This window comes from Sciurus carolinensis, chromosome 4, assembly GCF_902686445.1.
Source record: "Sciurus carolinensis chromosome 4, mSciCar1.2, whole genome shotgun sequence".
Taxonomy (NCBI): domain Eukaryota; kingdom Metazoa; phylum Chordata; class Mammalia; order Rodentia; family Sciuridae; genus Sciurus; species Sciurus carolinensis.
In genome coordinates, this window is record NC_062216.1 from 109,224,314 (window position 1) to 109,296,402 (window position 72,089).

The window sequence follows — 72,089 nt, forward strand, 5'->3', positions numbered from 1 at the left end:
GATCAACCTCAGCAAGACTTTGTTTTTGAGAGTTACTGAAATTTTTGTCCAGAACAAATCAAAACCCCTCAGGAAATAATGGAATTCAAATGGATAAGGAACAAAAAACAACAGAATATCCTATAATCAGGATGCATTCATATCTGTGCTGTATGGCCTTCTCAGGACCTACTGATGGTTTCCACAGAAAAAGTCTCATACCATCATCCTACTATCAGCTCAAGATTCCCTGTGATATCCCAAAAAAACTCATCACATTTTCTATAAAGGCAGAATATCATTGTTTCAGGAAGAGTCTTGTCTGATACATTATCTCCAAGAGGGTTTTACATCTGAAGGCTGTTTCAAGCTATATACCTGCACATAAAATAAGACCAATCAAAAAATTAGGCCAACCTACATGTAAGGGTAAATAAATCAAGGACAAAGAGAATTCAGATAATAACTGAATCAGCGCCAGGCATAAAGACAGGGCAAGGTATGGAAATTTGGACACAGATTATAAGAAGTTAGACATCAAGCTATAGTCAGAACCAAAAATTCTGTCATGAAGAAGAAAGCACTTCAGACAGGTCCAGATTTGATAACTATTAACTTTCCTATGCAATAACCTAAGTGCTAGATTCCCCCCAGAGGGATTTTATCCTCTCCCTTCACTATCTGACTTGAAGCCTAGATTTGGGATGGGAAGGAACACGGATTCTGATCCTGTCTCTTAAAAGTGTTATGTCCAACAAACCCAAATAAATACAATTTTCTCATACTAGACAAAGGGGCCAAAAATATGCAATGGAGAAAAGATAGCCTCTTCAACAAATGGTGCTGGGAGAATTGGAAATCTATATGCAACAGAATGAAACTAAACCCATATCTCTCACCATGCACGAAACTAAACTCAAAATGGATTAAGGACCTCGGAATCAGACCAGAGACCTTGCATCTTATAGAAGAAAAAGTAGGTCCAGAGCTTCAACATGTCGGCTTAGGACCAGACTTCCTCAACAGGACTCCCATAGCACAAGAAATAAAAGCAAGAATCAATAACTGGGATAGATTCAAACTAAAATGCTTTCTCTCAGCAAAGGAAACTATCAGCAATGTGAAGAAAGAGCCTACAGAGTGGGAGAAAATCTTTGCCAATCATACTTCAGATAGAGCACTAATCTCCAGAATCTATAAAGAACTCAAAAAACTCTACACCAAGAATGCAAATAATCCAATCGACAAATGGGCTAAGGAAATGAATAGACACTTCACAGAAGAAGATCTACAAGCAATCAACAAACATATGGAAAAATGTTCAACATCTCTAGTAATAAGAGAAATGCAAATCAAAACCACCCTAAGATTCCATCTCACCCCAATTAGAATGGCGATTATCAAGAATACAAGTAACAACAGGTGTTGGCGAGGATGTGGGAAGAAAGGTACACTCATACATTGCTGGTGGAGCTGCAAATTAGTGCAGCCACTCTCGAAAGCAGTGTGGAGATTCCTTAGAAAACTTGGAATGGAACCACCATTTGACCCAGCTATCCCACTCCTTGGCCTATACCCAAAGGACTTAAAATCAGCATACTACAGAGATACAGCCACATCAATGTTCATAGCTGCTCAGTTCACAATAGCCAGATTGTGGAACCAACCTAGATGTCCTTCAATTGATGAATGGATAAAGAAACTGTGGTATATATATATACAATGGAATATTACTCAGCCATAAAGAATGATAAAATTATGGCATTTGCAGGCAATGGATGAAATTGGAGACTCTCATGCTAAGTGAGATAAGCCAATCTCAAAAAACCAAAGGACGAATAATATCACTGATAAGTGGATGATGACACATAAGGGGGGGTGGGAGGGGTTAGTGTTAGGGTTAGAGTTAGGGTTAGGGAGGGGGGCAAGAATGGAGGAAGAAAGGACTGTATAGAGGGAAAAGGGGGGTGGGAGGGGTGGGGGGGAAGGGAAAAAATAACAGAATGAATCAAACATTACCCTATGTAAATTTATGATTACATAAATGGTGTGCCTTTACGCCATGTACAAACAGAGAAACAACATGTATCCCATTTGTTTACAATAAAAAAAAGTGTTATGTCCATAAAATACTAATTTTTTAACATAAGTAAATAATAGAACCAGGCCTGGTGATGCACCGCCCAGCAACTTGGGAGACAAAGGCAGGAAGATCGCAAGCTCAAAGCCAGCCTCAGCAACTTTCCTTCTGAAGACAATGCCTCCAATGACTTCCCTCCAGGCCAGTCTCAAAATAAAATATAAAAAGGGTTGGGGACATGGCTCAGTGGTTAAGTGCCCCTGGGTTCAATTCCTGGTACCAAAGAAAGAAAGAAAGAAAGAAAGAAAGAAAGAAAGAAAGAAAGAAATGTAAGAAAATAATAGAAAGATCAGTAGAGGGAATGAGGCAGGGAGAGTAAATACTGGGAACTAAATTAGAACAAATTATATTCCATGTGCTTATTATTATGTCAAAATTAATTCTAATGTTATGTATAACTAATATGAACCAATAAAAATGAAAAATGTTATAACTTCATCATATCCCTTGAAGGTAATTGACTTTTATATAGTAAAAATGGGACTCAGATGTTCCTGTTAGAACAGTATCTGAGATAATTCTCCAGGATAGTCTGAACACTGCAAAACTTTTCTCTGAAACAAGGATGGGAAGGTACAGAAGGGGATACAAATAGCTTTTATTTTCTAGGTTCTTACTATGTATCAGGCACTGCTAGTGCTTTATGTTAAACCATTTAATCCTCACATTTACCCTATGCAGTAGGTACTATTGTTGCTGTAGTTTGGCTCTGGAATGTCCCCCAAAGACCCATGTGTTAAAGGCTTGGTCCCCAGTCCGTAGCACTATTGGGAAGTTGAGGAACCTTTAAGAGGTGGGGCCTAGTAGGAGGTTTTAGGTCAATGGGTATATGCCTCAAAGAGATTGTGGAACCTCTGTCTCTTCCACTCACTTTTTTCTCTTATTCACTTCCCAGCTGCCTCCACCACATGCCCATGCCATAATGTGCTATGCCACCTCAGGCCCAAAGCAAAGAGGCCAAACCATCATGGACTGAAACCTCCAAAACTGTGAAGCAAAATAAACCTTTCATCTTTCTAAGTTGATTATTTCAGATATTTATTACAGTAACAGAAAGCTAATACCTTTTTTATATCCACTTTACAAATAATAAAGCTGAGACACAAAAAGAGAGTGACTTCTTCAAAGTGTTAGAGCTGGGATCTAGACTCAGCAGTCTGACTGAAGTCTGTACTCTGTATGACTGACTGCACTCCAGCCTGATGTAACCAACATGGTAACCTCCAGAGTAGCTAATGTCACCCTTTTTTAAATCTAAAACCTTATTTTATTGATTGATTTTTTTTCTTTAGTTTTTTGGTATTGAACCCAGAGATTTTCTAACACTAAGCTACTTTTATTTTTTATTTTGACACAGGGTCTCACTAAGTCATTCAGACCAGCCTTGAACTTGCAATCCTCCTGCCTGAGCCTCCCAAGTTGCTGGCATTGCAGGCATGTGTCATTATGCCTGGCTTCCAAGGCCTTATTTTGAATTCAAAAATTTATTATTTCCTTCATCGTTCTAAAGTGAAATTCATAGATAAGATAAACTACCTTCAAACAAAAATCAACATAATGTACTAGCTACCAAATAAGAAGAAAATGATTTATTATAAAATAAGTATTTTAATAAAAATGCTTGGATACCATCACACCAGAAGACAAAGAGCTGGATGCTGGACTCCAAACACACAACCACTGTAAACATAGAAGCTACACCCACAGGTGCATGTAGATGTATGTGTCACACTGGCAACTCAGACATCATGAACAGCATTACCATCAAAGGAAGTCTTACTGAAATGAATAATCTTGTCAAAGTTCCTAAAAAAATTAAGTTTACTCTCCTCCCAGATTTACACAATAATTGTATTTCTATAAAATCCAATGTATATGAACTTCATGAAAAAATATTTGTGTCACCACTCTCTAAGTACTATAGCTCCCTGTAATCATTGTGATTAGCAAAATGCCTTCACATTTTCCCACACTGCCCCCTAGGGACTGGTAGCATCACCCTTGAACCACAGCCCTGAAACCTGAAACTTCCAGACCTCAAATAATGACACCAGACTGAAGTCCTCCAGAGAGAAACTGATGCTCCTTTCTGGGACTAGGTGTAACTTCAAACTTCTTGAATCACCAAGTCTGCTAAAGGACACCACTGAGAAGAAGTCATGATGAGAATCCAAGGAGCCAAGTTTGGATGACTCTTCATTCAGGACATCAAAGAGAAAAATTTCCAAATATTGTTAGGTCTCAGAAATGAATACTTTCTCCACAGAGGGACACTCAGGAGGAGACAGTATGTGAACCTCACAGAGGTCACTCCTGTGGTTTGTATATGTTATGAATGTATCCCACAAAGGTTCCTGTGTTGGAAACTTGGTCTCTAGTGTAATAATGTTGAGAAGTGGTGGAATCTTTAAGATGTAGAGCCTAGAGGGAAGTCATTGGAGGCATTGTCTTCAGAAGGAATTAATGTAACTCTCATGAGACCCTGATTAGTTCACATGAGGCTTAAGGACTAAGGCTGGTGCTCAGAAATCCTCTGATTTCCCATTGTACTTTGTGATCCCTTCCTTTACACACTCAAGGTGGATAATGACATCCACCTTGATATGATGCAGACAAGGGACCTTCATCAGAGCTGATGCCATGCTGTTTTAATTTCCTGCTTCCAAAAAGGTAAGTAAACTAAATCTCTTTTCTTTGTATATTACCCAGCCTCATGCATTTTGTTGTAGCAATGGAAAACAGGCTGATGTGGTCACCTTCTGTCAAAGAACTATAAGTGGTCTATGAAAGAAGGAAGAATTCTGCAGGGCAGAATTAGATATCAATTCACTAATGCCAAAAAGGTAAATCAAACACTTTGCAACATTGGCTACACTCAGGAAAGACACACACAACTTCCACTACCCCTAAACAGCTAGCCACTATCCATTTAAGTGAGAACTCGATGGAGGAAACTCATATTTACATCTTGGAGAAAATGATCATATTGGTAAATTTTCATTCAGACAAACCTCACAGCACATTCTGCCTTGCAGTCCACCAGAAGAATCCAAAGACAAGAAACAAATAATTAGGTCATCAGGCTTCCTGATTTCTCCAAGAACCAGGAAGTTGAGATTTCAGAAATGTCATTAGCTGAGGCATGTAGTTTCACATAGTTTGAATTTTTTGGAACAGTGTTAAAAAAACAAATAATTCCTGGGGTATTGGGTAAAACACCCAAAAAAGGGTTGCCTCAAATAATGGGTAAAAATTTGCCCCACACTACTCCCAACCCACCAAATAAATCATAAAATCAAGAACCAAAAGGATCAAAGTTTCCAAATAACTTAATGTCATCCCAGGATAAAGCTGAATATCTAAAGGAATACAAAAATGCTAGCCTGCAACAAAGTAATATTAACAATGTTTGATATTCAAAGATTATCAGACATGCAAAGAGGCAGGAAAACAGCAGATATAATTTTAAAATTGGTCAATTGAATCCCGCTCAAGTGTGATGAGATGTTAAAATTGGCAGAGATGTTAACATAGTTGTCATAACTGTATTTCATATGTTCATAAAGTTAGGTATAAACATGGGACCAAACTAAATATCTATGAAAATTAACCTCAGACTAGATCCTGCAGAAGAAAAAATTAGTGAACTTGAAGTCATAGTAAGAGAAATGATTTTTTAAAAAAAGGACTAAGACTGGTGCTCAGAAGAAACTATTTTATCAGAGCATAACCTACTTGGGTAAAGGGAAATAAACTTCAGTCCCCTCTCGTTATCCCAGGCCACCTAAGGAGGGAAAAGAATTAAGAGGCACTGGGGAAGTTCACAGTTCAGAGTACAAGCTCACCAAAAGACTGAGATCTAATTATAAGACTATAGAATGTTTCTTCTCTATATATACCTTACCATGACATTACTAAAAGTCTGCAATTCCTTTTACTGGGCATATCATATCCATCTCTGACAAAAAATTGCAGGGTATACTAATAGGCACAAAAATGATTTAAAAAGCAGTTTTAAATACTTGAACAAGCATCAGAACCAGTGCTAAACATACCACGAATGTTGGAATTATCAAGCCAGAAATCTAAGAAGTCTGTGATTAATATGAGCAGGGCTCTAATGGAAAAAGCAGATAACATGCAAGAAGAGACTGATAATATAAACAGAGAGATGGAAATTCTAAGAAAGATTTGGAAAGACATGCTAGAGATCAAAAACATTGTGAGAAAAATGAAGAATGTCTTTGAAGCACACATTAGTAGACTGGAATTGGTTGAGGAAAGAATCTCTGCACTTGACATCTAAAATTTTAGAGACTAACTACAGCAAGTGTTAATATGTATGATCTGTAATTCTCATACACTGATGGTATGAATGTAAAAAAATATATAACTACTTCAAAAAATACTTTGACCTACATTTTCTCTTTAACACATCCAAAAATAAAAACAAAAACATGATTTGATTCTGTAGCTGCCAACAGTGGAGTGGAAGACTGAGTACCACAGGAGGCCAGAAGAGGGAGTAACCATCCCTCATGAATGAGGAAGCAGGGTAGTAATCAGGGCAGGCTCCCTGAAGAGGTGGTGGTACTTACACTTCACCTTACTATAGTGTGTGTGTGTGTGTGTATGTGTGTGTGTGTGTGTGTGTCAAACCCACTAATTTGCACAATTAATATGAGTTAATAATAATGATTTTAGAAACAAAAAATAACATGGGCTTAATAAAAAATAAATAAACTTCACTTTGAAGGGGGAAAGGATTTTAATGGGCAATGAGAGGTGGAAAAAGCCACCTTGGGACAAAAAAAAAAATCAGCTTGGATAGAAGCTGACAACTGCAGAAGGCTTAGGGAACAGAGCACACAACCGACAAGAGATTCCATACCTGTCCCATCCCTACCCAGCCCATATGTTGTTTTCTTTCAATATTTTTTCTTTTGATCCATGGAAAGAAGTTGCCTCCATCTACATATTAGTTTTTAGAGAATAGAAAGATATTTTCTGTTTCTCCTCCTCCCAAAGGCAAGATGGGCATGGTTACTGTAATGAACAGAAGTCAAAGTCATGATCAGAACAGCCTGACTCAGGCAGACCTATCGCATGTAGAAATGAAATAAATAGGAAACCTACTGAATTCTTGCTTGATCCATATAAGCAGAAAAGTTCTAGGTCAAGTGAACAAAAGTATGATCAGAATCAAAAGCACAGAGTCACAGTCCTTCATTTAATTTCCAGACTTGAGCCAGTTTACAAATCCAGAACACCTTGAATGAAGGGGAAGCTGATTCCCTTGAGGATGGACACTATTATGGTACAACCACAAAAATCTATACTACTAGCCTTTCTCCCTGACCTCTTCCAAAGTGATCTATGGTCTTTTACCAGGAAAATTGTGCATTGGGGAAAAGGAAATAATCAAACTTTCAGAGGATGACTGGACACTGGATCTAAACTGACTCTGATTCCAGGAGACCCAAATTGTCACTAGGGCCCACCTGACAGAGTAGGGGATTATGGGGGTCAGCATACCCAGTGTTGTAATTCTGCAGTTTTTCCTCTGTGTCCAGAATTCATGTTTGGAAAGATAGACTCAGCAAAAATGAAATGGCCTTTTGAAGACTCTGGTACAAATTATAATGCACCAATTAAAAATATACATATTTTAAAGGTCTCAGTTACTGCATCATATAGGTGGCAATACCCTGCAGTACTGGAACAAGGTTCTCAGGAAGGTTTTATGTGCTCTGACTCAGTCTCCAATATATGGTACTGTAGCCAGTATTCACGGGCTCAGGAGTAAGGGGGTGAAGCAGGAGTGGCACCACCCACTATTGCACCCTTCTTTCTTCTACCAGCCCCCCTCTCCCCTCACTATTTTCCCTGTCCAAGTGTTTTCCCAGATCAAGGACTCCCACCACCATCCCTGAGGCATTATTCACCATTCTTGATTTCACCTCCTTCCATGAAGTTCACACTGGTTGCAAGAGGTTGAGAAATTAGCCTGGAGCAGCCAAGTCCTTCTTCCTGGCCTACATGCCAAAGCTATAGCCCACTCAGAGACACCTTTGTGCCTGGAGGGTATAAGAGGTAACTGCACCCTGGAATTATCAGTCTTAGGTTCTACTAACTGCAGTAATGAGATCCATTCTGATCATTTTTCTTTTCAGCTGCTTCTTTGCAGCTTTTAAGGCCAGAGTCTTCACCAAGTGTGAGCTGGCCCAGAAGATGAAGGCCCAGGGAATGAATGGCTTCCATGGCTACAGCCTGGCTGTCTGTGAGTATGAACTCTTCTTCTGTCCTTTCTTTTTTTTCTCTCTCTCTCACTTTTTTTTTCCTTTCTTTTTTTATTTCTTCTGTCCTTTCCATCTCTGCTCAAAAAGAACCTTTCCCCAACCCAGCATCCTCCCTGCCTTCATCTCATGATTTCCTATCCTTTGAGGCTCTCAGGTAACTCAGACCTTCTCCTCTTCCCCTAAGTGCTCTTCTTGTCCCTGCCCACTCCACTCTGTAATTCCTGATTGGCTTTTCTTCTCTTGCACTCCACCAGGAGTGCGCCATATCTCTAACAGATCTTCTTCTACTCCCCCAAATCACCTTTCCATCCCATGACCTGGAATATTCCCTTGGACACACCCATAGGCTGACCTGACTACTTCCCATTTTTGCTGCCATCACCTTTGCTTCCACCTGCACTCTCTTTGTGTGCAAAGGCAGGGGAGCGGGGGATGGATGTGTAGACAGGCGCACGTGTGTGTCCTGGGAATCAATCCCAGGGACCTCACACATGCTGGGTAAACACTCTACCACTGACCTACATACACTCCTAGCCCTGCATTCTTCTTTGTTTATGTCTCTAGAGCACAATGGGGTGCCACCCCACACCCTACTGCCCATTAGTCTGCCAAAAACTAAACTTTTGGCTAAGTTTGTCTATGGGTTGTCCTCTTGTGTCACAGGGAAGTTATATGGGGATGGTGAGAATAAAGTTGAGGCAATGTCCACTGTGCAAGAAGGACTGAGGATCTTAGTCATCCATTTCACTGATGAGAAGGCATGAAATTATTTCAGTTGCCCTTGAATATCTTACTTCATTCTCTGTATGCCAAACCTAGCCTTTCTTGTCAACACCAAGGATAGCTTTTCCGTACTTCCTTCCTAGGATTCTGCTCCACACCTTTCCACCTCTTCTCTTGCATGTATCTTGGGATCTAGAGCAAAAGTGAATGTACACAGCAAGAATGGATATTTGACTGAGAATTGAAGGAAAGGTAGACTGGGAAAGACTGTGATTGGTTGGTTGATCAACTGATTGATTACTAGTCATTCCAAATGTATTTGTTGAATTAATTGTTACTGTACTCTTACCATAGGCTAATTATGGCTTAGGACTGGGAACACATAACAGATCATAAATGACCTCTGACACTGAGGATTTCAGTTTTTTTTCTTCTCAGTCTTAAAACAGACTTTCAATTTTGGCAGCACTAGTAAAGCACAAGTGGTTTCACCTTTCCCATGGCTTATTGAGCGACTTCTCATCATGGACCACTCTCCCGTTTCTATTGACATGCTTTGCTCTCTCTGGCAGAGGTCTGCTTGGCTGAGTATGAGAATAACTTCAATACCCAGGCCTTTCATGAAAAAAATGCCGAAGGCAGTAATGACTATGGGATCTTCCAGCTGAACAACTTGTGGTGTGAAGACAAGGATTCCTCAGAAAATGGCTGCAACATTCTGTGCAGTAACAGGGACTCTGACTTCCCTCCAAGGTCTAGGCAAAGTGGGGGCCAGCAAAACTGAATGCACAGCTCCCTAGCACCTGACCCTCTACCTGTGCTGAGAAATAGTAAGGCCCCCAACAGTCCTAACACTGGAACAGAATTCTGCAGAGATCTTCTTGCCAAAAAGGGGACGAGAGACATCCTGGTCCCTGAATAAACTCGTGATTCCCAGATTCCATCATCTTGCTCATTCATGGGTTCTCATCCTTCAAGACAGCCACCCTGTTCATGATATCCACAGCACTGTGGCACCATTCCGCACACCCACACACAGCACTCGAGACACACCAAGCAATTTCCTGAAAAACAAAAGCTCTCCTACTTTATCAAGTCCTAGATTAGTATTCAGAGACAGAGTCTAAGCAAAGGCACAATAAACCCAGGCAAAATAGAAGGCAAACCCAATAAGGACTCCAGAGATATGAAGGATTTCTGAAATTCAGGATTCAGTTTCCTTGAAAATTTCTCCCCAAAATAACCGATTATTGAAAACAAGGAAAGGGATTTTTCCCTCCCAACTCATTCATTTTTCCTTTCAGAATTTGCGGATGAGGACATCAATGATAACATCCTCTATGCCAAGAAGGCTGTGAAAAATCCTAAAGGGATGTCTACCTGGTAAGGAGATTGTGAAGGGCAGAGTCATTAACTCTACTAGGATGAGCCCGGCACCACTGATGTAAGCAACACCTATGCTGTAGAATTCGTCCTGGGTTTGGGGAGGGGTGTTAGATTATTCTCCTGACATGAAAATGAGGCAGAATAATATTGTGCTGCATTTATCCCAGACATCACAACTGTACCCACCCACATGTGTCTGGGACTCTCTCCCACAGCATAAACTGGCTCAAGCCTCTGAGTCCCTTACAAACTCTTGTCCCTGATCTATGCTTTCTTTCTGTTTCCTTAGGGTAGCCTCAGTAAAAAAACTGCAAAAGCAAGGATTTGTCTACGTACCTATCCACCTGTAAGCTGTGAAATTGCCTTTGAACATAGCTCCTGCAGAAGTTAGCCCACAGGTTGAGTCAATTCCTCAAAGTTCTTGGAAGCTTTGAATCTTCCCCAATATCTGCCTCCAAAATAAAAAAAAAAAAATTATTTAAGTTCACCTGTCTCAAGTAACTTAAAGTCTGGATGATGATGGGCCTTTGCCAATGATATAGACAACCACTAATCCTGTTCTCTCCAAATGTCCCCCCGTCACCACTGAAGTTTCTCATATCTCCTCTGGATATGATGATCAAGTTGCCTGAGAACTTCTTGAAGGTTATCCAGACTGGACTGTAATTGACAGAATATGGCATTCTGGAAGCCAACTCTCATGATGCCAGCTCTTATGAAAATCATTTGGTGAAGAGAGTTAATCTTATTCTCCATCACCAGAAAGGAGAGTTCAAGGTGACACAGAAGAAAATTGTGGGAAAGATTTGGTTTAGAGATGGGGCAAGGATTGACAGAATATCTAAATGATTGTGTTGGATAGGGTAAATGACTAAGGGAGTCCCAAAAAATATGGTGCTAGGCATTTATTCATCTCCCACAAAGTCTTCTTTTTTCCCAGAGACATCCAGAAACCCAGGTTCTTTCCATTTTGCATCTCCGCCATCCTCTACAGCATTGCTACTCAAAGTGTGGTCATTGGGCCAGCAGCAGCAGAATTACCCGGGATCTTATAGAAATGCAAATTATTGGGCCCACTACAGATCTACTGGGTCCTTGTTTTAATCAGTTTTAATGATGAGTTCTCTAGGTGACCCCTATTCGGGGTAAAATTTGGGACGCTCTATCCTGGGATATTATCCTCATCTATGTGGACAAGACCAGATCAAAGATACCTCTATGTTATAGTTTACAGAAAGAGAAACAAGTGTAGAGAAACACATTTGTAGTTTTTAAAGGCCCAGGTCTGGAAGAGGCTCTTGTCACCTCCCTTACACTCAATAGGAAAGAATTTAATCATATGCTATTCCTAGCTGCAAGAGAGACTGAGAAATGTAGTCCCTAGCTAGGAAGCCACATATCCTACTATACTACCATTACTATGGAAAAAACAGTGGATTTTGGTGAACGATTAGCAGTTTGTGCCACAGTAATTAATAACTAACCTGATAAAGTGAACCATAATAACATTCCTATAGTGTAGACATTTCATTAAGTAAATACGATTCATGGAATATAACCACATAACAGTATTTCTGTGGTCTACCATCCCTTTAAATTTACTCTATGGGCAGGTTCTTCTCCTGCCTCTGTACTAAACTTGTCTGGTCACCATAGGGAACGCAAGTATATCAACTCTGTCCAAGGAATCTTCCCCTCCTCGCTCCAATCCTTTCCTTGGATCCTCCACCATCTTCTATATAGGCTAACTGGAAGATCAACTAAGAATGCAAAAGCAGATTTCATCATCTCTTTCGTAAATATTTGTAGTCTTGCATTTCTCTTTGGACTGTGGCATCTGTTGTCTGAAACCTCAGTTGAAACCAAAATGAAGAGTTTCCCATTTAACCTCCTGCAGCATTATCTTTTCATAATTTACACAGAACTTTAGGAAAATTTTTCTTTCTGTTTTTGATACAGGGCCTTCATTGCCCAGGCTGCTTAAGTGGTCCTCAAGGAGCTGGGACTACAAGCAGGTATCACCATATCCAGCTAGGAAACTAGATCTTATTTGACCCTTGACATGCCCTGCGTGTTGTAGAAAGCAGGACACCAAGGTCTCATTTCCTGATTGGCACTGTCACCGCCTCGCAGCTCCTGAAGCTGCCACTTTTCAGGTCGCCGCTTTCTGAACCATTATCATCATTCCCACTGCCGGCGCTGGTGCTGCAGCCGCTATGGCTACTGGCTCAACTCCTATCCTTTGTCTGCTTGGCATCACCATGCCTAAGTCTCAGTTGAGGGTTCCCAGGTAGGAAAAGGAAGGAATAGAGGAGGGTAAAATGAAGAGGAAATAAAGAGAGGCCTTGTGTTCCAGCACTAGTATTGCATGGATTCATATTAGAGTTAATACTCCCCCGATTCTTCTGGAGAAAGTTCTCTGCACTTCCACATTCCAAAATACAGAAGGGGAGCTCTCACTACTATCAGAAACTCCAGTTCCTTCCTGTGGTAGAAAAAGTTATTATTCCCAATTCCTTACCCTCGCCCTCTGTCATGTGATCTTCCAGAGCACTGCAGTGGACAAGGTATATTATTCCCAACACCGAAGGATGAGCTTTGGTCTCATGACTCGTTTTGGTTAAGGGAATGTCAGTACATGAGACAAAAGGAGAGACTACAAATGTGTTTGCATGATGTTGTCCAGCCTCTTGTGCTCTTGTGATTGCAGGAAAGAGCGTTCCTGGGAAAGAGTTGCACGCCCGCCCCACCTCCCCACACTCCAGAATTAAGCATGTGACACAGCCCCAATCCCAGTCCAAATCCTCCAACAAATGAGTCTCCTCCCCATTCCACTCCACAGCGATTCCACAAACACAAGAGCAAGACAAGGAAGCAATGTTGTCAGCCACTGAGTTTGGGGGGTGATTTAACTCCAGTAAAGAAATTAACACTCTTCCCAACCCTGTGACTCTTTACTCACCACCACTGTTGGGTTAAACACTAATCAGTGCCAAGGAAAGCTTGCAGTGAGATAAGAAAGTCTCTAAAAAATGTAGTCAGAGCTGGGCACATTGGCATACACCTGTAATCCCAGCGTCTTGGGAGGCTGAGGCAGGAAGATCTTAAGTTCAAAGCCAGCCTCAGCAAAAGTGAGGTGCTAAGCAATTCAGTGAGACCCTATCTCTAAATAATTTACAAAGTAGGGCTGGGGAACATGACTCAGTGGTCAAGTGCCCCTGAGTTCAATCCCCAGTACGCCACCAAAAACAAGAATGTGGTCAGAGAGAACGGAGAGGGGGAGCTGGGCCACTCCCCATATCTCCAGTCTTTAGGAGAGGATCTAAACAGTGACCTTGGTTGTAAAGTAAAAGAATATACTCATAAAACATCTGAAGAAATCCACAGCACAATGGCATGCTTATAGGCATGGTGTGTCCCTGTGGTATCCCAGACTGCTGCCACCAAGGAGTGAGTAATAAAATGTCCAAAACCTCTCCATCAAGTCTTCCAGGTTCTTCCATTGGGATCAGTAAACAGTACACTTGGGGTGTTTGCAGCCCTGGGGTTGAACAACCACAGACCCTACTTGCCCTGTCACTTAAATGACTAGCAAGTTCCTTTATAATGAGGCTGCAGATTCTGTACCTCCCTGGGTGGATTTGCATTACATTCTATTATATTTCATGAGCCCTTACTTTGTGGTTATTTGCACAAAAGGGAGATTTAAATGGAGGGCCCTCTCCCTTGTCCCATTATAATCTAAGGAAGGGAATTTAAAGTCCTTGCCCAAAATAATTCAACCAGTACTAATATTATTGGGTCCTTATTCAAAATCTAATGTAGCTCCCTTCCTCTCCCTAAGCAAAACCACCAATGTTGAGAGGATAGAAGTATTTTCTGTAGATATTTATTCTAATTCTGTATTTATGAAATAAAAGTTAAATTTTGCCATGGGATACTTTTGAGCACCCCCCCCTAAACTCCCTATACTTCTTCATGTGCTCTACCACTGAGTTGCATCCCAGCGCTAGGTATATTTTTTGACAGTGCTTTGGATGCAGAGTGTTTTTATTCACCCTTAGAAATACAATATTTTGTTCTTTTTAATTCTTTAAAATTCAGCTAAGACTCCAAGTATAGCTCAGTGGTACAGCACTTGCCTAGCATGTACAAGACCCTAGATTCACCCAAAAAAAAAATTTTTTTTTAACTAAAAAACAACAGATGGTGCAAACAAAAACAGAACACTACCAGATATCAAGACCTATTATGAAACTATAGTAATTCATGTAATGGGAGAGGGGACTGCACAAGAAAGAAAGGCAAGACATCCTTTCACCCTACAAGAGAGGATGTCCCAGGGCAGAGTTCTCTGTACTTGAAAAACTTGCTCCATACACAATTTTTTAAAATATTTTTTAGTTGTAGATGAACACAATAACTTTGTTTGTTTGTTTGTTTGTTTGTTTTTATGTGGTGCTGAGGATCAAACCCAGTGCCTCACACGTATGAGGCAAGACCACTCACTGAGCTACAGCCCAGCCCTCCACACACAATTAATGCTTTGATCTTGTACAGTACCACTTTATTCAAAACCAATAAACTTCCTTTTCTCTAGAAAAGGTGATTGAGTTCGTTGTTTGCATTTTTAGAAATACTTATTTGAGCAATACTGACCTCACAGCTCAAGAGGAGGAAAAGAAAAGTTCAGTCATCAGGGATACAGACCCTTTCTCTGACAACTGTGGCCAAGAACAGGGGAATCTTTCAACAGACATGTCACTAAAGAAGGTGCATGGATGGCAAATAAGCATCTCATGAAAAGATTCTCAACATCATTCATCACTAATCATCATTAATCATTAGATGCAAGTTAATTAAAACCACAATGAAATATCACCACATACCCACTAAAATAACTGACCATACCAAGTTCTGGGAAGGATGTGAAGGAATGAATTTTCATACACTGCTGGTGGGAATATAACATGGTAAAACCACCCTGGGAAACAATTTTTCAGTTTTATACCATCATTTCACAACACTGTATTTACTCCAGAAAAATATGTGTATACAAAGGCATGTACATAAGTATTCCAAACAATTTGGAGGGGGGTGGTTCCAGGGATTGAATCCAGAGGCACTTAAACACTAAGCCATGTCCCCAGCCCTTCTTATATTTTTTTATTTAGAGACAGGATCTCGCTAAATTGCTGAGGTTGTCTTTGAACTTGAGATCTCCTGCCAAGCTGCTGGGATTATAGGCATGTGCCACTGCACCTGGCTCCTAACAGTTTATTTACAACAGCCAAAATCTTGAAGCCAAATGTCCATCATCATATGAATAGATAAATAAATTGTGATACATCCACGTGTAGGGAATGAGCCAGTTTGATATAACTACAGTCATCTTGGTCCTAACCACCATATTACCCATCAGGCAACCCCAGGACACATCCAAGCCCTAGAGCACAAAGTCATCAGCATAGTCAGCCATGCATGGTGTGCCAGCCGCTGATGCCGAGACTGTTTCTTAAATGACACTGGACATGTTAGCAGTTTTCCAAAAAGGCCAGGTATACTCTGGTTGGCTGTAGCCCACCATCATCTCATTTAGTATATAAACACCCCCTTCCTCCTGCTTTGGGTGTGGGGATCCACCCTGCTTGCTACTACTCAAGATATTCTTCTGCTTATAAATCCCCAGAATTGCACTTGGTGAATTCTGAACCTGTCTGCCTATTTCTTGGTCTCATGGCTCTTTGTGTCTTGTTCTTTCAACTGGGATTAGATTTTTCTGAAATACCATACAATGGAATGCTGCGCAGTAATAAAAAAAAAAAAAGAGTAAACTATTGATGCAAATTGAGATACAAAATGACACAAAAAAGAACAAACTATTGATACAATATGGTTGATCCCAAAACAATTAAGCTAAGTGAAAGAAGCCACACACACACAAAAAAAAAAAGTTTATAATGTATAATTCCATCTGTATAAAACTCTAGAAAATTCAAACTAATTGATGGTGACAGAATGTACATCAGTGGTTGCTTGGGAGGAAAAATAGGAGGAACAGAAGAGATTACACAAGGACTCAAGGAAAGTTTTTGGAATGATAATGTTTGCTATCTTTATTATGGTGAGGGCTTCATGGATGTATACATGTCAAAATCTATCAAATTGCACACTTTGAATATGTGCAGTTTACTATCTATTAAAGCTTTTAAGAAAATAAAACTGATGAGTCAACAATGAATAATACAATGAAAAATAAATCTCAAAACTATACCCTTCCTAAAAGCAAAGAAGTTCAACTAAATTATTTTCAATGTATGCAGGATAAATACAAGAATATGGACTCCTATAAAGTAATCCTATTCATGGATCTATCTGGATTCTTATGCCAGCTCTACCACTAAATAACCTGGTGTTATAAGTTGAAATGCATTCCTCAAAAACAATATGTTGAAGTTCTAACCTCCAGTATCTCAGAACGTGACCTTCTTTGGAAACAGGGTCATTACAGATTTAATAGTCAAGACGAGATCATACTGGAGTGGGACAGGCCCCTAAACCAATATGACCAGTGTCCTTATTAAGAAGATGTCCATAAGGAAACAGAAACTCAGAGAGAGAATGCCATGTGATGATAAAGACAGAAGCTGGAGTTTTGCAGCTGAAAGTTGAGGAAGCCAAAAAGAGCCAGAAAACCATTGGCAGTCAGGAAGAGGCAAGCAAGGATTCTTCCCTACAGGTCTGGGGGGAACCTGGCCAGCTGACACCTTGATTTCAGACTTCTAGTCTCCAGCACTGGAAGAATAAATTTCTGGAGTTTTTTTGTTTGTTTGTTTGTTGTTTTTTGTTTTTTGTTTTTTTCACATAGACATACCATTTATGTAGTGCCACAAATGTTTAAGTCACCACATTCTTTACAATTGTTTTGAATAGCATTGTCACATCATTCATAATGGAATATATTTATAAAAGATGTTTAAGACTGGTTGGTAATTTAGTTTTGTCTTGGTTTTTCTTTTAAAATAATGTGAGAATAGTTATGCATTTACAAAGAGTATTTCTGGATGATAACCTTATCTGTAAACTTGAACGCTATATACTACACGACATCAACCTTGTGGACTACAAACACAAACCTAACTTATGTAATCCTATGCATTTATATTTTTCGAAAGCACCCTCATTTCTTTAAAGTTAAATACTACAAATGGTTCTTGGATGGCTATCGTGGACATAACATGGTCAGTTGTTTGGGGCTGATTTTACGTAACTATCCAATTCAGTCAGATAGAGCTAAAAATCAAATGGCGTTACAAAAAAGATAAAGTCACAGTCAGCATAATTGAATTTTCAGACAATACAGCTTCTGAAGCTCTCATTATCCTAGTCCCCCCACCTGCTTTTTGCTCCCACTTACATATTCCTTTCTTTTAAAGAAGAAAAAAAAAAAAAAAAAAAACACGTAAGTTCACAAAAATTCTGAACATCACAGTGTGTACAGCACTGAATGAGAGTAGCTTTGGCATTTGGTATTACAAAGTCATTTTCATCACAGTTTTTTTGTTCATTCTGGGTCAAGGCGCAGTAAAACGGGAAGAATAAGATTCCCGAATGCAGAGTCTTGAGTAATGAAGTATCCAGACGAACGTGCGTGAGCGTGCTGCAAAGCTGCCTTCTGCTGGGCTGCCATTTGCTGCTGCTCTGCGTGATCCCGGAAGTCCTTATTAGGTGCAGGTCTGGAGAGGGCAATGCTAGCTCCAGGATGATTTGTTGAAGATTGGTTCTGCATAAGTAATTTTCTTTTCTCTTTGTCCGGTTCTGCCAAGATTGCAACTCTATTTTTGTTTTGAAAACCTTGTCCTGAAGGATTTGCTGCCATCTTCCTGTTTTCTGTTTTAATTATATTCAGAGGCACCTGATGAGCACTTTACAGTTACCCCGGGTGAGGGCTCTGGGCAGGCCTTGCTGCTGGTCGCAGCTGTCAAGGTGGAACACACCACCTAGAGACAAGCAAGCCTCCTCAAGGAGCTGAACTACAACCTAAATTTCTGTTGTTTAAGCCAGTCTGTGGCCTTTGTTACAGCAGTCCTAACAAATTAACATACTGGTGTTCCTGGGGAAGTCATCCATATACTCGGCCACTTTTTACATAAATTACATATAAAATTCCCTGGATAAGTTAGTTCCTCTCTCCACCTTGGCTCTCTCATCTGTAGAGATAATTACATAAGAGCAACTGGCACATAGAAGCACCAAGCACGTGTGAGCTGACGGAGGGTGGACTCGAGCCAGCAGCAGAAGTTCTAACCTCCTGTGGTTCATGAACAATCCCAACAGATATGTGATTTAGGTGTGCAATGCATTCTGAGAAAGAACTTCACAGAAGCATCCCACAATTTTTGGATGAGGGTAAGATAAGGAGTTGAACAAACAGAAAACAGTCCTGAAGATCTGTGACATAGGGTCAGTTAGGCAAGTAGGCAGTTTAAACAATGAGGTCCTCTCACCTCCTCTAATGCTTCACATTACACAGTAAGCCATCTCAATCCTGAGTGGGTCTCTACAGGAATGAGAACACTCTTCCTCCATTCCCAGGATCCTGTTGCCAAGTGGGTCATCCAAGGGTGACTCTCCACCCAGTTTGATCTTGGCACCAGCACCAACCACTTTTATTCCATTTCCTATTAATAATTATTCAAAGTAAATATATACCAGACACTACCTTGGGATAAGGCTACAGCAATAAATACAAAGAAATAGTTCCTATTATTACAGTTCTAGAATCTAAAAGGGGAGATGACATTAAACAAATAATATTAATATACATTATAATTGCGAGGGTATTGTGAAGGAAAAGAACCCATGCCCAGGATCAGGGGCCCTCCCTGAGAACATGTCTAAGATGAGACCTGCAGGATAAACAGACTTTTATCAGAGTGAGTTAAAGTTAGAGGAAACACTCCAGGAGGGGAGGCAGGTACAAAAGATCTGAAGGGAGATTGCCATTTGTGGAAGAGAAACAGGTCAGGAGAGATGAGGCTGGAGAGGCAGGATGGGGACAGACCATGTGGCCACTGTAGTTTCTAGCAAGGAGGTTGAGGAAAGCAGACTGCAAGTTTGAGACCAGCCTCAGCAACTTAGCAAGGCCCTGTCTCAAATTTAAAAAATAAAATAAAATAAAAAGGCTGGGGATGTAATAGTTCAGTGGTAAAGCACCCTGGGTTCAATCCCCAGTACCCCCAAAAAAATTAGGGAGAAGAAGTTGATTATAGCGGTTTTTTTTTTTTTCTTGCCATAAAGCATCTAACCCTCCTTTTGTACCAGACTCATCTTTTCTAAAAAGAAAAATTTGAAATGTAAGCCTTATAAGATTTGTTTTTAAACTGTACAGTGTCTTTCTTTTATAATTAACACATTACCAAATGTGTCTTTAGACAACCCCATTCTGGTAGTATTCTCAATAGTCACACTCTGCCTGGTACAGAATGGGGGTTGTAAATTGCATGGAAAGTTAAAGCAGATTCTTGGGGCACAGAACAAATGAGTTATATTTGGGGATGGTAATTTTTCAACTTCCATTGCCTCTGATACAGCTTATATAAAATAATTGCTGTTCTGTTAACTGAATACCACTCTGTAATTGGGGGTAAGAAAAGTTGCAGCTGCTTTGTTGGCATTCTGAACCTTTCTAAATAAATACACTTTATTCTGAAATTTAAAAAATAGGTTTTGGGGAAGAAAATATGTGATCAGAGAGTTGAGTGCTTCTTAGCCTTCTTTTTCTCACCAACTTTCCTCCCTCAGCAGGGCTAGGTTGGGAGTAACCTCCAGCCCTTTACAGTTCTTTATCCATCCTGGCCCCTCCTCTACCCTCCCAACTTGCTTTCTTTCCTTCTTCTTTTCCCCTTTTCATTCTCCCCTCACTCCAGCCCACTTCTTCTCATATTTCCCCCATTCACTCTCTGAATTTAGGTAGATCCCCAACCTTAGTCATGTAACCTCAGTACTGAAAAAATGAGCAGTCTCCCTTAGTGCCCTCTTGTGGTCAAAACTAATCACTGCAGCCATGTTGACATGGTAGAACTTTGGCCAGAGGGGAGCAGACCACACAGCTTGATGGCAGACCTTTTCACAGATCATAGTAAAACTGTCATACCATGCTTCAAGTTTATGCCTGGCATTTTTTCTGCAGCTGAAAGGACAGTGACAACCAGTTAGTGCTAAAAATTTAACTCAACAACTATTTGAGTTTGCTATACTTATAGCTGGCAGAAACTACATACAATATAAGACCAATTCAATCACAGTTCAATAGTTTTCATTAAACAATGACACAGTTCATGAATAATAAGCAAACCGATAGTTAACACTAAAACGGAGTGGAAAAATAATTTCTAAAATGGAGGGAAAAAAACAATCTGTCTGCTTTGGAGTAGGCAGAAATCAAGAAGCTAGAAAGGTTTCTGGGAGATGACATTTTGAAACACTTTAAGAATCAGAGAGATCCTGACAGTGCAGCAGCCCACAGCCTCAGCCAGGGAGTCCCAGCCGCTTTCAATGGAGGAGAAGCCCAGCCAGCTGCAGCCTCAGCACCATCACAGCCACCACCATCCGCACCAGCATCCCCAGCAGCAGCAGCAGCAGCAGCAGCAGCAGCAGCAGCAACAGCAGCAGTCACACCACCACCACCATTATTATTTCTACAACCATAGCCACAATCACCACCACCATCACCATCACCAGCAGCCTCACCAATACCTGCAGCATGGAGCCAGATTAAGTCTAGCCTTTTTATCTATCCTTCAAATATGCAAACAGTGCTGTTGAGCATAGCACAAGTGGATCTGCCCTCTCAGACAGATCAGCAAAACCTGGGGGTATCTTCCAGAATCAATGGGGTTTATCATTTATAAATGAGCCCAGTGCTGGCCCTGAGACTGTTATTGGGAAGTCATCAGATGATAAAGTGATGGAGGTGACATTTCAAGGAGAATATCCTGCCACTTTGGTTTCACAGGGTGCTGAAATAATCCCCTCAGGAATGGATCATCCTGTGTTTCCCAAGGATTACGAGCTGGAGAAACGGACTAGTCCTCAAGTTCTGGGTAGCCTTCTAAAACCTGGTACTAGTAGTGAGAGTGGAGCCTTTCCTTGGAACCCAGTCATATAGGTGACCTGCAGAAAGCAGACACCAGTAGTCAAGGTGTTTTAGTGTTTCTCTCAAAGGACTACAAAATAGAAAATCAAAATCCTCTGACCTCTCCTACAAACACTTTGTTAGGCTCCACCAAAGAACAGAGATACCAGAGAGGCCTAGAAAGGAATGATAGCTGGGGTTCTTTGAACCTGAGGGCTGCTATTGTATATCACACTAAAGAAATGAAATCTTATTTGGAATTTGCAGAAGCAAGATCCCAAAAGGATAATCACTTATAATGAAGCCATGGATAGTCCAGATCAATGAAGGACCAGACTGCCTGTTTGTAACCTTTCTGCAGCATTAGAGCCACCGTTCACGGGGGACACAAGGCTTTGATGCTCCTAGATCTTCAACGCAGCAGAGGACCCATAAGTAGAATCACAGGATAATAAATACAAATATATACATATATATATATAGTTATTTTAAAAAGGGCAACTGAAATTAGACTTCTTAAGGAATCAAATTTATTTCAAGAGACTACACATGGTTATTTAATCTCCGGTACTGAATAGTTTTTTGTTTTTGTTTTCTTTTTTCATTTGTTAGTTTTCGTTTTTTAAGTGTGAATGCAAGTGATTAATGAATACAGACTTACAAGTGTGGTTCTAAAGTTCCTGCTGTCATCAACTTGGGCAACAAATGACCCACTGGAGAGGCAAATCCACTTAAAAGATCTCTGTATCTTGCTCTGTGACTAAAGTGATACACTAATCACGGGGAACCCAGAATGATTCAACATTTTCCCCTACTCCTCCCTTGATCTTTTGGTTTTACTTTAAGGCCTGCAAGAATGCTGGATAAATGCCTTGAAGTTTGAAGGGGTGTATTTTTTTAGCAAATATAATTTGCATGTCTTGCCAGGAGTTTAAGCAGCCTCTCTGGGTATTGGGGAAATATTTTTTCTTTCCTTTCGTTTTTTTTTTGTGGGGTGGGGATAGGGGAGGGCATTGAAGTTCTACAATTCTGGAGTAGTTGGTGGGTACATAGTTAACTTGTTTTGGTTACATGTTGAACTTTAACAACTGAAGAATCCATGAGTGTTATTCAAAGAAAAGTTGCAGAACAAGCAATTGATTTAGATATGGGGGAGGAATCCTTTGCCCATGTTTTAATGTGATTGTATAACTGGGAGCAAAAATATATTCTGCTTTTCAACTGTAGATGCTCCAGACTTGCTCTCTGTCACTAACACTAAATGTCAGTTTTCCTTGTTTTTCATCAAACATCTAAGAGAAACTTGTGTACCTTTCTGTAAATTCTCTTAATTTCTTGGCAGAATCTAAAAGGGGAAGAAAAAAAGGCAATGAAAACTAAACTCTTCATGTTTTTAGCCAGTAAGGAGGTAATAAAGCCTGCTTATAGAAGGTGTGCTTTCATGCAAATTATACTTCTGAGCTTATTAGCTTCTATTTATATCTTAGTAAATATATTTTATTACTAGAACAAAATGGGTTTTTAAGGAAAATAATGTGAAATTTTGAAACTTTTCTTTTGGGGCAGAGAAGAGCATTAGCCCTGTCTTATCATCACATTGCTATCCTGTTGCACTGCAGCTTGTGTATAGCATGCTAAAATAAATTGTGTGTGTGTGTGTGTGTGTGTGTGTGTGTGTGTGTGTGTGTGTGCAGTAACTAAGGGTCCAATTTAAGATTGAGTGATGTTCTCTGGCCTGACATAGCATAACATCACACACACATATACACACACACAGAAATTAGTATATCCATGTATGTCAAATACAGGTTAAAATAGCAGGACATTTATATAGAGTTGTAGTCTTCTAATAAAAAGTAGGCTGAATCCCCTGGGACTATCTGGGGAGAAAGAAACTTCTTTTTTGCTCTATCCCTTTGCTTAAGAAATGTCCAGTTTTGAGCGACAGTAGTGTGGATGGTTTTCTTGCTTTGTTGATTATTTGAGGCTTTTAACAAGTAGTTCATGAAAGAAGCTGTTGGACTCAATGTAGAGTAGAGAAAATATCTTTAGTCTGGATTTCTACCCTGCTTAGATTTTTTAAAAGTATAAGCATGGATTGCCAATTCCACTTGATGTAAACAAAACTTTTTATACATAATATATATATATATATATATATATATATATAAAATATATATATAATAACTTATTGTATCAGTCCAGGTTCAGAAACTTGTGGTAGGCCAGTTCCAGATAGTTTCATTTCACCTGTAAACTGTATCACTTTTACTGATATTGTAATTTTCAAATGTATAATATGTTTACAGATGTGCCCTGCATTTAGTCTGCCTTGTTCCTATTTTGATTTTTGTTGAGTCTCCTGCCTGCTTGCCAAAGGCTAGGATGCTTCAGGCCCATGTTCAATTGAAAGCAGAGGCATCCTTGAGCTTTAAAGCACTGAACAAACTGGAAAATGCAACATACCACATACTGAAGTGAAAATTCTGCATTTTGTGTTTTTTTTTTTTAATAAAAATTTTTTTAAAAATAAAAAAAAGAAGAAGAAGAAGATAAAACATTGATTAAAGGGGGAAAAAAGTTTCCAGTTTGTTTTACAGGTTTTAAAGTTCTGCTGTGTGTTCAATTGCCTTGTGTAACCACTTGTTGCCTTAGGGCCAGATCCCCACCCTCACCCCACATCCCTTTTTTTAAATGTCCATTTTGCTTGCCTGGAATGTTAAAGTTCTTCTGTTTCACAACTCATAAACTTTCTGGGTTTGTGACATACAGAGTTTGAATGAACATATATATTCAAGAAGGAAAAACAAAACAAAAAACAAAAAACCCAAGCCTCTCCCTCCCCTCCCCACTCCTGTCTGAATTGGGTTTTACCTTTACCTTGGAAGCAACAATTAAATACTGTTAGAAAGTCTTTGCTTTCTTAGTTTTCTCCCATATCACCCAGGCCTCTCTGTTGAGAAAAGCCGAAGAGAATGTAACCCTTCTGTTTGTCTAAAGGCGTTTTAAGTCTCAATTCTAAATGAAACATCGCAACATTTCACTTTGATTTCTTAACTGAAATTTTCTTGATTATATGGTTAGAGGTATATAGTGGTTAGGAAAGTCTCTTAATTTTCTGGGAACCCTAGTACCCCATCATATTAACTGTCAGTATTTTTGGGCATTGGGTTAATGGACTTAATGGCCTACGTACAAGCAGGACTTTGGGACAAATTATCCTTTGTGCTGTTTGGTTATACTTTACTTGTTGCAGTCTTTCTCCTTAGGTCCTCACACAATTCCTTATAGAGCATTTATTTTTAAAAAAAATCTGAAAAGTTAAGAAAAAAAAAAAAAATCAGAGGCCCAGAAAACATTAGCTGTTCAAGATTACAGCTCTTGCCTAGCTGCATGCAGCCCTGGGTTTGATCCACAGCACTGAGGAAAAAAAAAAAAAAAAAAAAAAGATTAAGTGAGCATATAATGGAAAACAGGGAAAGACCTAGCAAAGACAGAGAGAGCCATCAGACTACAATACAAGTATGACCCTTGGAAAAGGAGGAAGAGAGAAGGAAAGCAGTTTGGTGGGAGCATCCTGGAATGTGGTGCGATTCTATAGATGTCTGATCAGGTGAGGGGCCTGTGAGCCTGAGTCACCATTACAGGAGTCCAGCATCTACCAGGAATGAGCCTGCCAGAGTCTCTCAGCCACACCCCGTCATTGGCTGGAGCAGGTTGTGAAAAGCTAGGTCTCTATGTGAATGTGGCAGGCAGGAGAAGACTGTAGTTAAGAGAACTGATCTACAGAATTTATGATGCCCACTTTATTTACCTCCCTAGATGTCCCTGATACCAAGAAGCAGACATCAGGGAAGGAAGGAAAAGTACTATTTCATCAGGGTTGAACCTGCATGTGGAGCCCCAAAAGTGGCAGCAGAGTTCGCACGAAGGAGTGCCCCAACCTCCCAAGATGGAACCACTGATTCCCAACACAGAAGCACTAGCAATGGCGCAGTGGCACAGGCCTGTAATCCCAGCAATTCGAGAGGCTAAGGAAATGGGCAGACACTTCACAGAAGATATACAGGTGATCAACAAATATATGAAAAAGTGCTCATCATCCCTAGTAATTAGAGAAATGCAAATTTAAACTACCCTAAGAATTCATCTAACTCCAATTAGAATGGTTATTATGAACACAAGCAATAAGTGTTGGCGTGGATGTGGGGAAAAAGGCACATTTGTACATTGCTGGTGGAGTTGCAAATTGGTGCGGCCACTCTGGAAAGCAGTATGGAGATTCCTCAGAAAAATTGGAATGGACCCACCATTTGGCCCCACTATCCCACTCCTCGGTTTATACCCGAAGGACTTAAAATCAGCATACTACAGTGATGCAGCCACATCAATATTCATAACAGCTTAATTCACAGGAGCTAGATTGTGGAACCAACCTAGATGCCCTTCAATTGACAAATAGATAAAGAAACTGTGGTATATATACACAATGGAATATTACTCAGCCATAAAGAATAATAAAATTATGGCATTTGCAGGCAAATGAATGAAATTGGAGAATATCATGCTAAGTGAAATAAGCCAATCCCAAAAAACCAAAGGCCGAATGTTTTCTCTGATAAGTGCAAGACAATATATAACGAGGGGGATGATGGGGGGGGGGGAAGATAACCTGTGCTCTCATCCCGATGGTACTCTTTATTAGCTGATTATTGAGCATTTATGATAGATACTTGTAGGCGCCACAAATAGCATTGCATTCTCCCTAGTTAGAAATTTAAGGTGCTAGCGCACAACTGTAATCCTAGCTACTGGGGAGGCTGAGGAAGGGGGATTGCAAATCGCAAATTGGAGGCAAGCCTGGGCAATTTAGTGAGATTTTATACCAAAATAAAAAATAAGAAGGGATGGGAATGTAACTCAGTGGTGGAGTGCCTCTGAGCTCAATCCTCAGCACTGGGGGAAAGGAGGAGAGGGAGGATAATATAAAGTGTCTTGGGTCAGGATGCCTGGAAGGGGGACTAATCTCCAATTCAGGCAGAACCTTCAATACTCTTATGCCCAATCTATAAATGTCCACCTCACTCAAAATACTCAACATTCTCCCTCATCACTATTTCATAAATAAAACCTTGGTCAATATATTTATTTACATCTTAAATTTTCGGGAATCATTTTCTAGTTTTCAGTATATAAGCCTTGCAGTTACTTTACTAAATTTATTTCTAAATATTTCATTCTTTTGGACACCATTGGACTTGGGGTTCTTTTCCAACTTTCTTTTTCAGGTTATGCATTGTTAGTACAGAAATACAATTAATATTCATATATTGACCTCATATCCTGTAACTTTGCCAAGTTATTAGTTCCTGTTGTGTGTGCGTGTGCATGTGCACATGTATTTCTATGTGCAAAATCAAGTCTGCAAACAGAAATCATTGTATTGTTTTTCCAAAATAAATAGTAAAACCTGCAATATAAAAAATAAATAAATGAATAAAAATTAAAAGGACTAGGGGTATAGTTCAGTGATAGAATGCTTCTGGAGTCAATACCTAGTACCACCAAAAAAAAAAAAAAGAGAGAGAGAGGAGGCGGGAGAAGGAAGGAGGAGGAAGAAGAGGAAGGGGAGAAGAAGGAGGAGGAGCAGTAGCAAGCACTAAACACTAGAGTGGTCAGTCCAAAGAATTTTTTAGGGGAACTTACAGAGGGGGCCGCAGCACATTTCTAGGGGCAAACACCAAGACAAGGGATGTTCTATGTAAGGAATGTCCATAACCAGGGCATTAGGTGATGCAGTTTATGAGAATTTAAGGAATTCTGGCTTAGGGCCAGGGCTAGTTTAGGTCAGTGTTTTGAGCAACAACCTAAAGTCCTTTATCAATGCATGGAAATGTTCAAGGCTCTCAGCTGGAGTTCAAGTTTACAGAGAAAACACCCGCTGACCAGGTCACAGAAATGTAAAGGCAGCCTGTTTCTCAGTGAGAGCAAATGAAAAAGTAGCGGAGTGACCCTACAGCTGCCATCAGTGGAGCTGGTAGAAAAAAATCTGCGTTGGAATTTAAGACTCAGAGCTCTGGAATAGAGTGTGAGAAGAGAATGGGAACCAACTCCCTCTCACACTTGACTATGAGAACCTCAGAGGCAGGAAAGTCTATCCATCTGGGTATCCCAAAGCCTAGCACAATACCTGACACAATAATAAATTCATTTGGATCAGCTTCATTTGTCAGTAAATGTTCAAATTCAAGGCAAGTGAGAAGCAGGTGGTAGAGAAAATGTGAAGGAAAGAAAATGAAATCATGAATAGGGTTGAGGTGGCAGGTGGAAGGAATACTCCAGAGACTTGTATGAAAGAAACATAAGCAGTTACTTTAAAAATGTAGAATGAATCAGGCACAGTGGTGGTTGCTGATAGTCCCAGCTACCCAGGAGGCTGAGGCAGAAAGATCACTTCAGTCAGGAGATTGAGGCCAGCCTAGGCAACACAGCAAGACCCTGTCCTGTGTGTGTGTGGAGAGAATGACCTCAGTGTAAGATCTGAATGAAACATTTATTGAATAATTTTTTCCTTGTTTGGTTTGATTAGTGTTTGTTTCTGATTGCCCTAGCATGACTGTTTGGAGTCCTAGGAAAATGCAGATAAAATACCATTCTAGCTTACAAAACCCCAGGATATTAAATTGCTGTGTTTAATAGCTGCTGAACACCATGAACAAAAGGACATGGTCCAAAGTACCCATTCTTTAACAAACACTTTGATTACATAAAATTCCATTCCCATTACATCATTCAACCCTTGACCCACCACCATAACATTCAGGGTTGGTGACAGGGTACGAGTAAGCCTGACACTGCAACCTTCAGTCACTGGTCACAGTATTTCCCTGTACTTATACTCTCCAGGCATCTTAAGACACCCAGCTCCCCATCTTGTTATGTGAGAATTCCCTCCATGTGTATCATTGACAAGACAGAAGAACACTATAAAGCACTATAAAGCTGAACTATGAACTAGGGAAAAGAAAGGGATGAGCATTCTCAAACAAAGAAGTACAAACTGTTACTGGGTTCCAAGTAACAAGCATATGTACTGGGTACATATGCTTATAACAATAAATCCCATCATTATGTATACCTATAATGCACAAAAAAATGTGAACAAAATGTATGTGCTTATTTTTTAAATAAAGTCAGTCATAAAATTTATACATATGTACCTGTCAGGTAAGGGAGAGAATAGACTAGAAAATGCCAAATATGTTTAAATCCATAAGTCCATGGTTATAATTCTTATTACCTAATTGATTACTTTTGAAGGCTGCTAATGAATCAACTCATTACTTTGAAAAATAATAAAAAAGGGGCTGGGGATAAAGCACAGCTGGAAGAGTGCTTGCCTCCCATGCACAAGGCCCTGGGTTCAATCCCTAGCACCACAAAAAAAAAGCAAGAAAGAAAAATAGTAAATAAAAAGAAACAAGCATTGCTACAGTCTGAATAGTTATGCCCCCTCCCATTCACAAGTTGAAATCCTACCACCCAGAGTGATGGTACTAAGAGATGGAGCCTCTGGGAGAAGCTGATAAGGTCATAAGGACTTAGCCCTTATGGATGAGCAAAGTGCCCTTTTAAGAGACCCCAGGCATACTGCCTTTCCTATGCAAACAATAGTACAACAGTGTGGTATCTTTTAGAGATGCATACCAAAACATTTATAGATGAAATCATATGATAGCTGGGATTTGCTTTAAAACAATACAGGGAAGAATAAAATAAGTGGCCATGAGTTGACCTATCAGTAACCCCAGGTTGTTGGGGTCAGGAAGATGAGGCAGGAGGATCATGAGCTCAAAGCCAGCCTAGACAACTTGGTAAGACTGTCTCAAAATTTTAAAATTAAAGAGTGGGGTGTTGAGGATATACCTCAGTGGTAGAGCGCTTGCCTCACATGTGCAAGATGCTTGGTTCAATCCCCAGTACCACAATTAAAAGAGAGAGGGACTCCTGAGAACTAGCTAGTCTCTTCCACCTATGAGAAAGTCCTTGCCAACACTGAACACACCAACATCTTGTTCTTGGATTTCAAAGTCTTTAAAACTGTGAAAATGAATTTGTTGTTTATAAGCCTGTTCCTAGCAATTTACTGTAGCAGTCCAAACAGACTAAGTCAAGCATTTATTCTGCCTTTCCTATGCAAGCTGTACCACTAGCCATCTACTAGATAAGGAGAAATGAAAAAATATAGTCACTGGCAATTTGCGGTGCCAAATCTGCGGGTATTTGTCACCGCCTGCAGCAACAATTTGCGCAGGTCTTTATGGGTGGTGGACTGGAAACTGAGCTACTTCTATCTCTGAGGTGCTTCCTTACTTGCTTGTTTATAGAGGATAGAGGAAATGAGGTTTACTTGCTTTGAGAGGAGAGAGAGAGAGGCTTTGCTTATCGGAGAGAAAGAGAGACTTTGCTTAAGAGAGAGAGACTACACTTTCAGAAATCCATGTCTTCTTAGTTTTGCTGCTTCTTCTTAAAGGTGCGTCCTGCATCCTGTGAACTAAGGGTGCGTCTATCTGAGGTGCTTCTTAGTGATGCGTCCCGCATACTGCAATCTGCCTATCTGTGATCTGCAACCTAAAGATGTGTTCTCAGTTCTTTGCTCTGCGATCTGCCTTCCGCTGCTGCCCCTACTCGCTGCTTCTATCTGCTTGCCGCTTATTCTTCCTTTCTGCTAGTGGCTTCTACTCCGCTTCTTTCTGCTAGCTGCTGCTCTTACTGTCGCTTCTTACTCCTTGCCACTTTTCTCTGTCTGTTGCTGCTCCTTACTGTCATGTCCCCGCCCACCGCCTGCTTATATTCCCTCCAGGAGGCGGAGGCCGGGGCCACACCAGTTGCGATCAGGTGAGGAGCCAGCTGCCCCATCATGGCAAGGGTCAAAACGAGCAGGCCCGAGCAGGCGTGCTTGGGAACACCTGTGCACGCGTTGTGCGCGTGGACTTAACTGAATACGGCCAGTGATAAATCACCTGAGTGCGCTTATGCCAATTAACCTCCTCACTGCCGATGTGATCAGGCGCCGTTCTGGCTGGCACAACAATTCCCCCTTCTTTATATAAAATGAAAAGAAAGCTGGCAGGGATTGTGCCTGTCTTAGGTGGTCCACGGCAGAGCAACATCCTTACCCGTCATTGGACAATGAGGCTCTAGCCCTCATTTCCTGTCTTAGGTTGGTATGAGCTCCCCATGAATTTTACCCGTCTTTGACTACCGATCCAGCATACTAAGCCATATACTGGGAGATTGTTCCACTTCAAGGGCGGCCACGGCCTGTTTATGATCACATTATGAGCCTGCTGACTGGCTTTGAGGTGTTTGTAGATGTAGAATAGAATTAACACAAGCACACCCAAGCCTATTAGTGTAAAACCTAAAAATCCCCAAAATTTGGTGCCAAACTGTGCTGAAATCGTTTCACCCTCTCTACATTTTTCAATATTAACTCCATTAACTTTCTAATCAGTGCACTTCCCTTTACTTATAAACCCTCCTTAAAGGTGAGGTACCAACATGAAGAATTAAAAAGTTACACAGGATGAAAATAAGCAGCTTGCTTTACTGAGAAAAAGATGAAAACTATCTGAGTGGCTAAATCAGCTTATGAGGGGCTATGGGTCCAACCAATTCCAATTTAGGAATTGCCCGAGTGATGCAATCACTATCAGCAAAAAGATCTGTTACTCCTTAAACTCTACAAAGGCTATGACGGCTGCTTCCATTTTGTGGGCCTTGAGTTGAAGAGCCCTGTGCCCTGTTTCTTAAATGATTTGGCAACATCTTTCCCTCAACAACAGTAACTAATTTGCACTTGTTAACCCAATGTTTTTCTTTTCTGTGCCTTGGGCAAAGACCTGGGGCATGAGGTGTAACAGATTTTACTATAGTTATCTCTTATCTTTTGTTAGGGCATTGTCTCTTTGCTGCTGTATATCTGTGCATACACTCCAGGATCATATTAATTTTGAGTATCATATTAGCCTTCTATTAGCATATCAACATTTCTACCAGGAAACCTTGCTACTACGTTTCTGCAAACAGTTTCAACAGCTATTTCCTGCCACTGAGCTCTCCAATTAGACATTGTCCTCCAGATAACACTGCTCTGCATACCTGTTTCCAATCAGTCTTAACTGCCTCTTTAAAGTTTTTCTAATGGTTGATGGTATCTCTATTTTGGTCCTCAAATACGGGCAGGTTCTACAAATTTTGAAGCTCTTTGTATTAGGTTTAGCTTTCTCCTACCTTTTCCCCTTGTTCTTACGTTTTCACTACCACTTGGTTATTCCTTTTGGGGTTCTTTGTATTAGATTTAGCTCTCTCCTTTTTCCCTTGTTCTTAAATTTTCTAAGTAATTGTTTTCTAGGTTACTAACACTCAATTCTTCCTCACTTTGTTCTCTTTAAGAGTTCTTTTCTGTTGCTATTAGATCCTGTTTAGGAAGATCCCCCTGTGGCACACTGAGCAGCTTTTCTTCTATAAGCCTGGGCTTATTTCTGCTAGAGTTTGAACATATGATCATGCAGTGGTTTCCTTATTTTTTAATTCTTCCCCAGTGTTTCTTTCCTCCCCAGAACTTTCCTGTTTTTGGTTACCCCAGCTAACTTCCTTTTTAATCTCTCCCAGCACTTTTCTCCTTCTTGTAATATATTTTTCACGCCTCCTTTTTGAATTATCCTTTCAGACTGATTTCATGATATTTCTGAACCCATCTTTTACTGTACAAAGGCCACACTAACAGCAGTACGAACACACAAACAGTACTAAATACACATACTCCGGAGCTCCTTTATCATCCTCTTTATATTCATCACCTGGCCAGCTATCCTGAGTGCCTAACTGCCTTAGAAAGACAGGGCCTCAGCTTACCTGAGTTCCTAACTGCCCCAGGGACAGGGGTTAACTGCCCTAGAGACAGGGTCTCAGTTTACCTAAGCACCTAACTGCCCCAGAGAGGGACAGGGGCTCAGCTTTCCTGGCCTACTATCCTGAGCACCTAACTGCCTCAGAGAGAGACAGGGCCTCAGCTTACCTCGCTACTTAGAGCAAGACTCTTGAATTTGACAAACACAAACAACACAAAATACACGCATTTTTGCACTTCACTGTCGTGTCCTTTGTGACCTTTAGTTTTTGATTGACCCTATTTCTTTTTACTATCCCTCGCCCTTAAACTGCTCTGGCCAGACTCCTACGAGGATTCTACTTTCCCTGCCGTAACTATTCCCGGAGGCGGATTTTGAATTTTCCCTTGCCCTATTCCTGCGAGGCTCCTCAGTTTACTTTCCCCACCATTCCGATTTCCTTTTTTCCTTTCCCCATACACTCCCCATCCCCCCACGGGCCGCCATTCCGATTTCCCTTCTTTCCTTTTCTCTTTCCCTGAACGCGCCACCAATTTCGCCGCCCGCAGCAACAATTGCACAGGTATTTATCGGAGGGGCCTGGAAATAAACTATTTTTCCTATATTCACTAATTTATAGAGGAAGAGAGACTTTGAAAGAAAGATAGGCTTTGCTTACAGGAAGAGAAACTTTGCTTATCAGGAAGAGAGACTTTGCTTAGAGGAAGAGAGACTTTGCTTAGAGGAAGAGAAACTTTGCTTATCAGGAAGAGAAACTTTGCTTAGAGAGAAAGTTTTAGAGAAAGAGAGGCTTCTACGTTTATCAGAGATCCATTTCTTCTTAGTTCTGCTACTTCTTCTTAAAGGTGCGTCCTGCATCCTGTGAACTAAGGGTGCGTCTATCTGAGGTGCTTCTTAGTGATGCGTCCTGTGTACTGCGATCTGCCTATCTGTGATCTGCAACCTAAAGATGTGTTCCCAGTTCTCCACTCTGCGATCTGCCTTCCGCTGCTGCCCCTACTCGCTGCTTCTATCTGCTTGCCGCTTATTCTTCCTTTCTGCTAGCTGCTGCTCTTACTGTCGCTTCTTACTCCTTGCCACTTTTCTCTGTCTGCTGCTGCTCCTTACTGTCGCGCCCCCGCCCACCACCTGTTTATATTCCCTCCAGGAGGTGGAGGGCAGGGCCACGCCAGTTGCCATCAGGCGAGGAGCCAGCTGCCCCATCACGGCAAGGGTCAAAACGAGCAGGCCCCAGCAGGCGCGCTGGGGAACACCTGTGCACGCGTTGTGCGCGTGGACTTAACTGAATACGGCCAGTGATAAATCACCTGAGTGCGCTTATGCCAATTAACCTCCTCACTGCCGATGTGATCAGGCACCGTTCTGGCTGGCACAGCCCCCAACAATATAGTTATCACCATTTTACAATTCCTAATGCATTAATGGATCTTGGCAGGAAGTATCAAATGGCTACTATCATCACAAAAAGACATTATGTGCCTCCTGACAGAAGATAATACCACTTATTGAAGCAGTCATCTCAAAATGAACTTGAATCTGACCAAACTGGAACCATTTGCCAATTTGCAGGAAATACCAATGACTATGTTAAAACTGCACTATGAAGATACAAACAGCTAAATCCAGACTGTGTAAACTTCTAGGACAATCTATCTTCTTTCACAACAAAATCAGAAGAAACCTATAGACTAAAAGAAACTTATAAAATGGTATCAAGTAATAATATTGTGTGAACTTTATATGGATTCTAATTCAAATAACTGACCTATACAAGTACACACATATATATACAAATAAGAAAAATTGGAAGACTTCCAGAATAGTTTCTACCCTTCCAAAGGTCTAACAAGAGACCAACACCGAGACCCTAATATGGTACCATTTCTTAAGGACAACAACCAGTATCACCCCATTAAGTAGATTATATCAGGCCATGCCATCCTAAAACAGTAAGCAGCACATCCTCACAAGAAGCTAGCTTCAGAGAGCCCACAACAGCGTATTAAAGTTTCAGTTGAAACACCATCTTGGAGCAATCTGCAAAGACGGGGACCATCCTTCAGGACACAGTATATGCACGAAATCCATCTTCATGAAGTGTTGTTCTATATAGACAAAAAGATGAAAGCTAAGTGACCCTACTTATCATCACTCCCAGTTACCCACTCGGATAGTTCCAATCCATGATTTTAGGCTCTGCAAGGTTAAGGTCTGATCCTGAAGGGAAGTACACTTTTGCCAGGGGACATTACAAGGTCAGAACTGCAAGCCACAGCTGTCACCAAGGCACTTTAAACTTTTTGTTCTCAGAAACTAGAAGGAAAGGTGCTACCACCTTGACAGAGTAATTGGTTAACAGAAGTAAGTACAATAGGGGTGAGAAGCAGCCAAGTAATCTACTTGGGTGCTATATTACATCCCTGTTGCTGTCAAAACCAATTACCACAAATTTAGTGGCTTCAAGTAACCTCAATTTATTACCTTACAGTTCTATAGGAAAGAAGCTGGGTAGACTTCAGGGGCTAAATTTAAGTTGCATTCCTTTCTGGAGACTCTAGAAAAGAGTCCATTTCCTACTCCTTGAGGAGTTAGCAATACAATCCCATTCAGCATAGGACCAAGAATTCCATTTCCGTGCTGGGTACCACCTGAGGGACACCCTTAAAAACTACAGAACTATCTATTGTTGACAGTTTCAAAACATTCCAGAACGAACAAGTTAATGAATAATCTGCTGTCCTCTCTAACCACAGGTGAGAAAGGTTTTTTGCTTTTAAGAACTCATGAGATTAGAATTAGGCCCAATTTGAAAATCCAGGCTAATCTTCCCATCTCAAAGCCCTCAACTTTATCTATGGTCTGTGAAGTCCCTTTTGCCATTTCAGGCAAAACACACTCACAAATCCCAGGAGTATGAAATGGACATCTTTGGGGGATGATTATCCTGCTCAACACAGGGCCCAGGTTTCCTGTGCCTAAAAACCTAGACCTTGGTGAACAGCAGCTGTATGTAGACTTCCCAAAATTCACTGTAGGTAGATTTGCAATATCCAAGTGGACAACAGAATTTCTGGCTACAAAGAGTAGATTCCCTGGCCTCTATCCCCCAGAAAGTGTTCATGAGTCTAATCTAAAGATCTTTGGGTCAGCTATATGCTAGTGGTCTTACATCACATTTTTTTAAACAATGGGAAGGGGATCTCTAGAATCGTATTGCAAGAACAGTCATATTCTTATTCATTTGAGTAAGGTTTGTCTTTGTGAATAAAATGAAAAGTACTAGACAAGGAAATCAAAAGCACAGGAACCACCAAATGAAATGCATCACTATTAGAGGTGACCTTCTTATGGGCCTTCTGAGTTATTTTTGACCCTTCTCTGGATATAGTTTAGATGGTATGACTGTATAAACCCTTCTGTGCCCCTCACTTAGTTCTTACCAACCTATTATCCTCAACACAATTATTTTCGAGCATAGGTACCCTAACCCTAACAGAACATCTATCTTTAGCCTAGACTCCCAATGTTCAGCATCAAAATTAAAGCCTGATGGCAAGAGGGTGCTGCCTAGCACACAAGGTCTTGGGTTCAATCTCCAGCACAAAAAATAACCTTGTCCACTTGTGTATATTTTTAGCCCTAGAGAATTTTTTCCTTCCCAGTCCTGGAGATTGAAACCAGTGCCTTGCACATTCTAGGCAAGTGCTCTACTACGGGGCTATGTTCCCCGCCTAGTTTTTGAGACAAGATCTCACTAAATTGCTGAGGCTGGCCTCAAACTTGCAATCCTCCTGCCTCAGTATCCCAAGTGGCTGGAATTACAGAAGTGTGCTACAGTGCCCTGCAGCTCTAGAGAGTGACAACCAGGACTCAATTTGTGATAGGGGAAAAAAAAAAAAATGGGACTGGGGGTTGGGGAACCTCAGAGGTGGAAAAAAGGAAGATATTTTATAACTGGACCGTTTTAATAAGGAAGTTCCTCCCCTTTTCCTTTACTTCCAGTTTTTACCTTATCCTTGAAACCAAACTGAGGTACTGAAAATTTATTTATTCCCTGAGACAGAATTATATACCTGCCTCATTCCTTTTCCCATCAAAGACAGCTCCCTAAAACCCAAATAAGACAGACATTCAAATACAAACAAAACAGGCATTCAATTCAGGCAAATGTTTTACATTTTCATAACATTTTAACATTTAATAGAAACTATATACAATAAATTTTTACTATATTTGACATAAGATAGCCACTGCAGAAATTTACATAGGTTAGAAGCAAGATGGATGGTTAAGAAAGGGCCAGTTCTTAACTGTTTCAAGATAAAGTTGGAGTTCACTGGAAAAAGGGTTCAAACTGCTCAATAAAGTGGAGGTGAGGAAAAGCTAAAACGTAGGCCTTTAGATAAAGATAACCAGGCACTGGGATGACCAATATTTCAACGGCACCATTTATAAACATAACCCTCACCTTATCATCTATGTGGATTCCTGTCCATGACTTAAGAAATCTCATTACAAAGATATCACTTTTCCCTTCAGCACAGTCCCAAACACTCAGAGATAGGTAATCTCTATCTTCCTTGCCCAAGGTGGAAAGAAACCCACAACTTTTGGACACTATTGGCCCATGCCCCTAAGTATGGTTTTATTTGACTACAGCATTCTATAACCCAGAACAAAACAACTGGGTTGCCCGTTTAGTGAGAGATGATCAGAGATACTTGTTTGAAGAATAGTAAAGTGAAATCCATGGAAGTCTTATAGTTCCCAGAACAAACTGTCAACTGCTAGGAGTGGATTCTGGTTTTCCATTTGCAGTAGCCAATCCACTCTGAGGCAATGATGCATAGGCTTTCTCAGAATTTCGAGATCCCTGGGACCTGTACCCATCTCCGGTCATCTGCATCTGGCCCTATTAAATAAATAACGGCACTTTGGTTAGAAAATCATTCACTGCAAGGGATGGAGAGGGGAATAGGAAAGACAGGAGAATGAATCAGATATAACTTCCTTATGTTCATATATGAATACACAACCAGTATAACTCCACATCATGTTCAACCACAAGAATGGGATCCTAATCAGAGTAAGTTATACTCCACATATGTTGTCAAAATACATTCTATTGTCATGTATATCTAAAAGGAATAAAAAACTTTTAAAAATAATTTAAGCTTCATGAAGGAAAAAAAAAGAAATCACTGAGCTCTGAAGCATGAATCTGTCAACACCCATTCATATATTGTATAAATAAAATAACTTTGGGGAGCTGCTTTTCCCAATACTTAGCTATACCCTGTCTAACCTTAAGAGTCTGAAAGCAATACTTATAGCACTCCTGAAGCTCTCCCAATGGAAGACAAAATTGTGGATTGTTTCTTCCAAATGAAACAGCCATTCTCCATCAAGGTCCCAGAACGGCCAACAAATCATAGAAGATAAGTTTTTTAGGCCTCTGCTTGAAACCAACAGCTATAGTGTAACTGTTGGTCTTCAGTCAGGGCCACTGGTACCTACCGACAGAGAAAGAAGCCAAATCACACTACTGGTCTTTATTCTACAATGAGAATAATTCCAGTGACGAACTCTCCCTTAAATGACACAATGTAGCCAGGCACAGTGGTGCACACCTGTAATCCCAGCAACTCAGGAAACTGAGGAAGTATGATCACAAGTTCAAGTTCAATCTCAGCAATTTAGTGAAACCCTGTCTCAAAATAAGTCTGGGGATGTAGCTCAGTGGTAGAGTACATCTGGGTTCAATTTCCAGCACGAAAAAAAAAAAGAAAAAGAAAAAAGATTAAAAATTTACCTAGATTCCTTGTCTCAACCTTTCATTTAAATAAATTTATGTCCTACCCTCAATATGAGAATTAGGGACCAGTAGGTTTTCTGAGTCCATCTAGAGAACTGGAACAAAAAGGGCACTGAGAAACAGAAAAGAGCTTCTTTCATTCACTCGTTTATTCATTTGCAGTGCTGGGGATGAAACCCAGGGCCTCACATATTCTAAGGAAGTGTTCTGTCACTGAGTTATACCCAGCCCCAAAAGGAATTTATTAAAAGTACCTTGTATGGTATTCACTGAGCAAAAGCTATTTGGGGGCATATTTATACTCTACTTGTGATGAGACCGCACACTCCCTGGAGTACATGTTAGCAAAGAGACGCTTTGCCTGACCAGGTCACTATATGATGGAAGGCTAACTGGGATTGTTCTTTACTTGCCAAGATATCCGATGGGCCTTCAGTGATTTCTTTTACTGAATGATCTTCAAGGGTTAATGAAGGATCAAAAAGCAAAGGTGAAGGAGGGCACTGCATACCATCACCAACAACATCCAAGTCCTAGAAAAGAAAAGAGAAAATCCTATTAACAATACTAAGGGAACTAATAAGCTGAAGCTGGCATGTTTTTCAGCAAAAGCAATTCTGAGGTCCCTCCCTCACCCCTTGCCTACCAGAATGTTCAACAAATGAGACAAGCTCCAAAAGCACTGAGAATTTTTCCTCACTACTAATTATGAAGCACAGACCAGTAGAGTAGCTTTAAAAAAAGCACATTCCTAGGAAAATTCATAGAAAGTAGAACAGTGGTTACCAGAGGCTGAGGGAAAGGGGAAGAGGAGAGTCATTATTTAAAAGGCATCAAGTTTACGCAGGGGTTGATGGAAAAGTTCTAGAAAAGTACAGTAGGAATGGCTGCACAAGACATTGAACATTATTAAATACCACTGTACACATAAGAACTGTTAAAATAAATTATATATATATATATATTTTTTTTTTTTTTTTACACAGTAAACAGTATTTCAAAAAACAATATTTTAAAAAAACATTCAGGACTGGGGATATAGCTCAGTTGGTAGAGTGCTTGCCTCGCATGCACAAGGCCCTGAGTTCAATACCAGCACCACATACAAAAAAGAACAAAACAAAAACAAAACCCAAGGTTACTACAGTCAACATCTAAGTTCACCAACAATAAATCTAATGATAATCAGCAGAATTGTAAATTAAAATCTAATATTGCTTTACAACTGTGGGCAATATGAGATTGTTTAATGCATGCCCCAAAAACCAAAATGCATGCAAGTGAGTGAGAGGAAAAGGGAGGAGTAGTAAAGTAGGGAGAACAGAAAACTCAGAAGTTCCTCTGAAATCATAGTTTGGTTAAATCCCTATCCTCACAAAATAATTCATTTTTAAACCCAATACAGTTCAACAGATCTGTTTTTAAAAAGACATTGCTAGGCATGATGATACGCACCTGTAATCCCAACAACTTGGGAGGCTGAAGCGGAAGGATCCCAAGTTCAAGGCCAACCTGGGCAACTTAGCAAGACCCTATCTCAAAACCAAAAAAAAAAAAAAAGGTCTAGAGATATAGCTCACTGGTATAGCTCTAGTCTAGCATGCCTAAGGTCCTAAATTCAATCCCAGGTAACACAAACCACAGAAAAAGACATATTCTAAACCATGTTTCTTCCAAATGAATTGGCCATTCCAGAGATACTGAATAGCCAACAGACCAAGGAAAGATATTACTCTTGGCTCCTGTTTGAAACCAATGGCTACAGCAAACATTGGTCTTGATTCAGGGCCTAAGGTATGGCAAAGGTTCAAGTGATACATCAACCTAACTTCCATGTCAGTGCTAGGAATCTAATGCTAAACTCTCTCTCCCTAAGTAAAAATACCCAAGGGTTGGTACTCCCTGGTGCCCTTTGTAGAAGTATGATACTTTTAACAATCTAGCTTCATGAAAAGTTTAGTCTGTGCTTTAAAATAAGTCTATGAATTTACAATCCTTTTCCCTTTTTTTGATGTGCCAATCACAAAAAAGAGAACAGCATCTTCACAATAGAAGGGAAAAAACAGAAGTGAAGAATCTACCAGACTTAAAACTGCTCAATCTAAAAGAACAGAAAAAAGAAAAAGTGACTACCTAACATTCATTTCAGATTATTAGATTAAACTTCTGTACTATCCAAAGAAACTAGTGTTCTCACACATTAGGACCATGAATTGTTTTCTACAATTCTTTTACTACACACAATCATCATATAAATAATTAGCTTAGAACAAGGCATGGTGATGCACACCTGGGATCCCAGTAATTTGGGAGGCTCAGACAGGAGGATCACCAAGTTTAAGCCCAGCCTCAGCAAATTAGTGAGGCCCTAAGAAACTTAGCAAGACCCTATCTCAAAATGAAAAATAAAAAGGGCTAGGGAATGTGGCTCAGTGGTTAAGTAGCCCTGGTTCAATACCTGGTACCAAAAAAAAAAAAAAAACTAACTAAAAAGGTCTGGAGATGTAGTTCTGTGGTAGGGCACCCTGGATTCAATCTCCAGGGCGGGGGCAGGGTGGGGAGCTTGGAATTAAAAAAAACCACTTAGGCAACAAAGTAAAAAGGATCCAGAAACCACTTAGCAACAAACTAAAAAAGGATCCAATCTCAAGATAATAATGGAATGGGGATGTTTTCACAAGGGAAAATAAGTACAGGAAATATTTTTAACATATACACCATGCTCTTTTACAAATTAAAATTGGGAAAAGGAACCTAAAATAAGAGAAGGAAGAACAACAAGTGACATAAGCAACATGGCAGAAGAGGAAGCTCCTGGTTCTCCCTCTACCCACAAGTGCATCACATAAACATCTATTCATGGGATCCCTTTCCCTCCGAGAGAAAACTGGAGACCAGTCATGTAGTTGCTTGCTCACAATCACATTTAAGAGTGGATAGGAAAAAAAAAACAGGCACAGGAGGACAGGAGCCCAGCTCTTGGCACTGCACCATTAAAACTGGAAAAGGAATCCCCAACATCTGGCTTCTTCATGTGGAAAATAGGATTTGGGCTTCACACACAGCACTCTTAATTAACTCTTAAGGTTCCCCAACAGTTCTACTTAGTGAGAGCAAAGGAAACACACACCTGAGTCTTTGCAGATCACAGGGAAAAAAGCAAAAGACTTAAACAGAGCATAGCACTTCCAAGGGTTTCATTCCCCAGAGGCACTGTAGAGAGGGTACTTAAACACAATCCATTTTTCCCTTACATCAAGCACCTAACTTTACAGCTAGGAAGTTTAGGGATTGCTTCCTGAATCTCCAAAGCTCTGGGAACAAACACTTTCATAAGTGCCTCTCTAGACCATGGGGAATGGAGGGAAAGTGGTGGTTTTATACAGGCACACAAGTCATTTTCAGGAGCTTCTTCCCCCAGAAGCAGAGAAGGGACCAAAAAAACAAAACCTATTTCTCCTGTGAAGGGCTCTGTGCAGGCATCAAATACTCCAACTTTAACAACTACCTCCCCAAAAGACTCCATTCTAAACCTCTTAACCTTCGTGAACAAAAAGAACCGAGCACATACAAGTCTCCCTAGGTCAAAGAACAGAGGTGATTTTAAGTGAGCAAAAGGGGCAGAGTGACAAGCAAAAGGCATGCACTACCAAGCCTGATCAATTTGATGATGTATTTTTAAATAGTTTAAAATTAAGATTCCTTATGGGCTGGGGTTGTGGCTCAGTGGTAGAGCGCTTGCCTAGCATGTGTGAGGCATTGGGTTCGATTCTCGGCACCACATAAAAATAAATAAATAAAAGTATTGTGGGGCTGGGGAGATAGCTCAGTTGGTAGAGTGCTTGCCTCGCAAGCACAAGGCCTTGAGTTCGATCCCCAGTACCGCAAAACAAAAAAAAAAAAGTATTGTGTCTGTCTACAACTAAAAAATATTTAACTAAAAAATTAAGATTCCTTAAATGTCAGGAAAATAGCCTATAATAACATCTCATCATCTTTACTAATTTATTTAAATATTTATTAAAGAACAAAGAAGACGAACCTTAAACATACGGGAACCATTATGCTTTCTTAAATGCAGATTCTCAAAGGTTTAAGAAAACACCATTTAAAAACAAGTATGAGGGGCTGGGGAGATAGCTCAGTTGGTAGAGTGCTTGCCTTGTAAGCACAAGGGGGTTCAATCCCCAGCATCCAAAAAAAAAAAAAAAGGCTGGGCACAGAGAAGTACTCCTGTAATCCCAGTGACTCCAGAGGTGAGGCAGTAAGATCACAGTTTTAAGACCAGCCTCAGCAATTTAGTGAGGCCCTAAGCAACTTAGTGAGACTCTGTCTCAAAATAGAAAATAAAAAAAGGGCTGGGGATGTGGCTCCATGACTAAGCACCCCTGAATTCAATCCCTGGTAATAAAAAGAACAAACAAACAAGGGAAAAGTATATAACTTTGTTTTTTGTTTTTTGTAATGCTGGTGATTGAACACAGGGCCTTGGGCATTCTGGACAAGCACTCTACCACTGAGAAATAGCCCTAGTCCAGAAATATATAATATCTATATTTATAATATTTATACACATACACACACATGCATCAGGTGGTCAAAAGCAGGTGAAAAGAGGGGATGTAGCTCCACCCAAAAACTTTTACATGAATGTTCCATAACAAGAATATTCCTTAAATGCCATAAAGTTAGAAACAGCTCAAATGTCCATCAACCTGATGGATTAAACAAATGTGATATGTCCTCATAATGGATTAATTTAGCCGCAAAAAGGAATAAGGTAAAGCTGGGTTGGCAGGATGCACACCTATAACCCCAACTACTCAGGAAGCAGAGGCAGGAGGATTTCAAGTTTGATGCCAGACTTAGGAACTTAGCAAGACCCTGTCTCAAAATAAAGTAAGGGTTGGGGCTATAGCTCACTGTACAGTGCTTGCCTAGTATGCATGAGGCCCTAGGATCAATCCCTAGTACAAAAAAAAAAAGAAAAAAAGAAATTAAGTATTAATATATACTATAAAATAGATGAACCTTGAAGACATTATGCTAAATGAAGAAAGCCTGGCACAAAAGTCTTACATTTACATGAATGTCCAGCAGAAGCAAATTTATGGACAAAATTTGTATTAGTGGTTGAGAAAGGATTGGGGAGGGGAGAATGAGGAGTGCTGGTTTTCTTCCTGGGGTGATGAAACATTCTAAAATTAGATAGTGACAACAGGCTAAATGTGGATATTGAAAAAAAAATAATCCTATAATCTTATTTTTTTAAAGGGTGAAATTTATAATGTGTGAATTAGATCTCCAAAGGAGTATGGGAAAACAGCCTGGGGGGCTGGGGGGAAGGGTAGGCAGAAAGTCTCTTAATAAATACGTAACATACAAATACAACCATACATCCATACATTTATCACTTCAAAAATTTTATCAGTTCTCCTGACCATAAAAGACTAACTATTCTCACCATTAATAAATACGGCCTTGTCTCAGGGCCAATCAAAGCAGAGCTTCTCTAACTTACATCACTGAACTCCAGTGGTAAACTCTCAGTGGGCTGAAGCTCAGCAGCACTCAAGTACAGATCCATGGGGCCGGCTTCCAGATCGTCTGGCACAGACAGTACCTGCTCGGGCTTATACATCTGAGGAGGCAACTGGAAATGCAGTGGACAGCAGGGATCCTCAGAGAGGCTTACGGGAACCGGTTTGTTGCAAGGTACCTCTTCAGACCCCTGGCAGCATTTGAAGAGAACCTGATTCGTATCCTGACAAATATCTGTAGAAAAACGGTCAAGGGAAATATAACAACATCTATCGGAGGTACAAAATACAAGAGTTGTCAATACATTTGATTCAGAAAACCAAATGCAATTAGTAATTTTTAAAGTTACTTCTCAAAGTGAGTGTCATTTCCTAACATTTAATTTTACCTCTTCAAGTAATTTAAAACTAGTTCCCAACCTCCTTTTCAGGATCCTGGTCACTTAAACTAGACATACTAATCCTGATCTTCCTATGACAATGCTAAGCAAGTAGTAACAACACTCCTAGGACTTAAACCTACTCAGAAGAAACAGGCGGTAGCAAAAGCAAATAGCTTGGAGAAGCTGTACCAACTCCTAAAACAGTCAAGAAATACAATGTGGCTTCTGCTGTTAAGAAGAGTGGTTAAGTTTTTTTTTTTTTTTTTTTTTTTTTTTTTTAAGAAGATGACAGCACATGGGAAGTCCTCTTATGATCTTCAAGAAAAGCAATAAGACAATATTGCTTATGAGGGACCATGGAAAAGTAGTACTCCAGGAACACTCCAAGAGCTCTACAACAACTTCTGTTAAGGGTAAAGCAGAAAGAGCTATATTTCCAAGTTGGCAAAGAAGTTCTACAGGATGAATCAAAATTTAAATCATGAGTTGGGCATGGTGGTGCACATATGTAAACCCAACCACTTGGAGGTTGAGGCAAGAGAATGGCAAGTTCAAGACCAGCCTCAGCAAATTTTTGAGACCCTGTCTCAAAACAAAAAACAAAAAGAACTGGAAATGCAGCTCAGTGTAGAGCACCCCTGGGCTCAGTTCCCAATTCCGAGGGCAGGAGGGAAAATCATGATTGGATAAAATAAATTTAAAGTTCAATTACTTTACAAAATATATTTCATGAAAGTATTATTTCTTAAAATCGTTAATTATGGTTATTTCCCCTAGATTAATAAGCATTGTTTTAAACCTGACTATATTTTTAGCTAGAAAATACAATTATCTTTAAACTGACTACCAGGATTATGAAATCATGGGTAATTTTCATCTCAAAAACTGTAAGATAATTTTCAACATTAAAAATATCTATTGGGGTGCTTAGGCACAAAGATCACGAGTTCAAAGTCAGCCTCAGCAACCTGGCAATCCCTGTCTCTAAATAAAATATAAAAGGGCTGGGGACGTGCTCAGTGGTTAAGCACCTCTAGGTTCAATCCCCAATACCAAAAAAAAAAAAAAAAAAATCTAATATACATTGTAATTTTTTACACCAAATAAAACTCCTAGAATAAAGCCATTTCTAGTTAGGCATGGTGGCACACACCAGTAATCCCAGTAACTCAGGATTACAGGATGCAGCAGGATCACAAATTCAAAGTCAGCCATATCAACTTAGAGAGATCCTATCTCAAAATATAAAAACCCCTGGCTTCAATATCTCAGTACCACCACCACCAAAAAAAAAAAAAAAAAAAAAAAACAAACTTTCTTTCCAGCCATATTTGGAAATCATTAAACTAAAGCTGAGTTTCACACCTGTGACACTACCAGCACTGTGGGCTGGTAAGACCTTGTAGAATGTTTACCAGTATCATCTACTAGCTGTCAAAGCACCTTTGGCCCAACCAAAATTTTCTCCATACATCGCCAGATGGAGAACAAAATGGCCCCCAGTTGAGAAACACACTCAAAAGGACAGTAGACAGTACAAAGTAAATACAATATTTATTGAATAAACCTAAGAACCTAATGGGAACAATCAGATTTGCACTCATGTGCTTTAGAAAAACCTAAGCAATAGCTAATGGACTTAAGAAATTCCATTTGATTTAAATTATTAATATTTAAAAATCTTAATCTGTTAAATGTTTCAACTAGAAATTTTCCCATTGACTTCAATGGACTTTCACGAAAGTGTCTTATTAATTCTACAATAGAACCTAGAAAAACCTTCCCCCCATCCTCCTCCACCCCCTTTCCTTTCAGACGGGGACAAGAGAGATAAAAAGAAGGGAATAATTGACCTACAACTAGAGTCTGGGTCCTTCACTTTCAGTCCAGTTCTGTCTCCATTAGACCAGAGTAAAGAGTTAACAGGTCACCAATGGCAGTCGCATCTTTCTCTGGGATGAGGACTTAAGGAAGGGTAAAAGTAATTTAGGTAACTATGGAATGGAAAGGAAAAGAGCATATAAGGAAAAGAAACCCTTTGTTAAACACAGTTCCTCTTCAACTTAGCTTTTTAAAATATTTATATCCTAATACACTATTTGAGTACAGCATTATAAGAAATGTCAAAAATAGTCTTTAATATCTATAAACTGGGTTTTCTCTAGTAAATTCAAGCTTCCCTTAAAAAATAAAAAAATACATATATATAAAGAGAAAAGGATACCTCCACCACACAAAAATGATGTTTGTTATATTCCTTTTCAATATTCAGTACCATGCAGCAGTTAAAACATTCTAGAGAATTCTACATACTATTTTTCTCATTATAATTTTCCTTTCATTCACAAATTGTTAAATGTTTAATGTCTAAAAATACTCTAAATTATGTTGTGCCACAATTTATTTCCCTATTCCTCATCTCTAAATATAAGGTTGTCTCCAGTTAGAGTATTTTTTTTTTTGGTAGAAATACTGGACTTCATTTGATTATCTTCTTATACTTCCAGGAATAAAAACTGCCTTATCAAAGAATGATTCTTTTCAAATTGCTTCACAAAAAGTTTTTATCGATTTATATTCCCACTGGCAACATTTAAAAGAAGCTCATCTACTTTTGACATTCACCCACTAATAAAAAAATAAAACTTACATTTTTTAAATTTTTAAATGTATATACAAATATCAAAATTAGACTTTAAATTTTCCTTATTTTATTTATTTCACTTAGAGTGAGATAAATCCTTTTCAATTATAGGCCATTTCTATTTTCTTTTAACTATCTACAGATAACCTCTGTCCATTATGTTTTAAGAATTTATCTTTAGTTTCTAATTACTTTGCACAGCATTTTAAACATTAATGACAGTAATCCTTTATTCCACATTTATGTCATAATTAATAAATTGGTAAAATTTTCATAACTTCACAGAAAAAAATATCAGCATTCCTGTCAAAAGACCAAGAGGTTTTCCTTCTCTTCCTATTAAAGAAAGTAACTTTTTCTTTTTGAGATCTCATCTCACTGTTGCCCAGGTTGATCTTGAACTCTTGGGCTCAAGCCATCCTCCTGCCTTGGCCTCCCAGGTAGCTGGGACTACAGGAAAATGCCATCATGCCGGCTAAGAAAATACATATCAATTTCCAAATATTTGGTATGTCTCGTAAGGCAAATGAAATCCACCAAAACTCATGTCTTTCACTTAAAGATCATATTTAATGAGTGCTTCTATGGTAAAAAGTAATTTTTTTCAATCACTATCATCAAAATGCACTTTCAAAATCTAATAATACAAAGTTTTATAGCCCAAAGGTATATGTAGTCCTACAGCAAAATCAAGAGACATGATGGTTCAAAGAAATTAACTGAAAGGAGGGGTTTAAATGAAGATAAAAATATACAACTTAGGGTACTGATGATACAAAAGGATAAACATTTTAGGAAATTCACAGTGCAGAATCATTCTTTTATTTTGGGTACAAAACTTGAAGCAAACTTTTTTGGTAATAAAGACTTATAAGCATTATAATTCTAATGAACAACTAAATCAGGGATCTAGAGATAAATATTGTATGGAGTATTTTGGAATTCCAGCATTAAGACTACAAATAAGTATTAGCTCACATCTACCACTAATAACTCACATGTTTCTTTCTAATGAATTGACCATTACATTTCCAGAGTTCTGAAATGGCCAACAGACCATAAAAAGACATTTCTTTAGGCTCCTGCTTGAAACCAACAGCTTCAACAACTGCTGGCCTTGATTCAGGGCCAAAAGTTCAAAGGGCTTCAATTAAGTAAATTAGCAGATTCTCACTAACCCTCATCCTACTAGAAAATCAGAACCCCAACAGGTATTTTAAAAAAGATACGGGTAAGGCAGTGTCTGGTCATTGGGAGAGACTGATTGGAACAACGAACATCATCCACAAAGGCCAAGCACCTCTGACTAGAACGAGTGGTATGGGCCTGAAATGGAGAAAACAGATAAAAAAGACAAATGCACAAGAGAACATACAACCAATTATGATAACAATACTTAGTCATATAATAAAAATACATCCTTAAAGGTCTGAAAATTCAGTATTTAAGAAACTAATATTATGCAATATAAAATAAAATTTAAAAACTTACATACCAACAACAACAAAAAAAGTCAACATTAATTCCAAATATCCCTCTCCATATTATACAAGCATAAATATAGTAGTCTGTGGTCAACCTCAACCTGAAAATACTAACTGGAAAACTACAGGAATAAACAACCTAAGAGTTTAGAATAATTTTTATCACATACTGTAATTACTATCTTCTTATGTTATTGTTAATCTCTTACTGTGCCTAATTTACATGATAATGTTTAATTTAAACACATAATATATAGGATCAATAGCATCTGGGTTTCAGGCTTCCACTTGGTCTTAAAATATATCCCTCCACAGATGAAGGGAATAGTGTATAGACTAACAGTTTTCAAATGAATTTGTCCTTTAACAGCAAAATCCTTTTTAAAACTGTAACCTTACAGGTAGTCTCAACAAATAGATAAAAAGAGTGCTTAACTCTTCTTATCAACCTCACTTCCTGACATGCACTTGCTCCTGTTCTTCCACCTATCTTCCCACTTTTATAAATAAGATTCCCAAAATTAATTGGTGCACACCTGTAACCCCAGCAAAATCCTCAGGAGTTAGTTCAAAGTCAGCCTCAGCAAAATTAAGGCACTAAGTGACTATCTCTAAATAAAATACAAAAAAATACAGCTGGGATGTGGCTCAGTGGTCAAGTGCTCCTAAGTTTAATCCCCAGTACTCCATTAAAAAAAAAATAAAATTCTCAAGCAACTTAGGGTTAAACTGTGCCTATTTCTGAAGAATATTTGAACCAAAGAACTTCGAAATCTATCCCAAATCCTTCAATTTGAATACTAAGGCCCAGAAGTTAAGTTGTCAGGCACAGGGCTAGACAGTGGAAGAGTAAGACTAGAACCCATGTTTCCTGACCCCACCACCCAATAAACTTTCACAACTATCCAGTAAGTTAGACATCAAAGCCAGAACTAGGTACAGTGTTTTGCTAATTACTCTAACTCTATAAAGTGAATATGTATCTTACAGGTATGTAAACAAATTACCTGTTGGGCGGCACCATCTGTGGCCAACATTCTGCGTTCCTTCAGCTGCCTATGTAGCAAGGCTTCCACTCCATAGCGTTGGCGATACCTTCGGAGACATTTTAATCGCTTTAAGTTCTCTCTTTCTTTGACCAAAAGTCCCTCTGGGCCAGTAAGGAGACTACTACCTAAAGAGTTACAAGAGTCAAAATGTAATTCACCAAGCAACCCATCTTGAACGCTTCTTCAAATTAACAAGAACAGAGGAATCTTCACCATAAGATAGGCAGTTTCAACTTAAGAAAACTTGCCTAGAGCTTCATGTTCCACTTTGCGATTATGTAAGTAACGACGTTTCTTCTCCTTGAGCAGATGCTGAAGTCGTTTAAACTGATCAATGTACAAAGACTGCAAACGAATCAGCTTCTCACGCATAATCAGGGCCACTTCTTCAGCTGTGTAGACACCAGCATGTCTGGAATAAAACGAAGAATTCAGCAAAGAATAAGAAAACACAGTACTAAAACCCAAGCTAAAAATAGAAAAAAGGTAGAGAAGTTAGACTTAGCAAACAGGAAAAATTTCACAAAATATTATAACATTCAAGTTGTTATTAAAAGATAACAAAGCTGGCCATGGTGGTACACAACTGTAATCCAAGTGACCCAGTAGGCTAAGGCAGGAGGATTGAAAGTTCGAGGCCAGTCTCAGAAACTTTACAAGACCTCACCTCAAAATAATGTAACTAAGTGGTAAAGACTCCCTGGGTTCAATCCTCAGTAATTCCATGAGGAAAAAAAAAAAAGACAAAACAAAAGGCACTGGAGTTATAGCTCAGTGGTGAAGGGCTTGCCTAGCATGTGCAAGACCCTGGGTTTGACCATCAGCACCACAAAAAAAGAAAATTTTTAAAAATCTCCAGATCTCACGAAATGGGAGGGAGAGGAGATGTTTCCTTGCTTTTCCCAGTTATTTGCATTATGGGTTTTTGTTGCTGTTGTTCTTGGTTTTATGGTACTGGAAACTGAATCTAGGGTTCCTCTACCACTGAGCTACATCCCCAGTCACTGTTATTTAAGATTTTGAGACAGGGTCTCAAAGTTGCTGAGGCCACCCTGGAACTGGAGATTCTCCCTCAGTCTCCCAAATCTCTGGGATTATAGGCATGTGCCACCACACCTAGCTTGCACATTTAAACACTAATTTTTTTTTTTTTTTTAATCTACATTCTCATTTAATGATTTAACACAGAATGATCACTTACTGGGCAGAGAAAAAAGAATAACAAAATAAAGAATAACTACTAAGAATATTCATAATGTAATCATTTAATAGGTTCTACCATTAAGTCCCAAGTTTTCAATTCTGCAAGTACCTTAATGAAATTAATACAGGTAAGCAAGGCATGGTGGCACACCTGTAATTCCAGCTATTTGAGAGGCTAAATTAGGAGGACCACAGGTCTAAGGCAATCCTCAGCAGCTTAGTGAGACACTGTCTCAAAATAAAAACAAAAAAAGGGCTGGGAGAGCGCTTGCCTCGCATGTAAAAGGCTCTGAGATCAATCCCCAGTACAAATTTAAAAAGTAAAAAATTGGATAGTCATTTAATCATACAATTGAACATAAGGAGATATTTAACAACTCTATAGCCCTAAAAATGCATATATTTAATAAGCCAACATTTTTTTAAACTTTATTTTCTTTTTTAATGTGGTGCTTAGGATCAAACCCAGTGTCTCACACACCAAACGCTCTACCACTGAGCCACAACCCCAGTCCCAACATTTTTATTTTACTAATCTCACCAGGAAAATTAAGGAAATCCTTATATTTAGTTGTCTAATAGCTGAGAATGCTCAGGGCTTTATTTATCTCTACCAGGAGAGACTGACATCAACTACCTAATACACTTTTTTAAAATATTTTTTAGTTGTAGGTGGTCTTTTATTTTATTTTATTTGTTTATTTATTTTTTTTGCGGTGCCGGGCATTGAACCCAGGGCCTTGTGCTTGCAAGACAAGCACCCTACCAACTGAGCTATCTACCCAGCCCCTTATTTTATTTATTTTTATGTGGTGTAGAGGATTGAACAGTGCCTCACACATGCTAGGCAAGCACTCTTATCACTGAGTTAGTCCCAGTCCCTACCTAATACTTTTAACATTTATGTCTTAAAAAATATTAACTGATATTTTGGTATACAGCAGTACCTTGTGAGTAAAACTGACATGAATTTGTCCCTTAGAATCTGACCTATTCTAGACTACTAACAAAATCATGTTTCTGGGCCTTCAAACCTTAGTGCTGCCACGTATAGTGGTGCACACCTATAATCTCAGCAACTCAGGAGGCTGAGGCAAGAGGATCACAAATATAAGGTCAGCCTCTACAGCTTAGTGAGACTTTCAAAATCAAAAATAAAAAGGACTGGTATGTAGCTCAGTAACAGAGCACCTCTGAGTTCAAGCTCAGTAATGGGGGGGGGGGGGGGGGAAAGCTCAGTGTTTATCACACCAAAGGACACTTTGTGACCCTACAGAGTTAAATATCAAAGTAGCAATAGAGAATAGAGCAGTTAAAGAGAATCCTGATAGAAAATAAACACTCCTTTTCGAACTACTTAGGCACTTACTAGTTTAGAAAGCGTTCACACTAGTACTTCCTGAAAAGCTGACTACACTGAGATTATTCAATAGAAATGGATAAAATTATGCTACTCAGAAAATATCACCTTCAGTAACTTCTCTATATACCACAGAATTCCAAGTAATGAAAAAACTGCTACTTCAAGAATGAAAGTCCAGGCTAGGCAGCGTGGTGCACACCTATAATTCCAGCAGATAGGCTGAGACAGGAAGATTGAGAGTTCAAAGCCAGTTTCAGCAAAAGCAAGGCACTAAGCAACTCAGTGAGACCCTATCTCTAAATAAAATACAAAATAGAGTTGGGGACGTGGCTCAGTGGTTGAGTGACCCTGAGTTCAATCCCCAGTACTCCCAACCAAAAAAAAAAAAAAAAATTGGAAAGAAAGTCCAACAGACAGGTCTAGAAATACATTACCACTCCCACTATCTACAGTACTTTTGCCTGGGCCATGCGAACTTTTAAGAGGCAGAAGTCAGAAAAAGAAAAACTAGAGCTGGAGGGAATAGCTCAATGGTAGGCTCTAAGTTTAATCCACAGCACTGGGAAGAAAAATAAAAAACAAGACTGGGCACGGGGCTGGGGAGATAGCTCAGTCGGTAGATTGCCTGCCTCGCATGCACAACGCCCTGGGTTCGATCCCCAGCACCAAAAACAAAAAGACTGGGCACAGTGGTACAACCTGTAATCCCAGGGAGGCTCAGGAGACTGAGGCAAGAGAATTCCAAGTTCAAAATCAGCCTCAGAAACTTAGCATGGTCCTAAACAACTTAGTGAGACTCTGTCTCAAAATTTAAAAAATGAAAAAGGGCTGGGGTTATAGCTCAATGGAAGAGCACTTGTCTAGCATGTGTGAGGCACTGGGCTTGATTGTCAGGCACCACATAAAAATAAGTAAAGATATTGTGTCCATCTACAACTAAAAAAAAAAAAATTAAAAAGAGCTGGAGATGTGGCTCAGCGGTAGAGCACTCCTGGGTTCAATCCCTGGTACCAAAAAAACAAAACAAAAAAAAAAAAAAGAAAGAAAAAAACTAAACCCAAATCATGAGAAATATTACAAAACTCTGAAATATGAGACCAGTTTTGATATATTACACCTACTAAGGGATCATACATTTCATGGGTTAAATGAAAAGCAAAACTTCAGTAAAATATAATTAGGATGATTACTCACTTATGTGTTTCTAAATCAGCTTCCCCTTCTTAGGCATGAAACCAAAGCAAACTGAACACCTTTTTATTTTTCTTTTTTAAAAAAATCCATAAACATGAAATTTTGCAAAATAAGTAGTTGGACAAGCACCTATTTACATCCACTGTCTTCTTTAACTGGTCTAAGCATTTCTCACTTCCAAATCCAAAAAAATCTACTCTTTTCCCTACACTTTCTCATGTACAGGATTTAGTATTCAAAAATATTCCCAGATTACAAATCTTCAACAAAGAATCAAATCTTGGGCTGAGGATGTAGCTCAGTAGCAGAGTGCTGGCCTATCATGCACAAGGCCCCAGATTTAATCCCCAGAACCATAAAAACAAAACAATCAAATCTTGTCTTGAAGGAAGATGGTGACGACACTTTAAAATACAGAAGCTGTTACTGCTCACAAATACCTAAGCTATAATCAACCCTCTTTATTAATCCATTAGCAGCATGCCACACTACATTCCACATACTAACTACATAAAATATTTTAAAATCCTTATGTGGAGTTACAACTTACTTTAGGGGATCTTCTTGATCACTGTCTATGCTATCAGCTTCACTGTCAGGGTCACCTCTCCATGTCTGATCCACAGTAATGGGTTCCTGGTCCCCATCACTCCAGCTGTCTTCATCTGAGGCAAGGAAGGGAGAACAGTCATTAAGACTTCCCACCTCTGTAACTCCACCACACAAAACTAGATTACTTAGAACAACCCAAATCTTAAATTTAAAACAAAACAAAAAAAAAAACCCTTAATATAAGGAAAAAGTCACCAGCTCAGAAGAATAAACCTAAGCAAACTCTCCTTTCAAGTTCAAAAGAACTGGTAAAGAACATAGCAACCCTGGAATTCTCATCAAATTCCCAATGAATAATAAAATTGTCAAATATGTTCAAGGTACTTCAAACCAAAATAAATTCTTTCTTAAGCTTCTCTAGGAGACAAGATCCTTACCCAGTATTCTGCTGGCTTCACTGCGGCTACTTTCTGGAGTCTGAGAGCCCAGTTCTGTCTTAGCATATGCACTCAGCTGGCACAAGAGTGTTTCACCCATAGGCCCTGGGTTGGTCTTCTTCATTTGAGCATGAAGTGCTAGCGCATTCCTACGGGCATGTTCAGTACAGAAGGACACCCTAAGAAGATAAAAATATTTTATAGAGTCTCTCTCTTAAAACGGTTCAACAATTTTCATAGAAACTGATCTTTAGATCAGTTTCAGGAAACTGAAATGAATATTATAGTTACTCTTAAAATGTCCAGTGAATCAGAGGAATTTAACTGGCCCAAGGTGAACTCATTACCAACCTCAGAGGTAGCTCTACCACTGAGCTACACCCCCAGCCCGCATTTGTTGTTATTAAAGGGAAATGCAGGTAGCTTATCCAGTGTTCTAGCCATCAAACAAACCATTCCAACTACAAAAATGTTGACATTATCTCATAACAAATCAAAGAGACTCAGTTCCATTTTTCAAAATTCATTCTAGAACGTACATTTTAATATAAATCCACTGTAAATAATAAGATGTAAGACACTTTTTTTGAAGGAGTACTGGGGGCTGAACCCAGGGCACTTTACCATTGAGCTACATTCCATCCTATTTTTGATTCTGAGACAGAACCTCCTAGGTTGCTGAGGGTCTCATTAAATTGCTAAGGCTGATTTCCTGCCTCAGTCTCCCCAGCCTATGTGATTACAGGCATGCACCATCACTGCCCAGCTTATGCAACAATTTTAAAACTAGAAGTTTTATACAAAATTATCTAGTAATGTTTTTGCATGGATATCTTTCTATATATGATGAAAGTTACAAAAGCCTCTTCCAAAAAAAAAAAAAAAAAAATACATGTATAGGCAACTGTGCCTATTATTTAACAAGATACATATCCAAGAGTCAGCACTCAGTATTAAGAATTCAGAATATCCCTTCATCTTACAGATAAGGGAAAAGATCCAAGCGATCCAAATCAAGTGTCCTTCCATGTAATCACCACTGTGTTTTGGTTTTTTTCTCCAGATATACTCATAATTCCACACTACAAGCACATAATCTAAAACAGCAGCTATGCCCAATCTCAAATATATCATATCATATATCCCCTTCTCACAAGAATACAGGTATGGGGGGACAGGGGATGTAGCTCATTGGTTCAGTCCGCACTTAGCATGCACATGTCTCTAGGTGCAATCCTCAGTACCAAAAAAAGCAAAAATCTAAAAAACAAACAAAAAAGACTAACGGCATAAACAACAACATATGTATCTATACACATATACCCGTCTTTCTTCTCTGGTTTTGGGGCTGCACTGGGACATCTTTTTCCATTCTTTGTCGATATGTAACTACACTGCTTGAAGGGTGCATTCTTGTCTTCAAGGATATGCTTAATGCAAACTCCTGTCCCTCCAGGCGAGGTTGTGAGCACGGGCGATGAGTAAACGAACAGGACAGGAGCTCTTGAGACCTGGGCACTGGGGTGATCCTCCCCCGATTGGTTGGCAAGACGTGAATCCGAATCCTGTTCATACCAAAACCTGTAGGGTCACAAGGAAGATCAAAATGCCCTTACCCTTCCCGAAAATTCCTACTCCACAATGTCCGGACAGACCACCCGTAGATAAGTTTCTAAAGGATAGGCAGCAGGCACCCTCGCAGGGTACGCTCCATAACTCCCCGCCGCCCTCCCAAGTCTCCCTAGTACTGGCGACTTTGCCTCCCCTTTAACTTCTCACTCCATGTGGGCCCCACCCGGACCCCCGCCACGTTGACGGCATCTCCAGGCTCGCAAGACTGCTGCACCAGGGGAAGCGTGGCGCCAGCCCCACGTGGCCCCGCCGCAGCGCCCCGCCCCCGCTGCCCTGCACGCCGCCTTTGTCCCGGCCCGCCTGAGCTCACGGCAGGGCCCAGACCGGCCTCGGGCGCCGTGCAAGCGCCATTTTGTCCTAAGGCTCCGAGCACCGGAGAAGCTGGCTACCGGGAGCCTATAGTAGGCGAGCGACTCCGAAGCTGCCTGAGGAGGAACAGCCGCTCTAAGACAACAGAAAGAACGAAAAAACAGCCTAACTACAAAGGCGAAGAGCAATCAGGACCGCCATCTTACCTCTGCCGCAGCGCTCCACCGCGCCGCTCGCCCTTCTCTGGCAAGCACCCGCAGCTGCTAACTCGGCCCTGCTCTTTTCCGGGCTCCTAGCTGCTGATTGGCTGCTGCTCCCACGGCGCTGTGTCATCATTGGTCGAGGCCCACTACTCACACGTCTATAGGGAGCTGAACGCTGAGAAAATGCGCGGCTGGAGCGGCTGAGACGAATTGTATGTCAGCAACTCCCTCCCGACCTCAGTGGGAAGGCGGTCTACAGCGCGAGTCTCGAGCTCGGGATATTTTTCCACCTCTGAGTATGGCTCATTTTCATCCAAATTTGGCCCCTCTGTCTGTGATCCTAGGCAACTGCTTTCTCACCACCCCTACACAGCAGGTAGAAAATTGGACAGAGGCTGGAGAATCACTGTAGATTTCACTGTTTATACATGAAAAGGTTTAGTTTGTGAAACTAAATATAGTTTAGTTCACTACATTTACTGGAAATTTCGTAGCACCCTAAGGAACAGTTTTTGGGGGGCATTTTCCACGAATCTGGGGAATCACATGTATTGATTCAATTAATTTTCAGAGCAACCCTGAGGTAGAGGCTATTATTAACTCCATTTTACATAGCTAGTAAGTGGGAGAGGCGAATTTGAACCCAGTCTTTACCCTTTATTGTCTCTCATACAGCAAAAGGACTGAATGAAAATAAGGAAATATAAATTATGATTTAGGCCTTTCTTCTTATAAACTGTATGCCCTGATTCACTAAAATCTGTCTACAACTCCATGAAAAATAATGCAGGCATTATAGAAATGACAGAAAATACCAATTTTATCATCCTTTAAGGATTTTTAGTTAAAAGCATTTTCTTGTCTCCACCAACAGATCATGAGCCAACACTTTCTAGAGTTGTTTTGTTGCATTCTAACCTCCCTACTCACTGTTGGTTTCTTTGTGCATCAGTTAGATGTGTATCCACGATGTCAATGCGCAGGTGAGCATGATGATTGATGGTGGAGGTAGCATTGACTGCAGCCCTCAAGAAAAGGAGTCTGTTTAGGGAAAAGAAATGACTAAAACGAAGTGTTTGAAAGAGCACTGTTTCCAGAGAGTAAGATTGCTCTAACAGAAGGCCTACTCCTGAAATTCATTCGTTCAAGAAATATCTACTTAGCACCTAAGTGCCAGGCACTGGGGATACAGAAGAGAACAAGAAAAATAATCCTGCTCTCTTGCAGTGAATATTCCAGAACAATGTGGGATTGTGGGTGCAATGCAAACATAATATTAATAGCAATAAAAACACATGAGCAAATACTCCATCCCTCAAAAGGGGGCACAAAGATGATATTATAAACACCCTATTTTAAAAAACTAGCTGGAGGACTGAGATATAGCTCAATGGCAAGGCATTTGCCTTGCATTTGCAAAGCCCTGGGTTCAATCTCCAGTTCCAAAAAAAAAAAAAAAAAACTAACTAAAGACAGTCATATTGTGGAAAATTTGGGAATCAAAATCTGTAACCAAAGGTGGAAATAACAAAAGGAATACTAAAACTACTATAGTAGACAATGTGAAGAGACAAAGAAATAGATAGGGATACAACAAAGACTTTCTTCTAACTAGAGGAAAAATTCTGCTAAGGTCAACACAGAAAAGAAAAAAGAAAAAAAAAAAAAAAAACACTATTTAGAATTATTCCCAAATGTGGGATGAGAGGGGTGAGCAGATATTACTAAACGATCAAGATAATGGCAAATTTCTTTTAGTACCCACTGTTAAACTCAGGGGTGCTTAACCACTAAGCCACATTCCAGCCCTTTTTTTATTCTAAGACAGGGTCTAAGTTGCTTAGGGCCTTGCTAAATTGCTGAGGCTGGCTTTGAACTCATGGAAATTATAGGTGTGGGCCACTGTGCCCCACAAATTTCTTAAAAAAAAAAAAAAAAAAAAATTCTTTCAAATTCTTTTATGTCTAACAAAGTGGATGGCTATAATTTACTAAATACTTCCCTAGCTATTGAGAAGGTTGAAATGAACACAGATTGTAAATAAGTATTAGGAAAGAGGAATTCTTGAAGGAAAAAGAATGTTTGAGAACTTGGAATTTTGGGGTTAATCATAGAGAAAAAGAACAGAAAAAGAGGAGCTAACATTGTGTGAACTTGTGCTACATTAGCAGTTGAGTTAGTTTTTTAAAAAAATGGTGGGGTGCAGTGGCACACGTCTCAAAATTAAATTCAGTCAACAGAACTTTCACAAGCTCTTACCACATAAACCTAAATAAAGCCTGTGGTTCAGTCAGTATTGCTTTCCTTCCAGTTATTGTGACTTAACTCACTGTGCCCTATAGGAGCACTCCATTTATCTACTAAAGGACATCTCCACCTCTCAAGGGACTCCACAGGTCTCCTTCATCTACTGGATCATTCTCATCAGCATATGTAAATACTGCAATTTCTCCCATTTTAAAAAGGGCAAAAATCTTGCTCTTAACTCATTCTCCAGCTACTGCCCCATTCCTCTATTCCTCTTTATAGAAACTCACAGCTGTCACAACATGCTGTCTCCAACTTTTCATTCTTTCTCGAACCCTCCCCAGTTAGGATTTTCCCAACATCAAATTGATAGTCTAGTTGATCTATGCCCTTCACCTTATAGATTTCTTCACCTCAGTTTCTGGACTTCATCTCATTAGACAATTTTGTAAAGTCTGACACAATTGGTCATTCTGTCCTCCTTAAAACACTTCTAGATCTCCATACTGTTAATAGTTTTCCTCCTGCTTCAATTACCCATTCTGTCTTTTCTTTTCGTTCAATATCTAAGCACTGGACATTTCTCTTTTCTACAGACACTCCCTCAATTATCTCACTCCATTCATAAACTGATGAATCTCAAACATGTATCTCCAGTCTGGACCCCTTCTTTAAACTTCAGTCTATATCCATCTATACAGCAGACATCTCTGGACGTCTAACTGGCATTCCAAATTTAATGTTAAAGCCAACCTCCTGCTCCTATTATCATCCCCATCTCAGTATATAACTCCATCCTTCTAGTTGGTCAAGCCAAACTCTGGGAGTCTTCCTTGACTTCTTTTCCGTTTAACACAAATCCCGTTGGCTTCATTGTCAATATATATTACCAGTTCTTGTTACCTTCAGCATTTGCAACCCATCTAAGCCACCCTCATCTCTTACTAAATTGTGGTGAAAGCCTCTTTGCCCTTGACCTGAGTAACTGGGATTACAGATGCACCAACATACCCAACTACCACACATCTTAGAAGGGCATTCAACTTTCTACAGAATGTTGAATGGTAGCCATCAATCTTTTTCCCTGTCAAAAGTTTATAGGAGGGGCTGGGTTGTGGCTCAGTGGCAGAGCACTTGCCTATCATGTGTGAGGCACTGGGTTCGATGCTCAGTACCACATATAAATCAATAAGTGAAATAAAGTTATTGTGTCCATCTAAAAATATTAAAAAAAAGTTTATAGGAGATAAGGATATGATATAGGTATTGATCATAAAATGAAGTGTGGTCCAAAGTATCAATTCATTTAACAAGTCCTATAATTGGGATTCCAGCTATATTCAAACTTTAAATTGATTTATACCTCATCTCTTCCCAAGGAAAACAAAGCAGACTAGAATTCCTATCAGCAAGTTCCACAACAATTCCAATAGTAGTAAATAAAAATCAGGGGTTTAGGGGTGTACCTCTGTGGTAGAGCACTTGCCTAGCGAGAACAAATTCCTGGATTTAATTTCCAGCATCACACACATACACGCTCACGCTCACTAAGAGCTTGCCTAGCAAACAAAAATGTTATCACATCTTAGAAAAATGAACTTCAAAATGCAAATTACCTTTTTAAGATCATTGTTTACCTTTTTCCTTTTATAGTTTTTAAACTACAGCTACTGCTAACCTGCAAGTTTGGAGTACTTTTGCGTAAAAGCTCTTTCCATAATTATGTAATTTACAAGATCTACCTTGTGTATGTTTTTTGTTTTGTTTTGTGGTGCTGGGGATCAAACCCAGGGCTCCACACATGCAAGGCAAATGCTTCCACTAAAGTAGATCCCAGCCCCTGTGTGTGTGGTTCTATTATGTCCCAGGACAAGGATGAGTATTCACTGTCAGTTTTTCCAGACACCATCAACTACATTAATTTTTTTTTTTTTTTCAAAAACTTTTCTGTCTCTCCTAACAATGCAGGTTTTTCAAAGATACAAGCTATAATTATGGTCGGGCATGATGGCTCAGGAGGCTGAGGCAGGAGGATCATGAGTTCAAAGCTAGCCTCAGCAATTTAGCAAGGCCCTAAGTCACTCAGTGAGACCATCTCTAAATAAAATACCAAAAAGGGCTCAGGATGTGACTCAGTGGTTAAGTGCCCCTGGATTCACTCCCCTGTACAAAAAAAAAAAAATGTAATTATGAATCCTGTTCATAGTGCTTGCCAAGCAAGTTAATATTGCTATCATCTGTTAGTTATAATTTTTTGTTTAGAAGTTACTCTTCCAAGTATTCATTCAACAATACAGAATGAGGTTTTTTTCCCCCGACTACAACATACTTTATTCTACCAAGTTCATCGTAATGACCAAAGCTTTAGGTCTTTCCAATAGACTCCAATCCCCATGGGATCTTATGCAGTTGGAACATAATGCCATCAAAACTGAAATAAAATGGTAATGATATCAATAAAATGACAGTTAAAGACTAAGGACTAATTTGCCGACATGGTACATATAAACAACAATCAGATGAATGTTTTATCATTAACATTTATTGATGGGATGGATAAATACAGATTGAGAAACATACTTGACAGCAAGGTATCAAACTGATAGCCAGACTATAAAATGTATACAACATCCTTCTTTAATTTTTTTTAAATTTTTTCAATTTTTTACAAAGAGCCCTTATGATAATGGTCACTTACATCCTATCATTCACGTAACAGCAGTAGAGATCCCAAGGGTAGCATCCAAAACTGAGGTGCCCTAAGGAGGACAGAGGCAACAGCAGAATAATATGCTGAAAAAGGACTCTTTAAGAGCAATACAAAGAAAGAGACAAAATTCTCACCACAAAATTGTACCTGAGTGACATAAATTGGTAAAGTGTTTTTTGTTTTCTTTTTCCTTTTGCTCTTTGGTCTGATAAGAAAATGGACAGTTTAAGTGTGTGAAGTAGGGTGGGAAAAGGTCAACTTCAAGCTCAAAAACAGGTTAACCCTAAGTTATGCTGCTGCATTCTTTGGGTGCTTAAGCCATACAGCATTTCTACTTTGTAACCAATTCCATTATAATCAACAACTAATCAGGTCCTCAGCTTCCCCTGAAGAGTTCCTGATTACCTGATGGAGATAATACTCACTCTGGCTTCAATTAGCATGCTGTCAAGCATCCCTCTCCATGCTTAACATGGCAACACAAAACCCAAGTCTATTTCCATTCAACCACAAATACACACTCAAGGGAAAGTAGACATTGCTTTTTAGTAAACATTCTTTTTCTTTCCCTCCCCTTTTCAACACCACATTCATACTAAAAACTTCAGAAACATTAAAATGGAGAGCTCTCCCACTTAAAAGATAATTATGATTCCAGACTATCAGGTAAGATTACAGTACCGTGCTTGTTTCAAACTCACATCCAGAGAGGTATAAAAAATAAAACTTGACAGTGTGGTGCAAAAAGAACATTTCCTAATCCATCAGGAGCCAAAATTCAGTTAAAAGTTGGATGATAACAAGCAAGAACATGAAACATTTGGGGAGGTATCAGTCACTGAAAGCACAGTGGGATGACAGAAGGCTATTTCTCACCATTCAGATGGGTTGCATAGACTGCTTAAATTCTCCCAAGCCCAAGAGAACAAAATTTGTATTCCAACTTCAAGATGTTCTAGTTTCTCTCTCTTCCTAGTACTAGCATCAAAATAACTCATGAATTTTTTTTAATTAATCAGTTCCCAAAATAAAGGAAAGCAGGTGTTTAAAATCCAATCATACCAGGATAGTTAGGGACCCTCAAATTGCCTTTGTTGAAAGGCAAGTTATGAGGGGTTTACACTTTCAGTATGAGGAATTAGGTTTCAGAGGCTTAAGAAAACCTGGCAGTGATGTTACCATGATTTTATTTCTATATCTGAATCCATTGCTGATTGCAACTGGATATTTTAAGTTGTCCTATAAACACTGAAGTCAATAATAAAGACCTATATAGGGTACACTAAATCAAAACACTAAATTGATTTAAAAGAAAAAGGAAGCTAAGAGTCTCAATTATGGAAATACACTGATTCATAAGTGAAGATTAGACTAGCACCTATTTTCTAAACCCAAAAAGTAAAACTGACATTTCTGAAGACCATGTTGGCTTTAGATTAATGCTTCACTAGAGTTTAGCCAATAGCAACACAGGTATCTGATTAAAAGCCCTAAGGACAATCCACAGGTATTTTGTTTATGCCAACATGAGAGTCAAGCAAAGTTTTGGGAATGACATTTACAGAACTTGAGGCCCTAGGCCTGCTGAACACCATAACCTATCCTTGACAGTCCAGGTTAAAAGAAACAAAGTCATGTTTACTAGACTAACTTTGGATATACAAACCCCATTTCTCACCCTTTGAAGGTGTGAGAGTAGAGAAGATACACAGTTTAGAAATCACACAACCCTTAGAAACCTTAAGTTTGTAGAATTTGGACAATATGCATGTTAGCTGACAGGCACATCTGCTAACTCAAAGATAATGCCTCAGCTTCATGTCAATTCCATACGAAGGTACACAACATATGCGTAGATCTAGAAACAGACACTAGGTATCTTAAGACAGTACCAGGAGGCATTAATATAGAAAAGTCTCTAACCTGACTTATATCAGCAAAGATCTAGTGCAAAGGTGAGACTCCACAGCATAAAGCAACTCTTTAGGCAGTTCACTCCTGACAAGTTCTAAAGAACTTAACTACAGTACTGCCATGGAGAACTGTTATGACATCAAGTGGGTATGTGCCTATGGTGAGGGACCATATGCAATTAGAAAATATGGGGCACTAATTAAGAGTATTAAAAGCTGTAGAGATACTTTCACAATCAAATCAGTGATCATCAATTCCACAAAGATACAGATACAAACTAAAAGGCATATTCCCTTTTGAAGAGGTCTGGATGGAAGCAGACTCCACCAAACAAAATCTAAACAAACACAAAATCTAAATTTAGTAAATACAACCACACATCTAGCAATTATCTGGCACAACACAAAATATTAAGAGGAAATGGTCATCTAGAAAAGTTAAGAGACATTCCAAGAAATATTACTGTTTTACGGGTCAGCAAAGAGCTCCTTATTTTACACAGCATAGGCAGGCACTCTAGATAATCCAAATATGCATTGATGCAGGACTCTAATTCATTCACCTTCAATTCAGGTTTATGCTTTCCTACAAATTCCTTCCTACAGCAGGCCAGTACACCATCAAATACTAACTGCCTCAGTTTCTCCCCCAATCCATTCATGGCATGCAGCAGCGTATGTATAACTCCTGTCTCCCTATGACTTTCAATGAAAAGAATTAGACTTCTCCCCCAAATACTATTTGGCATGATGGAAGCTGCATTAAAAAATAGACAAATTCAAATTGCACCATCTTTTCCATAGCAAAAAATGCCACAAAGACCAAATGACATACCAAACACTCTGAGTTAGGTGGCATTTTCAGTTAGACAGTTTGGCTTAGAATTCTTTCTAGCCATGACTTCTTAAAAAAGATTTCCTTCCACATCAAAATGTTCAGTCCTAATATATGGGATAATCAAGCACCCATTACAGTAATCCTGATTTTTTTTTTTTTTTAAAGAACTCTTAGAAATCTCAAGAACCTCCGTCTAGAATCTAAAGATGCACAATCTATACATAACAGTATCTGCTGGCGAGTATTGCTGACTCTCATGGCACCAGTACTATTAAATTCACAAGCTCCAATCTCTGAAGTCATATAGGCTGCAAACACATAAGGATACAGCTGTTTCCCTTCAGACATACAGATAAAAAGCAAGTCTTACATTCATAATGTAATTTCAAATACAATGTCCTAAGAATTTCAAATCACAATTTCATTGTTTTTAGTATCCTTTAGCTCCAAGACTTCTATGAAAACTATTGTCACATAAGTCTGGGCTTTCATAAGCAGGATATATATAGCACATTCCCTTCCCTTCAAAGACCCTGAGAACACTCTCATCTGAACACTTTCCCAAAGCCCAACTTGAAAAACAGATATACACAAATCTGTAGGACATAAACTGGCCTTGCTCTCTAACCCTTTTTCCTCAACCCCTCTGTTCTGCCTTAAAAAGAATGAAGCTGTAAAAAAGGAAGTTTTAAAATGGAGTTGAGAATCAGGTCATTGGCTGCACTTGCCCAAACTAGAAATTTGAGTGCTACTCCTCAATCATGACATAAAGGGGGAAATACATGCCTCTTCCTTCATGTTCTCAAGGCCAACCATGTTCTCTCTAGTAGACTGTTAGGAAGTGAAAATGGTAAAGGACAGCGAGGGAAAGATATAACATGATTTTTTAAAACACACACACTTAAAAACACCCACACATTCACGCTTACATACACACTTAAAGGTCTCAACACTTTAAGTGGACTGAGCCTATTTCAGAACTCTTGGCCAAAAGCCTACCCTCCCACCCACCTGCACACATTCCCACCCTCCAATCCCACCCCCGAGGAGTCATTGCTATGTACCTCATACACACAGCAAAATTCCTATCCCCTTCCCAATTATATAAAAAAACTAAACAGATAACTTACTTTCTTTAAATTATTTTTTAAAAGTCTCTTAAAAGATTTTGTGACGTTTAAATACTTCCTCTCTTCTGATATATTAAACATCAAAAGAACCCACAATTACTTGATAAAACAAACCCTCCATGGTTCAGTTCTGGCAAGAAGAGGGAAGATAACTACTCCAATCAATCTAATTAGGAAGTGGAGAGGCCTAGAGAAAATGTTCTTATTCCTTCACAGCTTCAACACATTCCCACCTCTCTAATACCAGTAAAAACTATAAAATAGTTAAATGTATGAGGCAGCAGATATAATAACCAAGGCCCTCCACCACCCTCCCACCTATCTCTCAATATCAATTTATTCCCTAGTCCAAGAAGGGGGACATATTTCATAAGGAAAGTAATTTTCTCAGTCCAATATCAGTAGTCAAAAAAAAAAAAAAAAAAAGCACATGTTTTTAGAGAAGTTTTTTTTTTTTCCTCCTCCTCCTCTCCTTTTTTTTTTTTTTTTTTTTTTTACTTAGGAAGGGGTGGAAGTGGTGGAGGTGGTTCTGAAGGTAGAGGTGGTGGCCGGGGTTTGTCTGCATTGCCAGATCTGGAGGACATTCCACTAGCCCGTGGATTGAGATATTCACCATAAGAATGAACAAATTCAAATGCAGGGGGCTGAGTGGGCTGAACACCTTGGGCACTGAGCAAGGAGTGAAGCATATTCACAGTATCTTGATAGTCTATTGACTGGGTTGTATTGTGACCATTGGCCCCAGTGGGACCTTTATCCAGTTTCATATGAGGAACTCGAGTTTTACAGCTAGGCTGCGAAAAGGGAAGGCCACTTGTGTCTGAGCTATGCCCAGGCAACTGGGCCATTGTAGGAAGAGGAGGAAAGGAGAAATTTAAGGAAGAGGATTTAGTACTCTTGGCAATCTTGGCTGGATGATCAAATACTGCTCCTCCAGTCTCTTCAGGGGGACCTCTTTTACGAGTGGAACTCGAAGATGAGAAAGAACTAGACAAGCTATAGGTTTTATGTGCTAATGTGCTTGCCTGGCTGCTATGTTTTGGATCACCTGGACGTTTGTTCCCAGTACCAGCTGGAAGCTGTGAGTGAGAGTGCTTGTGTGAATGGTGATTATGATGATGATGGTGATTAGATGGGTGAGTCTTGTGCTTGTCTTTGTGTTCGCGGCTCTTTGTGACACTGTCCTCTACAGAATTGTGCTTGTCAGCGGCAGCATGGACTTTAATGCGCATTTTTATCTCCTCTGGTTTTGAAGAGGCAGCTTTATCACCACCAGTCACTGGGAGTCTCATTTTCAGAGATGTTTTGTCAGCCTTTTCTAGAAAAGGCCGCTCAGGGTTTTCTGAGCCCTCTATGGGCATCTTCAGAATGACTGAAGAATGGCTATCATGGTGAGACAGGAGATTCTGGGCAGCATACGCATATTGTGACTTCACACTGGCCTCCGTGTTCTCCAGTTGCCTCTTCTGGGCAGCCAACTCTTCTGCATGCTTTGCACGATATTCTTTCAGGGATACTTTAGTTGATGGCACACTCTTACTACTCTGCTTCTGGGAAATAAATGCATTTGAACCATCCGGTTGTAAGGAATGATCAACTCCTATAAGTGCTAAATTCTCATTAGTCCGATGACCCTGAGCAGGTTCTAGTTTAAAAGGAGGCTGGGAGGACATCCAACGTTCACCCTGCAACATCTCCGCATTGGTTAAGTTGCTTGATGACTCTTCAGACACTGGAAGAGAAGGCACTGCACTTGTAGTAGATGAAGTTGACATGCTCATTAAACCTGCAATAGTTGTGTCCGAAGAGCTCTGGGAAATCATATTGAGAATTGTCTGCTCTGAAGTGTTTTCATCTGCTCCTCGGTCATCTGCTTTTGATTTCCTGGCAGCCTGGCATGCCTAAATGAAGCAAATAACATCATTTCAGGTAATTTACTAAATTAAAACCCAGTAAGATGAGTAGATTGTACTTGCTGCAACAAGTCACAACAATGAGGAGGCCCCCCTAACAGGAGAGCAAATAAATATATTATCCTCATAAAGGAATTTAAAACTGTCAATCAGATCATACTAATGTTACAAGGCAACAGCAACAAAATTATGCTTATCTAAAAATCATTCGTAAACATTCAGTATGATGCTTGTGATTGCAGTTAGTTCTTAAATTCTAGAAATTTAAGTGAAAGTGAAAGATGAACTATATGCTCTGAAGCCTACTTTTATTCTTTTTTCCCCTTGGCAGTGGCGGCGGGTGGTGGTGAGGGGCGTCTATTTTCTGGGAATTGAACCACTCAGTGCTTTATCACTGAGCTACATCTCCAGTCCAGTACTTTTTATTTTCATACAGTCTTGCTTAGGGCCTCCTGAAGTTGCTGAGGCTAGCCTCAAGTTGCAATCCTCCTGCCTCAGCCTCCCAAGTCACTGGGATTACTGGCATGCACCACTGTGTCCAGCTCTCAACCCTACTTCTAACCCTAAGCTTCTAAGAGGCACACATTTTCTGCAACTCACTCAATTTAGGAGAATGTAATTATACTTGTCAGTATGGATTTATGAAAAATGAAGGAAACTTTCTGGCACTGAGGATCAAACCCAGGGCATGACAAGTATGTGCTCTACCACTGAGTTAAGCCCCCAGCCCCAAGGAAAATGTTTTCAAACAAACTTTCCAACTGACGATATGCAGAGGAAAGAAAAAACAAAAAGGAATAATCATTCCTAATTAAGACTTTGAAAAATATCTGAAATATAACTTTAAGCTGCAATCTACGTGAAAAATTCTAAAACCCATTTTAAAAGTTGGTAATATCAAAGAGTCAATAAAGATTTAAAGAAAAAATTATGACACCAGTTCTAACCTTTGGGTTTTTTTTTTTTTCAGTATCAGAGATTGAACCCAGGGGTGCTTTACTACTGAGCCACATCCCCAGCCCCTTTTATTTTTTATTTTGAAACAGGATCTCACTAAGCTGCTTAGAATCTCACTAAATTGCTGAGGCTGGCTTTGAACGATCCTCTTGCCTCAGTCCCCTGAGTTGCTGGGACTACAGGTTTTGAACTTATGATCCTCTTGCCTCAGTCCCTGAGTTGCTGGGACTACAGGCAGCGCCAAACCCAGCTTTACCAGCTCTACCTTTTTAACTCTGAATCTGGCCTCTACCAGTAGCCAATACTCTGACTCAGAGAAGTCATCTTTTCTTCCCTAACAGTCTCTACATGCTATCACCTACAACCATTGACTTTTGGCCAGTATCCAAACTATGAAGTCATGATTACTGCATAACTATGAAAAGGGAAATTCCAAAGCAGGGCACAAATCCAATTCTGGTATATTCCCTGGTGCAGTCAAAAAAAAAAAAAAAAGGGAACAAATTGACAGCAATGATTCTTACCCTCCAATTCCGAATGCGTTTGAGCCTGCTGGGAGTTTTCTCCAAAATCTGTAGAAATTCATGTGTCAATTCTACAAATAAAACATTCAAGAAAGACTGAGAGACAGAGGTAATAAAACAGGAATAACCTCAACCAACTTAACTCACTATTTTCTTCTGAATCAAGTCACCTTTGACCAAATAGGTGACAGATCAAGAGCAAGTGCTTTTCAAGGTCCCTTACTCTAAAACTTACCATCTAAAAGTTCCAGGGTCACAGTGGCGTCAACATATTCCCACCAGTGCTTCCCGTCAGTTGAGACTGGGATCTCCCAGTTGGACCACTTGCAAGCCAGATGGATGCAGACACAGGCCACCACAGGAGGTGTGTACTGCAGGCTAAATGTGGTCAAATGCAGGCTGACATCAGAGGGAAGGAAACAGAGAGTGTTCATGAGCTCTCAATTCTCAACCCAAAGCTAAAACTCTCCATTATTTTAAAAAAAAAAAAAAAAAGTCTAAAAATACACAGGAGAGAGAGGGCAAGAACTATCCTATGCTCTGATTCAGCACTCAATAATGATCTTCTATTAACCCACTGTGCAGGCTAACAACATTTCTAAATTTCTTTTCTACATATCATTCAATCCATACACCAACTAGGTACTCAAAACAAAACAAAACAAAAAGGTATTTATCCATGTTTTTTAAAATACTGACTTCTAGACCAGTATTCCAAGCAAAGAAGAAAATCTTTATTACCTATTATCTGGAGAATAACCTCAGAACTTTGTTGGGAAAATTGTAAGGGTTTTTGTGTTTAATCCTTAATCAAATACCAAGTACATACCCTAAAAATCAACCTCTCTTTTACCAATCATAGTTCTGGGCTATTTAAAATAATGAACAGACAACAAGCTGGGCATGGTGGCACATGCCTGTAATCCCAGCAACTTGGGAAGCTGAGGCAGGAGGACCACAAGTTTAAGGCCAGCCTCAACAAATTAGCTGAGGCCCTAGCAACTTACTAAGACCCTGTCTCAAAATTAAAATAAAAAGGACTGGGGCTCTGGTTCAGTGATAAAGCACCCCTGGGTTCAATCCCCAGTACAAAAAAAAAGCAATCGTTCTCAAGTGTGAACATGTTTGACTGATGGTTAATTTCAATAAATTCACACTTAGGTCATAAAACTGAACTTATTAGCCCTAAAGTTATTAAGGGTACCTTCAATTTCTATAAACAAACATTATTGGAGGATCAGAGATGAGAGTAAGCAAGTTGTTTGGTAGTAAAGTTATAGTACAAATAATTTTTTAAAAAGAAGAAAAAATATATCCAAATCTACATACATACATGTATACCTGGGCAAAGGAAACATCATAATTATTGCAAAATCTTCCAAATTAGTTACTACTAATGAGGTCTAGACATATATGAATTTTCAAAACTGTGCTCTTGGTTATTTTAAAACAAAGTAACACATGCAGTATGGGCAGGCTATCAAGAGAATCACTACTAAATAATTACGTCACTTTAGCAAATTAAAAAGCACCATGGAACTCTAAGGTACAACGTGAAAACTGCAGGAAAAAAAACTATATTCACCAGAGAATTGTCTATAGCACACTGTATCAAAAATATTTCAAAGCCTGGGTCTTTGGGTTCTATTTTACTAACTGGTTCTATATACCCCTCAAAAAGTGACAATTCCAGTCCAAGTAAAAGCCAAGCCCCAAAAACTGAAGGGAAAAAAATTGAAATATAAAAACCTGTTGGTTGCCATGAAGTAAGATGTCTGAGCTAAGTCCTTGCTTGCTATAAAAAAAAAAAGGAAAAGTTATTAGTGCCATTCATAATCAACAAATATTTAGTAAGCATTTACATTTGCAAGTTACTGTGTGATCAGAGTAGTAAATGAGGCAGAAATAGCTCATCACCTGATTTCTATATTCTACCAAAGAAAATAGCAATTTTTTTGAGGGGGCTAGGGGGTCCTGGGGATTAAGCCCAGGGTCTCATATATGCTAAATATCTGCTTTACCACTGAACTACACTCCTATGCCCTAATGTTTTGTTGTTGTTGCTGTTGATTTTTGGCAGGGATATCAGGGTGCTTAATCACTGAGCCTCATCCCTAGACTTCTTTCTTTTTGATTTTGAGACAGAGTCTCATTAGGTTGCTTACAGCCTTGCTCAGGCATGCCCAGCCCCTAGAGATTTTTTATTTTAATTATTTTAATGTTAATAATTATACTGCTTCCAGACCTAGGGAATCAAGCTTTATTCTGCATACTGGGTTATGAGGCTATTTGTTTTAAAATATAATTAATGAGCCTTCTCCCTAGAGTTTGATTCAATATTTCTGAAGGAGATATAAGTAACACAGATAGTTTAATAAGTAACACAGATATTCTGATCCAAGGGATCATTGAGAAACATTAGGCCAAGGAATGAACTAATATGATATGACAGCAAGATCAGAATCTAGAAGACCTTGATATATTTGGGAAAAGTGACTTTTGCTTAGGAAAAAGAAAAAAGTTTTTAATTGAGTTGCCTGTAATTTAATCCCCAAGTCATCAAATAGCTTTGGTTATTTAATATAAATGAAATGAAAAAAAAACAAAAAACAAAAAACAAAAAACAAAAAAAAAAACACACCATGTTCCTCTTCCTAAAAAAATCTGCCCTGGGTGACAAAGCAAATTTTTATCTTTTTTCTTCTTTTGACAGTACTGGAGATTGAACCCAGGGGTGCTTTACAACAGTTACATCCCAGCTCTTATTATTATTATTAATTTTTTTTTTTTTAATTTTGAGACAAATTCTGGCTACATTCCCAAGGCTGATCTCAAACTTGTAATTGTCCTGCTCAGCTTCTAGAATGGCTGGTTTACACACATCCTTGCCTAACTTTTTTTTTTTTAAAGACCTTTATTTTATTCATATTTATTTATATGTGGCACTGAGAATTGAACCCAGTGCCTCACACATGCTAGGTAAGTGCTCTACCACTGAGCCACAACTCCAATCCTCCTTGCCTGACTTTTATCTTCTTTAGAATTTAAGTCTTTTTAATATTAAATCTATCTCTGTTTAATTCCATTTTTTGCTCATGTGTAATTTTAATGCTTATAAATTTTCACATAAAACACATTATTAAAAGGTAAAATAAGACCAATTATCAGTTTTGTCTACAAATCTCTAAAAAGCATTAAATGCACAAAGGTGTTCAGATTTTTTTTTTTTTCTTTTTGCAGGGGCAGAGTTCAAACGCAGGGTCACACATGTTAAGCAAGTGCTCTACACTGAGCTATACCCCCAGTCCCAGATATTCTTGATACTACAATGTAAACGAAATAAGAACTGAGGGCTTGGGGTGTAGCTCAGCGGTATACTGCTTGCATAGCGTGTGTGAGGCTTTGCAAAAAAATAAACAAATTAATAAAATAAGAGGAACTAGGTTTCATTCAATTATAGCTACTATCA

General features: G+C 39.4%; 3 protein-coding genes, 3 non-coding genes and 1 pseudogene across 7 annotated transcripts in view; 1 reads left to right on the plus strand and 6 right to left on the minus strand.

Moving 5' to 3' along the window:
- Nucleotides 1–4,951: 4,951 nt before the first annotated feature.
- On the plus strand, nucleotides 4,952–10,877 carry LOC124982877 (lysozyme C, milk isozyme-like; annotated as a pseudogene).
- Nucleotides 10,878–17,922: 7,045 nt separating this feature from the next.
- Nucleotides 17,923–20,333, minus strand: LOC124983323 (SOSS complex subunit C-like). Its single transcript, XM_047550515.1, has one exon. It carries the CDS (start codon nucleotides 18,404–18,406, stop codon nucleotides 18,092–18,094), a length of 315 nt encoding a protein of 104 aa, XP_047406471.1. The 5' UTR covers nucleotides 18,407–20,333; the 3' UTR covers nucleotides 17,923–18,091.
- Nucleotides 20,334–36,750: 16,417 nt separating this feature from the next.
- Kansl2 (KAT8 regulatory NSL complex subunit 2) lies at nucleotides 36,751–56,536 on the minus strand. Its single transcript, XM_047551375.1, is given in 11 exon segments — nucleotides 36,751–37,492; nucleotides 38,809–38,928; nucleotides 43,917–44,170; nucleotides 48,192–48,288; nucleotides 49,454–49,620; nucleotides 49,744–49,907; nucleotides 53,806–53,920; nucleotides 54,245–54,423; nucleotides 55,568–55,685; nucleotides 55,688–55,825; nucleotides 56,392–56,536. Coding segments are annotated over 11 exon segments (1,614 nt in total). The 5' UTR covers nucleotides 56,522–56,536; the 3' UTR covers nucleotides 36,751–37,360.
- LOC124984129 (small nucleolar RNA SNORA2/SNORA34 family) lies at nucleotides 37,951–38,087 on the minus strand. The gene has a single exon (XR_007108589.1). It is a non-coding gene; the product is annotated as a small nucleolar RNA SNORA2/SNORA34 family (small nucleolar RNA).
- On the minus strand, nucleotides 40,058–40,187 carry LOC124984127 (small nucleolar RNA SNORA2/SNORA34 family). The gene has a single exon (XR_007108587.1). It is a non-coding gene; the product is annotated as a small nucleolar RNA SNORA2/SNORA34 family (small nucleolar RNA).
- On the minus strand, nucleotides 47,959–48,094 carry LOC124984126 (small nucleolar RNA SNORA2/SNORA34 family). Its single transcript, XR_007108586.1, has one exon. It is a non-coding gene; the product is annotated as a small nucleolar RNA SNORA2/SNORA34 family (small nucleolar RNA).
- A 9,163-nt stretch (nucleotides 56,537–65,699) lies between the features above and the next one.
- Nucleotides 65,700–72,089, minus strand: part of Ccnt1 (cyclin T1) — a 20,710-nt gene continuing 14,320 nt past the window's right edge. The window contains exons 6-9 of one of the 2 annotated variants that reach the window (XM_047551339.1): nucleotides 70,370–70,415; nucleotides 68,856–69,019; nucleotides 68,621–68,691; nucleotides 65,700–67,127 (exon numbers count right to left, since the gene is read on the minus strand). In XM_047551339.1, the coding sequence (XP_047407295.1) occupies nucleotides 65,721–67,127; nucleotides 68,621–68,691; nucleotides 68,856–69,019; nucleotides 70,370–70,415 (1,688 nt within the window). In that variant the 3' untranslated portion in view covers nucleotides 65,700–65,720. The remainder of the gene's footprint in view (nucleotides 67,128–68,620; nucleotides 68,692–68,855; nucleotides 69,020–70,369; nucleotides 70,416–72,089) is intronic. The other variant, XR_007108495.1, reaches the window with a different exon arrangement.

What these genes read in the sequence shown, in the direction of transcription:
- LOC124983323 (XM_047550515.1), bottom strand. Translation starts at nt 18,406, where the DNA reads ATGGCAGCAAATCCTTCAGGACAAGGTTTTCAAAACAAAAATAGAGTT.